The sequence below is a fragment of the Notothenia rossii genome (genome assembly GCF_949606895.1).
Source record: "Notothenia rossii genome assembly, chromosome: 9".
In the NCBI taxonomy this organism is placed as follows: Eukaryota; Metazoa; Chordata; class Actinopteri; order Perciformes; family Nototheniidae; genus Notothenia; species Notothenia rossii.
Window position 1 is genome coordinate 64,199,573 of NC_136907.1, and position 64,689 is coordinate 64,264,261.

At 42.1% G+C, this 64,689-nt stretch overlaps 3 protein-coding genes across 3 annotated transcripts; all 3 read right to left on the reverse strand.

Moving 5' to 3' along the window:
• Positions 1-31,672: 31,672 nt before the first annotated feature.
• On the reverse strand, positions 31,673-42,411 carry LOC307020857 (uncharacterized protein). Its single transcript, XM_079652485.1, has 4 exons — positions 41,948-42,411; positions 40,924-41,069; positions 40,586-40,844; positions 31,673-38,529 (listed from the first exon to the last, which is right to left on the reverse strand). The coding sequence occupies exons 1-4, from the start codon at positions 42,254-42,256 to the stop codon at positions 37,711-37,713; spliced, it is 1,533 nt and encodes a 510-aa protein (XP_079508611.1). The 5' UTR covers positions 42,257-42,411; the 3' UTR covers positions 31,673-37,710.
• Positions 42,412-43,038: 627 nt separating this feature from the next.
• Positions 43,039-46,942, reverse strand: LOC307020856 (uncharacterized protein). The gene is made up of 5 exons (XM_079652484.1): positions 46,505-46,942; positions 45,552-45,621; positions 45,372-45,468; positions 45,056-45,278; positions 43,039-44,484 (listed from the first exon to the last, which is right to left on the reverse strand). Exons 1-5 carry the CDS (start codon positions 46,784-46,786, stop codon positions 43,405-43,407), a joined length of 1,752 nt encoding a protein of 583 aa, XP_079508610.1. The 5' UTR covers positions 46,787-46,942; the 3' UTR covers positions 43,039-43,404.
• A 6,117-nt stretch (positions 46,943-53,059) lies between these two features.
• Positions 53,060-60,695, reverse strand: LOC307020854 (angiomotin-like 2a). The gene is made up of 10 exons (XM_079652482.1): positions 60,462-60,695; positions 59,116-59,911; positions 58,473-58,641; positions 56,975-57,119; positions 56,776-56,865; positions 55,793-56,088; positions 55,511-55,686; positions 55,112-55,410; positions 54,854-54,985; positions 53,060-54,372 (listed from the first exon to the last, which is right to left on the reverse strand). The coding sequence occupies exons 2-10, from the start codon at positions 59,829-59,831 to the stop codon at positions 54,287-54,289; spliced, it is 2,109 nt and encodes a 702-aa protein (XP_079508608.1). The 5' UTR covers positions 59,832-59,911; positions 60,462-60,695; the 3' UTR covers positions 53,060-54,286.
• Between the last annotated feature and the right edge of the window lie 3,994 nt (positions 60,696-64,689).

The window sequence follows — 64,689 nt, forward strand, 5'->3', positions numbered from 1 at the left end:
GAAAAGCCTAAAAGGTGTTTCCAGATAGTTGCCAGATAGTTTTTTTAGGTCAGTAGAACTACCATTATTTTCAGAGAGTGGTGAACTGGAGCTGAGATCTAACAGCAGCCACTCTGGTTCCAGCGGTGTTGTGTTGCCTCTGTGTTGAAGTGAGCAGCAGGGAATTCTGCCACCATCGTGTAACGCCGGAGGGCTTTTTCCACTCAGAACTGGCTGACTGTGTGGATATGTGAGCTCTGTTTGGCCTGGTGTAGCCTTCTAAAAGCAACAACATGTACAGGATTAACACCCTGGACTCAACAAGTTCAACTGGATAATCTTTTACTACTTTGGAGACAAGGATTTGAACAAAACAGCTCGTCTTGCTGCTTTTACATGAGAAGATACAACTTAGATTTGTACAATATGTAACCACCATGTTAGCTTAGCTCGAGGCTAACCAAGGTAGAAAAGAGTTAGCCTGACATAGTCCAGATGTTACAAACTCCACCTAGCAGCACCTCTAAATTCTAAAAATCACTTATCAACACGTTACAACTTGTTCAATTTGTACAGAGAAATTTGGAAATTCAAGAAAAGAGAGACTTTTTACTTGTTTTCCATGATATATGACACATTGAAGAAATGCACTCTTGACAACATGCTACAACCACACATGCAGCTTTTAAATGGATAAAAAACTGAAATAATTTAAATAATTAAACACTATCAGTGCATTTCTGTGCCTTGTGGTATGTCATGTGTTAATAATGGCGTTGGAACAAGATGGAGGCACAAGAGTTTAAAAGGTTTCTCAAAATACAAAACTGCAACATAAAAGATTCCGACAGGTTGTTAAGGTGCACTCCTTTTGGAAGGCCACAGGCTGAAATGTGGAGGAGTTAAAGAACTGACATTTTCAGGAGAGAATGGCAGACAAAGTGATTAAAACACTCAGCAGCCTTTGTCTGGGAGTTAAGTGTTTGTTAGAGGAAGAGAAGTGAAGAGAGTTGAGTGGAGGGGAGGCGCAGCAGTCAAGGCCTCTGCCAGCCGCTCGGTTCTCACGTGGGATGGCTGTAATTAATTTGGACACTGGGCTGCTCGGTGGCATAAGCAATAGTGTGTGTGTGTGTGTGTGTGTGTGTGTGTGTGTGTGTGTGTGTGTGTGTGTGTGTGCGTGCGTGCGTGCGTGCGTGCGTGCGTGCGTGCGTACAGAGGCTTTTTTTTTAAGTGATGACATCCCCCCCGCCCTCCTACTGTATTTTGCCCTTGAGGTGGCTATTTGCATTAGTGTCAGTGCGGGGCACATAAGGTAGCTGACACACACTCACACTTAAATGTCAAGATACGGTAGGTAAGTTATACACATTTAAGACAATTTCAAATTAGATATTGTACGATAAATACCATATTTAGTCAGGTAAAGTCTGAAATAGATTAAGCTGCAATTGGTTTGTGAAAGTTGTCATTGATCCTTCTGCAGACCTGCAGTTTGAATATTAAACATTGCTATTAAAAATACATTCATGCAATTTCAGGTCCGTAGGGGGGCTGGAGGGCTGCAGCCTATCCAGGAATATATTGAATATAAAGCAACGAATTGTCCTGTATAACCCACCACCCCCTCACCAAGCTAACATAAATAAACAATTATGAGTTTGTGTGAGTGATTGTTTGACAAGCAGTTCACCTGACCTGCATGACTTTAGACTGTGGATACAGAGAGGACAGAGCATTGACTCTCTGGTTATGTTTCCATACTGCACATCTCAGACCAGGGTAAAATACTTACTAAAGAAGTAAGGACTTGCATGTGACCAGTCTGCAGCATGCAAGCTCTGATCATTTCAAGAAGTAGATTATCTTGCTAATTGATGAGAATAAAACTTAACCAACAGATCCACCTGATGTGCAAAAGCAGACACATCCGTCATGCAAAAGTTAATTATTTATTGATTTAGTTTTGTAAACACTGACATATAACCACAAAGTCATCAAGTCAAACATTTAGTTTGCTTATTTATGCATCAAGAGCTTATGGAGTAACCTTGATATAAATCTGGAGTCGTGTTTATGGCCACATGATACATGCGGTATTGATATTTGCTCTGCTTTGGTCTCCACCAAGCCCTGAGGAAAATAGCTTATGTGGCTTTTTTCGCTGCTTAACTCAGCTACATGCTCAGCCTCACACCAGCTAACTTTGAAAAGAGGTGAGGGGTGTGAAACCAAAAGACATCAAACCATTTTGAGAGATACTATTCAGTTAGGTGATGATTCTGAATGGTCTCACGAGCACCTTTAATAGTCCAGTTTGATTCATTGTTATTATATAAAAAATACTCATTAGTGCCGCTTTAACTCCTGCAAGAATTGATGGCTGGTTGCAGCGATCTCTTATTAAATGTCATGTAGTGTTGATGACCATCCTCACAAGGATATATAAAAGGGCAATGAGTGCAGCCAAGTGTAGCAGCAGTGTAAACCAACATCAGCTAAGCACTTTAGATGTCATTACAATATAGCAAGCTGCCACATAAACCCAGTGCTTTGAGTTAAAATTCATCTCTAATGCTTTCCTGAATATAAAAGGTAACTTGACCGAGGAAAAGAATCCTGTACAAAATTATTTAGCAATCCAGGGAATAGATGCAAAGCCATTGTATGGATTTCTTCCATTCATCCAGGGGGTGCACTTGCTTCTTTACAGTGACATTTTTCAACTGTTGGTGACAAAGATGTTTCAGTGGGGACTCTCCCAGCCGACACTGCAACTGCAAATATGAATTTCACACCTTTTACACTCAGTTACTTGATGTCTGAAGTCAGTTTCATGCCATGCAGACCATCAGAGAGAAGGAAAATCATGCAGAACATCTCTCACTGCTCCCTCTGGAGAGCAGTGTCACCAAACCTATGATATTGAATAAGGGCAACTGCTATTGAGTATTTCAACACCCTGCGGTCAGAGGCCGTGGTCACTAAGGCACCTTGGAGTCCATTTCTAAAATGTCTAAACCGTGGTCCTTTGAACTGTATTTGTATGTGTCACATATGAGCTGCGAAGAAGTCCACAAGCTGGTCCAAAACGTAGAAAATCTGCCTCCAAACCAGACATGTTATTGTAGTTCTCATTCGTAACACTCCGTTCGATGTGTCACTATGGGATGCGCCTCATCGCGGAGCAAACAGAAGCATCAATCTCATTACGCCAATCCTGATTGGCTGGTGATCTTGACGTCAGCGTCAGGGAATCTAACCCCTATAAGTAGCTTGCGCTACGCCGCATGCATCATTCAAACACCTCTTCTCGCTTCAGAGCACATCTCTATTGGTAGCCGGGCTAGCTCACACAGTCCACAGACGGAACCAAGCTATCCAAGCTAACTTCGGTCGACGGGCACTCGCCGGCTACTTTTATATATACTTCTGCAAGAAGACTGTTAATACTAACACACCAGTTAGTGTTGCAATCTACCTCGCCGTTTATTTCTTCGGAATTAAAGGTAAGGTTTTGATTTTTCAAGCTGGTAACACACCTGTTACTAGCTTGCCTTTCCTCACTACCGACACCAAGGTAGCGGGGACGGTTTTTTCTTTTTCTCTCTCACACCAGAGGAGGGGAAGATAAAAAGGGTATTAACACACCAGTTAATATTCTTTGAGAATAAAATTCTACAACGTCGATTTTTTCTCCGGATTAACGACAGGTGGGGAAGGATTTTTTCTCAGCAACGTACCTGTTATGAGCGGGTCCTCTCCACGCCTTCACCACGGCGAACGAGATGGACGCTTCTCTCCCTCACACCAGAGGAGTCAGGGACTCGGAGGCTCGGCTCTGCGGCTGCGGGTTGAAGATATCAGGCACAGACTCACACCAGGTCTGCTCGTCCTGCCTCGGGCTGGAACACGCCCAGGAGGCTATCGACAACCCCGGCTCGTGCGGGCATTGTGCCCGCTTCACCATCAAGAGCCTCCGCCAACGGCTAGCACGCCAAGCTAGCTTGTCGGGACAGGACCCCCTCATGTCCGCTGTTTCGCCGGCCGGCAATCAAGACATGGGGGCGTCCGCCGCGGTGATTGAGCCCCGCGCTGTGTCAGGCTGGGGCTCAATAACAGCGGCAGCTGCTGAACCGGAGCCCCGCGCCGTGTCACGCTGGGACCCGGTGGCGGCAACAGCCGCGAGAGCGGAGCCCCGCGCTGTGTCAAGCTGGGGCTCCCAACTGGACCTCACCATGGTCTCGCCCGCGGATGATGTCCTGGAGTTGGACTACATGGAGGACGAAGAGGATACCTCTGAGTTCCTCCTGTCCGACTCGGATGAGCAAGACGATGATGTCTTCGTGTCATCAGCTCAGGCCGCAAAGCCGGGAGCGATGGCTGCTCTCCCGGGCGATAGCGCACCAGCTTCGCCCTGTCTGAGCATGGACCTGCAGGCCGTGTGTCAACGTGCCGCGTCCAGGCTGGACATCCCATGGCCTGAATTGGCCAAGGAGACCTCCAGGTCTCGCTACGAGGGGAAGACTGAGGCTGGCTGTGACACCAAGCAGGAACCCCACGCTACCGGTGAAGGCAGACCGGTTCCAGTCAGCGATGACGGAACGGGCCTATAAAGCCGCAGCATTGTCCGCCAGGGCACTCAATGTCTCCTCACTGCTGACCGCCTACCAGGCGGAGCTCTGCAAGGACCTATCAAGTAAACCTGGGCCGGCCGTATGGGACGAGATCGCAGCGATCACGGACATTTGCCTCCGTGTGCAGCGCTGTGCAGTCCAGGCCACGGGCAAAGTCATGGGCATAATGGTGGTACAGGAGAGAGCCAGGTGGCTCAACCTGACCAACCTCCCAGACCGGGAAAAGGAGGATGTTCTTGACATGCCCATCGTTCCCGAGGGTATTTTCGGCTCCGCTTTAGTCTCGATGCAGCGGAGATGTGAGTCGAAAAAGAAGGAAGACGAGGCCCTGCACCTCTGTCTCCCCCGAAGGGTCCAGCCGCTACCCACGATGGTCTCGCGGCAGTCCTTCGCCCAAGTTGCCTCACGTTCTGCCCGGTTCAAGGTACCGAGGCAGCAGAGGCCACAGCCCGCCCCGAGTCCCCAGCCCTGGCAGGAGACGAGGACGAGCTGGCCGAGGAAATCTCCGGTTTCGGCAGCTGCTGTTCAGGCACAGCCGACTCAGATTTTCGGTCACCAGTCGAGGAAGAAGAAGCGGGCGGCCTGACAGCCTCCTCTCCTCTCCTGGGTGACAGAGCTGGAAGTTCCCTGTTCCCCAGCTCCAGATGTGTTTTCGGGATGCCACCAGGCCTCCATCTTCCCGCCGCCTCGAGTGATGCCGCAACGCCATCCTCAAGTTCGCGCCAGAAGGGAAACAGACTTAATACCAGAGACAGCGAGTTCTGCTATCTGCCTAAGTCACAAAAACACATGTCACAATTGTTGTTGTTTTCAAATAAACCATTTTTCACTGTCGCATCCAGGCTTCAAGCCGAGGGCGCAGTCCAAAAAAATGAAAAGAAAGACAATAAAAACAATAAACAGTCTGTCGCCTGTCCCTCTTTTGAGAGCAGCTACGGCCTCTCTCAAAAGGCGGATAATAGACGGGTCTGTGAAGACACCACCGCCATGCGCATGCGCAGTGACGACTGGGGTTATAGAGCCGCTACCGTCACGCGCATGCGCAGTGCCAGCTGGGGTTGTGAAGGCACCACCGTCACGCGCATGCGCAGTCTCGGTGGGGATTGTCGAAATGGGGTACCATCATGTTCAGACACTAGAGGGCCCCATAACACAACAAATAGAGACTCAGAGGGTAAGAGACGTGACATCTCCGCTGGCTCTAAGGAGCAAACAGTGGGAGATGCTCACAGCGTCTGCTTGGGTTTTCAAGACAGTAACACGGGGCTACAGACTCCAATTCGCTGTCACCCCCCCTCGCTTCTCGGGCGTTCTGTATTCACAAGCCCGAGGAGAGTCAGCCCATATTCTGGGGAGAGAGATTCTCTCACTTCTAGAAAAGAAGGCTATATCTATAATACCCGCCGAGCAGAGTCAGAGCGGCTTTTATTCCAAGTATTTCCTCGTTCCCAAACGGGGAGGGAACGGAATTCGGCCAATACTAGATTTGAGGGCTCTGAACAAATATCTAAAAAGATACAAATTCAGAATGCTCACTCACACATAAATCTCTGCTGCGTCTCGTGCGACAAAACGACTGGTTTACATCAGTAGACCTGAAAGATGCGTATTTCCACATCCCAGTATATTACCCACACAGGAAATATCTGAGGTTCGCATTTCAGGGGATCTGTTACGAATACAGAGTACTTCCCTTCGGTCTGTCTCTCAGTCCAAGAGTGTTTGTACGATGTACGGAAGCCGCAATAGCCCCGTTAAGACAACAGGGTATTCGCCTGGCAACCTACCTAGACGACTGGCTGCTTCTCGCACAGTCGGAACAGGAGGCTATTACGCAAATGTCCTCGTAAAGCACCTGCTCAACCTGGGTTTCATAATAAACACAGAAAAGAGCATGTTGTGCCCGGCACAGACTGTACTCTTCCTGGGTTTACACCTGAACTCGGTGCCTTTTACAGCCCGCCTGTCAGCGGAAAGAGTGAAAGCTTTCAGAGCTTGCTTCGCTCATTTCCAGCTGCACATTTTTTTTCTTTTCAGATCATGCCTGCGGTTACTGGGGCTCATGGCGTCAGCCATCCTGGTCGTGCGACTGGGACGGTTACACATGAGGGCGTTTCAGCGCTGGGTAGCCGCTCTAAAACTAAACCCCGCGCGTCATGGAGCGCGGAGAGTGATGGTTACTGTGAAATGCGTAATGGCACTGCGCCACTGGCTGCACCCGACTTTTCTGGTACGGGGCGTGCCTATGGGTGCTGTCCTTTCATGGAAGGTGGTCACCACAGACGCATGTCTGACAGGCTGGGGAGGTATTTACGAAGGTCGTCCGGTGAGGGGTCTCTGGAGCAGAGACCTCCAGCGGTCGCACATAAATTACCTGGAGCTTTTAGCGGTGTTCCTCACCCTAAAACGCTTTCTGCCTTTTCTCAGAGGACACCATGTCCTCGTGAGGACGGACAATACGACCACAATATCGTATATAAACCGACAAGGGGGTTTGCGCTCTCTCCAGTTACACATGCTGGCACGCAAACTGATCTTGTGGAGCTGCGGCCGTCTCCTCTCTCTGAGAGCGACGCACGTACCGGGTTTGATGAACCTCGGGGCAGACCTGCTGTCCAGAGGTGTACCACTGTATGCAGACTGGACTCTACATCCAATGGTTGTGAGCCAGCTGTGGGTGCGTTACGGCCGAGCCGCGGTAGATCTGTTCACATCAAAAGAAAATGCTCACTGTCAGCTTTTCTTTTCAATGCGCGATCAAAACGCAACATTAGGCGTGGACGCGCTCGCGCACATTTGGCCTCCGGTCCTCCTGTACGCGTTTCCACCCCTGGCGCTGATACCCCCAACTCTGGCCAGAGTGAGGGAACGGCAACACACAATGATCCTGATAGCTCCGCACTGGCCTGCAATGTACTGGCTGGCGGAGATATATCAGCTGCTGTGCGGTCAGCCGTGGCAGCTCCCCCTACGCAGAGACATACTGTCTCAGGCGGGGGGGACGATCTTTCACCCACACCCGGAGCGCATGGCCCTATGGGCCTGGCCCGTGAGTGGTATAATCTGAATGCAGTGGGTCTCCCGCAGAAGGTGATAAACACGAGTGCGAGAGCTTCCTCCACTAGGTGTCTTTATGACTGTAAGTGGAGGGTGTTTGAGGACTGGTGCCTTCAAAAAGGGCACACCTCTTTTCAATGCCCTGTGGGAGTGATTTTATCATTTCTACAGGACCTAATTGATAAACACAGAGCTTTCTCCACGATCAAAGTCTACCTGGCTGCTATTGCTGCATGCCATGTGGGTTTTGAGGGTTAGACGGCCGGCCAACATCCTCTGGTCTGCCGTTTTATGAAGGGAGCTCGCAGGCTCCTTCCTGTTTCCAGGTCACTGGTGCCCTTATGGGACTTGACAGTGGTTTTAGATGGGCTCACTCGAGCCCCATTTGAACCCCTGGAAGAAGCTGACATGAAGCACCTGTCACTCAAGTCAGTGCTGTTACTGGCTCTGGCATCTGCCAAGCGAGTCAGTGACATTCATGCGCTATCTGTACATCTTTCATGCACTCAGTTCGCCCGAGGGTTAACGAGAGTGTTGCTGAAGCCCAACCCTGCCTTTATACCTAAGGTGGTTGGTTCATGTACCCCCATTGACATTGAGGCATTTCCTCCGCCGCTGTGTCCCTCCGGGGAACAGCAGCCGTATTTGCTATGTCCAGTCCGTGCTTTACGCACTTATATGGACAGATCAAAAGAGTTTCGTCATAATGACCAACTCTTTGTGTCCTGGGCTAACCCTCAGAAGGGCAAGCCTGTTACTAAGCAACGGCTCTCTCACTGGATTGTGGATGCAATTGCTTTGGCTTACACGAGTCAGGGTCTGCAGGCACCTTCGGGTTTGCGTGCTCATTCGACTCGTGGTCTGGCTACATCCTGGGCTTTGTTCAGGGGTGTTTCCATCCAAGACATTTGTGCAGCGGCGAGCTGGTCCTCGCTGCTCACTTTTGTCCGCTTTTACAGATTAGACGTCTCTGCTCCCAGTGTGGCCCATGCAGTGCTGGGCCCCCTGCTGAGTTAGAGCTCTAACTGTTCAATTCTGGTTGGGTTTGGTGATTTTCGAGATAAGCTCGTCTGGCAATAAGGGAGCTACAATATCCCATAGTGAGACATCGAACGGAGTGTTACGAATGAGAACTATAGGTTACTTACGTAACCCCAGTTCTCAGACTAACATGAAGTGAGATGTCTCACCAGACGGCCCTCCTTGCTATGGTGAAGCGAGAAGAGGTGCTTATTTTGAATGATGCATGCGGCGTAGCGCAAGCTATTTATAGGGGGTAGATTCCCTGACGCTGACGTCAAGATCACCAGCCAATCAGGATTGGCGTAATGAGATTGATGCTTCTGTTTGCTCCGCGATGAGGCGCAACCCATAGTGAGACATCTCACTTCATGTTACTCTGAGAACTGGGGTTACGTAAGTAACCTATAGATTTTGCCCCATGATTCAGTTGTCATAAATTGCTAATATGAATGAGTAACTATACGTGGAACACGAAAAGGTCATGGTCTGTGTTTTGGTTGCACATGTAATGGTTTTTATGCAGTTGGTTCTCTATCTCTGTTGATTCACCAGCAAAAAGTTGGCCTGTCACATTTAGTGCGACAGTAGTCAGTTTTCTCTGGATTTAATTAATGGGTTAGGGATAAAAATGATTGTGAAATGTACCATTAAGTCCAGCAACTGCAATAATTACACACATTGTATTGGGTATTATGATTTTCCATAATACACACTACAGTGAGGTCACATATTTTGGATAATAAAAGATTATATAAATGTTGGTTAGACTAACCACAGAAAGGCTACTTTCTTGCGGTGAAATCCTGCCCTGCTGTGTCAAAAGCTTTGTCCTTTTAGTTTGTCATCTTATTGTTAAGCCACTTATCCTCTCAGGTGAGAATACTTCAGGTGGCCCAGACTCCTCATAACGCTGCATTGTGGCCACTTCTCACTGGTAGAGTCTGGCTGGGATGTGCTGACCCTGGACACACTAGGGGATTTTCACAAGATGGCTTGAATCATCCAGTTAGCTTAGTTTGAAAACACACTATACTGTATCTGGACGTAATTCAGGGTTTGCAGACTTGTCCTATTTAATGTTCTTGTCTGGTGATAGGAATGATTTACTCACTACTGAGACCTGGACCAAAATAGATGAAGATAATTTGTCCTATTTGAATGACCACTCAATTAGACCCAGCTATAAAGGACACTTTAAATGAATGCTTGCATATTTCACCATGGCTGTAAAAAGGACTGCTGAAGGTTATTTAAATGATGTGATGATGTGACTGTTTTTCTTACAGTCAATTTAAAACAAGTTTAAGATGAGGAAAATATGTGTGTTCATTTGAAGTAATGTTCTGTCAATACAAACTGAAAATGGAGTCTCATAGTGCCAAATACTAGACCTGGCTCTGCGGCCAGCAGGCTTCATTATAGATATTCAGAGTGCCCTAATGGTCCAGAGGGGATCATGACAAGCTGTAATCGAGAGTGAGTGCCATTATTATTATTATTATACAGTATAACTGCTGCAAATGTATAAAAAAGGCAAAGAAGCAGGGGTTGAAAAACAAAGTTGAAATTAAGATAAATGAGAACAATGGATGTAGAGAGGGAGAGAGGAAATGTGCATGTGCCACAGTCCTCATTAGTCAACCTTGGGCCGTCTGATGAAGGACGAACCATCGACAGAGCAGCAATGTGCCTGCAGGCGGCTCAAGAGGGGAACACACGCGGACACAAAAATACATACACTCCCTCACACACACAGCTTTAATTACATTTACAGATGTCAAAGCTCTGATCACGAAAGAAACCCCCCCCCCCCCCCCCCTCCCGCCTCCCATCTGTCATTCACCCGTCCATCTCTCCCTGCGTCTGTCCCTTTATCCCGCCCATCCCGAGCCACAGGGACAGCTCTCAGTGCTGCGTGGTTAACGCTGTGTCGTTCAGACTGATTCTCTCTCTGTCACTCAAACACACACACTGACACACACACACACACACTCTCCCACATGCTCTCTGTCACGCACACATGTGAGAGAGTGACTCCACACAGCTATTGATCTGTTTTGTAGCCGATAGGACAGTAATGAACAGCCTGTAGAACAAACGGCAGAAATATGCTCCAAATGTCCTGCACATCAAAGCTTCCCGTCTGAAAAATTATATTCTGCAGTGATTTTTTCTTTTTGTGAAAGATTGTGTTTTTTCTGCTCTTACACTGTCAAACTGTTAGTGTTTTAATACTTTAAGTGAATATGTTTTCTGATAATTCTCCTCACCAAGGACACAATGGTTGAAGGAAATGTTTGAAAAGTAGATGATTTGAGTAAAGTTGGATTTAACCATGCACTTCTCATTCTTCTTGGTTTCCCTGTATGATAGTTTGCTTGTGGAGGCACTGAGGCATTAACCAAAGTGATAACGAGCTGCTTTATACTCACTATCAGTGATGCCCAATTAGAGGTATGAGTACCCCAGGGGGTGCTTCTGCAGGTAGCAGAGCATACGTGGAAAGATTATGGAGTAACTCAGCTGATTTGGAAATGAGAGACTATGATTTGTTTTTAGAATGAAGTATTACACCTATATGTGTGTTTGGGAAGAAAAAAACAATACAAAGATATGATCTCAAAGATGTTTCTCACAACAACCTGCATTGTTGATATTGGTTCGAAGGGCAAATAGTTAAAGATAAGTACAAGAAGTCTCATTTTAAGTATGTGTATATTAAAATTGTATTTAAAAACCTATATTTCATATGCATGCAACATTTTATAGAAACTCCATGTAAACTTTGGAAAGGTTGTGTTAATTAAAATACCATATCTGCGTTGAGGTCTGAATGAAAAGAGTATGTTTATGTCATTATATTGAGCTGAAAGCCAGACATAGAATCTGGTATCACTAAAGAAATATTTTCACTGAAGACAAAGACATTCCATACTAACTGCGTGTATTTTTCATAAATGCTTACTATATAAAACTGGCTCTGCATTCTTTCTGTGTAGACCCGGGGTACACTCTTCGACCATCTTGTATCTGAACAGGATACGAAATGTAATAAATATGCCTTAAAAATAGCCCTTTTGATTTATTTATTTTTAATCTGATCAAATAATCTTCCTTCCTGCTGTAACACCTGAAAAACCAAGAGCTATTTAGAGTAAAACCTGCAAACCTGACAAAACCAACAAATAAAATACATTCTGACATCAACAAAGGAACAACTAAATGAAACACAATTCAATTGTCTGAAAACAATCCAACAATAAATACACATTGTCCTTAAAGGTAGGGTAGGTAAGAATGGAAAAACCAGCTCGAGTAAGCTAGAATTTGAAAGTACACATACAACCGAAAGAAATCTGCCCCTTCCTTCAGACTTCCTTACAGAGCCCCTCCTCCAACACACACGAACGCGCACATGACGACCAGGGCACGAGATAAGTTTGTGCACGAGATGGAAGGCTCGCGAGACTCTCGCAAGTATGCTAGCGAGCTGAAGGAAGGAATCTGCCCCTTCCTTCAGACTTTCTACGGCCCGTCCACACAGCGGCGTGCGTTGACGCTTCACCATTCACTTTGAATGGGGTGACGTCACTTTTTGCCGAACTGCATTTTGGGAAGCGACACGACGCGTTGCTGGCGTTGCTCGCTTCAAAAGTTCAGCAATGTTCAACTTTTGGCGCCTCGGCAGAAGCGTCAGCCAATGAAATCCTGTTTATTCAAATCTGCCAGTACAAGCGCTAGCCAATCAAACCGCGTGTATGCTGGGAGAGACAACGCAGTTCATTTCCTCATATTCCAAAAAATGGAGGGAAAATTAATTATAGCGCTAGTGAATCACCCGGTGCTGTATGATCAGTCTCTGTTCATCTACCGGGATACAAACCGGAGGAGCCAGGCATGGAGGGAGGTGGCAGAGAGAGTGGGTGAAACTGGTAGGTTTTTGGTAGGAGATTTTATATCCAGTTTACTTCGTTTTAACATTGTTATAGAGTGGCGAAGTCACGCCCACTTACTTCCGCATCATGGGACCTTATTCCGAAAAAATAATACATTGAAGTCAATGTAGAGAGAAAACTTATCTTTTGATCCCGTTTGAATTGTGCCATGAATTACACATATGTTGTTTGTCAATCTTAAAAAATCTTATCCATGTCAAAAAATTCAAAGTTTGTCTTAAAACTGTTGAAATATAAGACTATGAAAAATACGCAACTAGAAAGACTACAAATCCCAGAGTCGCGTAAGTGCTGTCATAACTGATGTATTCCCTCCAGATAGCTAAAAATACTTACAGTATACTTACTGTACTTACTTACTTTAACAAGATGCCTGTGTGCTTTGTACCAGGTTGTTATCATACCAGTAATAGTACCTCTTGCTCGTTGTTAGCTAATGTTAGCTAGCTGACATTAACTTTAAACATTACACTCGTGTTACTCACCGAAACCTTGTAAAGCCGGTCCCGCATGCTGGCTCTTTCGGAACCGACTAACTCCCCCTTTTCGTATGTACAGCTCTCAACATGCCCAGACTTGTAGTGATTTTCACCTCTTTTAATACTTTTCACCTCATTCTGAAAGAAAGAGGTGAAATGTACCAACGTGACGGCCATCTTGGTGTTGGTGATGTGTGCAAGACCAGAGTTGTAGTTCATTGAGCGCTTCACACAAAGAAATGTGTAACTTCACAGTTTTACGAAACATTTAAATTGTTTTGACTTGCAAAATTATCTTTTAAATTGACAAACATCATATGTGTAATTCGTGGCACAATTCAAACGGGATCGAAAGATAATCTTTCTCTCCCCATTAACTTCAATACATTATTTTTCCGATATAAGTTCCCATGGAGGTCCACCGGAAGGGGAGGGACTTCGCCACTCTATTGCTTTGTATGTCGGGGGCGGGAGATTCATGTGATTGGTTGTTGGTCGCGTTGCTCGCAAAAAATCCCCAAGCTTCAGATACGCCCACCTCCAAGCTTCAACGCACACCGCTGTGTGGACGGGCCGTTACGGCTCCTACACACGGCGGCGTGCGTTGTCGCTTGCCGCCGGGGGGGGCTGAAACTAGACCAACAACCGATCACATGAATCTCCAGACACACAAGCACGCGGTTTGATTGGCTAGAGCTTGTACTGGCATATGATTCGATTGGCTGACGCCTCCGTTGAGGCGGCAAAAGTAGAACATTGCTCTACTTTTGCAGCGAGCACCGCGAGAGAAGCTACGCTTTGCTCCCACAATGCAGTTTGGCGAATCGTGACGTCACCCCATTCAAAGTGAATGGGCAGAAGCGTTGAAGCGGCAACACACGCCGCCGTGTGTAGGGGCCGTAAACAGAGCCCCTGCTCCAACACACGAACGCGCACATGACCAATGAGGGTACGAGATAAGTTTGTGCACGAGATGGAAGGCTGACAGGCAGATAGGCCATCCAGTTATTTGCCGAGGCAGATAATATGACTTGCTTTTTACAGCGCCACGGATTCCACAGATATAATATTTGTATATATTTATTGTTAAAGCATTTAATGTATTCATTGCTATCGGGATGTTAAGAGCATTCCATGGAATATAGCAAAAAGTGTTTCTGAAGTGAATTACCTTCCCCACCTTTGAGGTTTGTCCAACTTGTCCTTTTTAGCCCACATAGTACAAGATGTCTGGATATGAAAAAAGGGATTATATGCAGGGGTGCACATAACTTTTTTGCCCAGGTTCTCAAAGGAGCACCTTGAGATGTTGCTTGGTGTGCATACTTAAAATGAAATAAACCGGACCTTTTGAGGGGTACTTGACTTTAGGAACGTGGGGGGGAGGTGCTAGTGAGCATACTAGCGAGAATGCTAGTGAGCTCTCTCGTGAGCATACTAGTGAGCATACTAGCGAGCTCTCTAGTGAGTATGCTAGCGAGCTCTCTCATGAGCATGCTAGCGAGCTCTCTCGTGAGCATACTAGCGAGCTCTCTCGTGAGCATGCTAGTGAGCTCTCACTCGTGAGCATGCTAGTGAGCTCTCTCGTGAGCATGCTAGTGAGAATGCTAGTGAGCTCTCTCTCGTGAGTATGCTAGTGAGCATGCTAGCGAGCTCTCTCCTGAGCATGCTAGTGAGTATGCTAGCGAGCTCTCTTGTGAGCATACTAGTGAGCATGCTAGTAGTGAGCTCTCTCTCGTCAGCATACTAGTGAGCTCTCTCTATGTTGGTGCGCAAATGCGCCTTTTTTCAAATGATCCGGTGCTCTTTTTTTGGCGGGGGATGCGCACGCGCACCTGCGCACCAGTTATGTGCAGCACTGATTATATGTCCTCCCATCAAAATGCAGAAATATAATTCAGAAGCAGCATCGCATTGCAAAAGATTCAAATTCACCAGAATTGGCACTGGAACAGGTGGTCCAACCTAGATCTAGTATGCAATTGTTATAGTCCTCACATCTCAAAGAAACCCTATTTTCTTCACATGGATGAGGCATCAGGATAGAAAAAAGAACAACATGCTATTTTCGTTGTAGGTGGCCAGGATCATACAAAACTCCTCTGTTTCCATCCAAAAGCATTTCATCTTCACCCCACCCCAAACAATTCCACTTCCTTTGTTCTCATAGGCCACACCCTCTTTCACCAGTGACCCAGAAACAGGACCTGTTTGCAAATCGTAGAGTGGCTAAAGTAATGCAGATTTTTCGAGATTGACAGGATAGAAAAGCAGAACAAGAAGTGAGATACATAAAAGGATTTGTTCAGACATTCATGAAATCTGCATTTATTTTAGACATTCATTTTTAGAGGTCACAAACAAAATACAAACCTAATGTAATTCATATTTTCAACTGTCTTTTCTTCTTACTGTATTTTCTTAGTAGTCTATATTGAACCGTTTAAACAATCTCAGAAGGGAAAATCCCAGTGGTTTGAATTGGTAACCTATATTGGATGTGGTTACCTTTCAGGGGGTCAAAGGGTCTCTAACTATTAGATTCACAGAAATCAGTTAAACTCTCCAGGCTACTCACCGACCCTGAGCATTTCACTTTAGCTCCATGAACCACTCAGACATTTCTATGGATGACCTGACGTGCTGATGAGCTCCAAATGACTCTAACTGAAATGAAATAACATGATAAGGACTGACCTTGCTTCTCTTCTTTTTACTGAGAAAAAAAAAATCTACTTCTCTTTGTCTAACTCTTCTGTCCGTTCTCTTCTCTCCTCAGAGCTGTTTCACCATTAAGGTAATGGAGCAAAGTCTGAGTGTGACAGAGGTACAGAGAGTGTGCCCTAAATGCCCCGGCTACCTCCTCTGAATTCAGAAAGGAAACCATCAATCTTAATGTCCAGCAGCAGTGACACCACAGTATGTATTCGTGGATGTATGTGTGTGAGTCCTGAAGGGACTTTCTGCTAGAGGGGAGATAAAGGGATGTAATGGAGATGAGGCCTAAACTTTTTTCTTTTTCTCTTTCTTCATCCCTCCTTCATACTACCTCTCTCAGACTTTCTTCACAGACAGGCCTAAAACGTTTCAGTTTCTGACTGACAGAAAACGTTAATTCTGTGCCCTGGGCCGCAGCTCAACGTAAATCTTAGATATTCCTCCAGGAAGCGCCGCAGCCAAAGATCGGCTTTAAAGGGAGCGAGAATACATTTTATTTTCCAACCTCACTTCATGGGAAAACTGAATCCAAGCTGAAATAAAAAACATATTAATTCTGCCCGTCTGCTCTCTCCTACTTGACGATAACAACCTCTTAATCCACTTAGCAGTTGTTATTTTTTTGTCAGTTCAAAACCCCACCAGGATTTTTTCACTTGTCAGGGATCATTCAAGCAGCCCCCAACAACAAGCATAATCTAAAATGTAAAAAAAATGCCTCTTATCTAAAGTGTCTACCCTAGTGATAGGGAGGAGAAAATAAACTGTGAAAAACAGACTCAGATAATATACAGTTCACAGAAACACACACATAAGTGCATGAATAAATGTACACACAAGCACACACAAAAAGAGCTTTAGAAGCTTGTTTAATAAACAAGGATTTGCCTTCAGGATTTATCATAAGAGCCCTGTAATAAGGAAACAGAGCGGGAGAGTAACAAATAGTAAACTATGAGCAGCACTGAGCTCCAGGTGAGAAGAAGCGATGTGTTGGAAAAAACAAATTATAATTTAAAATAGTGCTTCCATTTATCCCCCCTCTTTCCTCCTCCTTCCTCTTCTAGCTTATTCTCAAAGATCATCCCTCTCCTCCTCTTCTCTCACTCTCCAGCCTGCAGTCAAACTCATACCTCCGTGTTGCAAGGGAGGGATCTGAGGCTGGAAGAGTTGATATAACAAAAATGGGACAGACATTTTGGCGGAATGTCAATGACTTACAGCAGATCCAAAACTGGCACTGAGCCTTTTTACGTCTATTTCACAGAGAAGTGACAATAAGATGTGACATATTTTGCATTTTGATTCAATCTGAAGCACTGAATGTGTAATGTCCACACATGCACAACAAGCTGCTCTTTTAATCACAGTGTGAGTGATTGAATATGTAAGTGTATTTCAGAGTTTTGCCATACGTTACATCACTCATCAGTGTAATCTAGACATTCAATCATAAATGTTTTAAACCAGCATATTCTTTAATTAAAATTCAGGCGTATTGAAAATGACTACAATTAGACTGTTACATATTTAAATCTTAAGTCAGAGATCACAAAAAGTTATTACAATTCATCCTGAGGGGGGAAATGAATGGCGATATAAAATGTAATTAAAATCCATCCAATAGTGTTCAAGACATTTAGATTTAAATACCAAATAAAACCTCATGGTGACAACATGGTTAAGCAACATGCCAACATTACTTGTACTGTCATCTGGGTTTTTCACTTGATATGTATTGAAATATTATATTTTAACTATACTATGTACTACTTTATTGACCTCTACTTTAATTTGTTTTATACTTTTTTGTGTGATAGAGATTATGCAATGTTTTTACTGTTTGTTGGTTTGTATGTACCAGGACTGCAGACGGAAATGAGCTATTAGCTCAAATCTGGCATAAATCATCTCTTTTCTGAGATTAATGTATTGTAATATGCATGGTCCTTGTTCAAATAAATACATAAATTCAACTAGAGAGAAAGTCAGGGGATCACCAAAATGTTGTGTTCGCCTATCTCATCAACATTCGTGTAGAAATTGAAAACAGTTTAAATAAGCAATTGAGAATATAACCTCAGTAGGAAAGTGTTCACTGAAATTAAGTAAAAAGTAAGGTCGTTTTTTCATACACTTCTATACAAGCAGACTCTTTTTGGAACCAGAGGAGACGCCCCCTGCTGGTCACTGGAAATAAGACGAGTTTAAGGTACTTCCGCATTGGCTTCCACATTCCTGGGTCTTTACGAGTAAGTGGATCTTGGCTTGATTGTTAATATCTTGACTAAACTAGATCTGTTGCAGTGGAACAGATGTGGTGTAAGTGCATGTTATGCCACTGGGAGCTGTGTGCTATTTATGCAACACACTCAAGCAAAAACATTGCCTGCAAGAGTAATAGCGACAGGGAACTGAGGAAGCAGAGATTTCTGGGATCCACACAGTTCATAAAGTATGTATAGCTTAAGACGGATTTACTTAATAACCTCTGAACCTTTGGTCACTTGTTCCCCTTTTTAGGTGTATTCTGTATATATTCTTTAAATCAGGTGTACAGTAGAAGTTCATCTGAGTGCAGTGCATTGGAAAGCAGTGTTATGCCAACAAGGTCAGGCCGGGCCAATGATAATCATTTTAGAGTGCTTATCAAACGCCATTACACACACCATATATTATTTTATATGATCTGTGAATGGACTTCAGGGAGGAGGATGTCCACTTTGTCCTTGGTTTAATGACAGTGTAAGTTGATAGAGTCGCTGCTACAGACACCGTAATGTGCCTGATGTATCGCATTCCTCTCTCTCGCTCTGCACACAAGTATGCTGGTAAGGTCATCACCGTTATTTCACTGCAGGTGTTCAATGCGAGGAAAAGACCCAGGGACCTTGAATAGATGTCGTTTGAGAGTAAATAATATTCAAGCTCTTCATATCACTCAACACTTCTACAAACCTTCAGGATGTAATAAGCAGCATCAGGAGGCATGGAAATGGGCCATTTTGACAACAGTTATTGCCAACAACATTTTGAGCATACATTTGTGTGTTCAGCAATACCCATAATATTAATCAAAATGGTATTATACAAGGAGAGGCGTCGGTCTTCCACATTTGCATGGAGCAGTAACATCCCCTCATGTCCTAAAACGGTTGACCTCTATTATGAGAATAAGAATAAATCAGCAGTAGAAGTCAGCATGCACCCCACACACACACACACACACACACACACACACACACACACACACACACACACACACACACACACACACACACACACACACACACACACACACACACACACACACACACACACACACACACACACACACACACACACACACACACACACACACACACACACACACACACACACACACACACACACACACACACACACACACACACAGAGCCTTGACCGGAATAACATGTGTGGTAATCAAATAACGTAGTCAATCATGTCTATTCTTTTGTCAGGAGATGCGAAGAACAACAACATGGATTAAAGAAAAACTAATGTAGACTCTAGCACATAATGATAGAAAATTATCTTAGGTCGGTTAAAGAACAACATAAAAAACATACAAATAAAAGACTCACATAAGATTACGAAAACAATCCTTTTAAATAAATAACGGCGGGTGTGCAAAGAGTTAAGAAGTACTGACAGTCCATTTGTCCTGGTTTCAAATGGATTTTCCAGTGCGAAATAAAGAGTTCAGCAAGTCCTTTTGGCCATGGTGCTTTCAAAGGGCTGTCTGATGAGAGGAGCTGAGAGGAGTGGTGAAAGGGTCATTAGTGATGAAGTCTGTCTTTCTTTCTATGTCTGACTGTAAAGGTCTAAGAGGTTTGAACGGAGCTGCTCATTTTGGTTGCATGCTTTGAGTTGTTCTTTTTTTCATATGTCTGTGAGGAAGTTATACCAGCACGAAATGTAATGACTCAATCGATGATTGACAGCTATACTGCTGTTAAAATGTCCTGTCAGGCTTTAAAACCTTTCAGCTTCCTCAGGAAAAAAGAACACTATATAGTTCCATCGTTGTAAATGTGGATCAAAGCACTACTCAAATTCAATTTTGTAATTTGGGATGAAATTATATCTATAAATGAAGATATTAGAGAAGAAGGTGATGGAGTTGGTGAAGATATATAACGTATAACTAAGGCTACAACAAAAAGATAACTCCCATCTTTGGAATAGATCCTCCTGGAACATTATGCCCCTATGAGCAGCATTTCAACATCATACAAGACATGTTCCCATCCACCATATCTATGGACTTCCTACATTTTTTCATTAAAGTTCAATTTAAAAGCAGACAAAATGCAGGAGAACAAAAAGCAGCTCTTTTTATGGAAAATGTTGGAGATCCAATCTATATTGCATGGACGTCACTTAGGACGTCACTTTACACCACAGGAGGACCGAGACTTTGTGGTAGCAATTATAACTGAAGTTAAGGCGAAAAAATGATGTCTTTGTAGATTTGATCTATTAAACCAAGTCAAACTAATTGAGATAAAATACAATGGGGATTTGGACAAGAAGGCGGAAAAGCCATTATGTCGTGCACATAATGAAATACAAAACAAATCATACAAAAGGTCTGAGGAGCAGGGGCAGATCTAGAAAAATATTCATGAGGTGGCAAGAGTGTGGTAGGAGAATTTCAGGGGTGGCATCCCCTGGCAGAAGTATATGCTGATTTAATCGCAGTCATATCAATCAATGTGAACTTGGAAAGCCACAATATTTATTTTAACTCAATAACATTTGGTGAGATTATTGTGGCACATCAGTAAAGCCTTAAATATAAATATATAAGGTGGCAGACTTAATTTAATGAATTTTAACTGAACAATAACTGAATGAGTTTGTTTCACTCTTAGACCAGCAGGGGTAACAAATCTATGCAGACTGCTGCAATAAGTACGTTAATTACAGTAACTGTCTCGTCGATGTTTGTCTAAATTAATATGATACTATTAACAATCATATTATTCCTATCAGCTGTGAATCACTGTTATGATTCACATATTCATTGTTATTATTAAATAAACTATATTTTTTGGAGGAGTTAATGATGAATTTTCCTCAAGATGCTTGCTCACCCTCCTTCAAATTTGAAAGACAAGTAATCAAAAGAACAGTTCAGCGCCCCACAACTTCATTGCGAACAGTTACAACCTTGACTTTACATCAGAAAGAACACACATTAAAGAAGTCACTAACTGCATCAGTTAGGGTTGAAAAACGTGTATTCAGCTAAAACATATACATTGCTGCAGTTATTATCCAGTGGAAAGTCCTTACCTACTGGCCTAGTTAAATCAAAGTGGTTAATTTTTTGGCTGGGCAGTGAAGTTGTACGTCTTATTTGACTTAAAACAGTTTTTTGGGGGCAGACCCCCACAAAGAAAAATATATATTTACACAGGTAAGGTCATCATCTTAACAATTTATTATGCTCATCGAGTCATCCGTGAGCAGAGCATCAAGTTGGCATGCCTATAACAGCTGAATGTGGCGATTACCATCTTGTTCAGCAAAACGCCTCACAAACTTATTAAGATTTAAAGCTATGGTGCACTGCATTTTGATTCAATGCTGAGCACAGCCTGAAGAACATATCGAGGATTAAAAAACTAATGTCACAACAGGACATAGAAAAGCTTGTCCATGCTTTTATCTTTAGTAGACTCGACTACTGCAATAGTGTACTCACAGGGCTGACAAAAAAATCCATCCGAAATCTACAGCTGATTCAGAACGCTGCTGCACGTGTGTCCTCACATCAGTCCGGTTCTGAAGTCTTTACACTGGCTTCCAGTCAGCCAAATAATTGATTTTAAAGTACTATTGCTAGTTTTTAAATCATTAGCCTACCCTACATGGTTTAGGACCAAAGTATATTGTTGAACTCCTACATAATTACGAGCCATCAAGGTGCCTCAAGTCTTCTGGGACGGGTCTGCTATCGGTTTCGAGAGTAAAAACAAAACATGGAGGCAGAATTTAGCTATTATGCCCCGACACTCTGGAACAAAGAACCCAAATCATGCACGTCCGCAGAAACGATTACTATTTTTAAATCGAGACTAAAAACCTATCTCTTTGGCTGCTTTTAATTGAGCTGCTCATATTCGCACTACAGTATTTAAACATGTATTGTATACCTGTGGTGTTTATTTTTATTATTTTATTATCTTTTCTTTGTAATGCCTGTTGTAAAATGCAATTATATGTGTTTTTGCTGTATGTATTCCTAAAAAGTTTTTTTAATTTGTTTTGTAAAGCACTATTTGGACATAATGACACTTGTCGCGTACAGAAAAGTGCTATATAAATAAACTTGCCTTACAGCCAAACTTGACAGGCTCTTCTCTGTCATTGTAGACCGCAAATACCTCATTCCTTCCTTCTACTTGGATCCGAAATGCTTCTCATTTTGCGCTGTCTCCCGTTCAAATGAAATCGCCGCCAATCATATTTCCAGGCTCGCGCCAGGGAGGGATTACAAGGCTCGCGTCTTGTGCTGCATTCACTTGCACTCGGACATTTGAGATTTTCTCTCATAAATGTCTGATGAGCCACAACTTTTCTTACAAAACAAAGTTGCCAACTGGGGTGGCAAGGCATTTTTCTGAGGTGGCAGCTGCCATCCCGTAGAACCGCAACTGCTGAGGAGTCAAAACGTATGTCTAGTCTACACATCGGATTTAAGGTGATAATAAAAAGACAACAAGACAAGACAAAATCATGTTAGCTCGCTTGAGTTTTTTGGAGGGATTCTGTCTTAATCTCCAAAACAAAAACCTGCCGTAAACCAGATTTAATTTATTCTGGTCATCTTAACTTTAAAAAACATTAAATTTTTATTTTCATCTTGGACGATAGGCTTGCAAAGTCAGTAGGATTCATCCTCTGGGGAACATGAATGTCTACACCAAATTAAAAGGTGACCACCTGGACCTTACAGATCTTCTGACTGACTCATCATCCTAAAGTCATCACTCTCATTGCTCAAAAACACAAGTGACATGATGTTTCAGCTGTGAGACAAATGTTTACTTGTGACTGAATTGTCTCCAGGCAATATTTCAAAACAAAGTTGCACACAGAGAAGCGAAAGCGGCTGTATGTGTGTGACTCCTGGAGGGACGTATTAATCTGCTGCGAGGCGGAAAGTGTAAATGTAACATGCCTGTGTCGATTTGGAGGAGCACGGTTACTTGAACAGATAACTCTCAGTCTGGCAGTGTCACAGCCACTTGGGGCTTTCTGTCGCCTTTGATTTCCCACTGACTGCCATTCTGCATGCATGTGCTTGTGAGTAACAGGAGGAAGGGGTTGATTAATAATGTAGCCTACTGATGAACTTTCGAAAGGGAGAAGAAACAGGAAGCAGATGTCAGCTCTCACCAACATTCACACCTCTCTCACTACTTATCGTCCCATATTCATGCATACTCCCTACTGTGAAAATAAAGTTTAAATATTTTTGCTTCTGATTCCTCACGTTTGAAATACTCCAAACTGTGCAGAAAAAAAAGGGAGGGGGACAATTTATTTTCTTGCACTGCAAACCAAATGAGTAAAATGTTTAATGATCATGAGCACGAGTGAAATTCTTTTAAAATTCAGACATACTAATAATAATATAAAAGACAGATATCTCAGCAGTTTGGCTGTTATCATTAAACATGAGATATAACTTTAAATGACTTCTTTCTCTGTTTGGCTTGTAGTCAGAGTGCATTAGTATGCAAGCCATTGAGTGCTAAATGGTTTTGTATTATGAATTTCCCCGGCGCTGGATATCTTTATCTGCTTGTGTGTAAATGTTTATCCCTGCTGAGAACAGGATGCCAAATGAAGGCAATATGCTGGAGATCCTGCATGGTGATATTATCTGTCAGGTATCATTGCTTTGACGCTGGCAACTTGTCGACCAAGAAAATCGATTGTTCAGCTGTCCTTGTGAACTTCACAAAGGATTATGCAGCAAAAAAACTTTTAAAAATCACCTGTCGGATTAAATCATTCAATTTTAAATCTTTCTCCCTTCCGTGACGTGAATAGATTAGGTAAGGCAAGACATTAGCGTGGGACCTTTAGAAGTCGACTGTTGCTGGTTGTCAATACTTCTTGTGATATTTGTATTGTTCAGGAATACATGGGAAAGTAACCGTATCCTTCATGTTGAATTTTGAGGGAGCCAAATGCATGGTTTTGTATCTCTGCTGTAAACAGTGTAATTGACAACCTGACAGTGAAACAGAAGCTGTGACAGAGTGTGTCTTTTACATTTGGATTTAAATTCAGAACTGACAACAGTAGGTTATGGATTTGTTCGGCCCCTCTACCGTCAAATGTATTCTCGGCAGTTTGTAAGATCTAACACATCTCACGACTCAGGGAGAAAAACCCTCCGACATCTTTGACATACTACTCAGTCCCCGCTGCGTTGGATTGACGATGCCGCACTATGACATGGAGAGCAAACTTATTCTTGCCAGTCAGCTGGATAGCAGCAGACAAGTGATTGCACTGTTGATGGGGGTAATTCTGCACAGATAGGGGGTGGATGGAGGGGGGGATACGATGAATAACAGAATACAAATGCTGTGTGATTGATAAATACTGTATGACAGCACTGTCTTCCCTATGAAACTCAGCAAAGAACGATGCCATTCTGACTGAAGCTGAAGGATGTATTAGTTGAAAGCATCAGTTAAAGAGATACTTGAAAACGTGACCTTCAATCTCTTTTCTATTCGTGGCTTTTGTGTTCACTTCAATGTTTATTTAGTTTAATCAAATAATGTTTTGATTTATTTTCTCTTATTTTGCTTCATTCAACAACTATTTTATTATTGCAAGTTTTAGTGTTATCTCTGTATTTACCAATGTTTACATTTCCTCATGTACTGCAGCTCTAAAAGCATGTATCCAAAAATGTCAAACTATTTATTTAATAGGAGAATAATTCAATGGAGTTGTTTAGGAATCCTGTGGTTTTCTTTTCCTTTTCAGTACAAAGAAGAAGATTGAAAAGAAGAACAGTCCAAAAGTAAGAGTATTTTAATAAATACAATAAAAAAGGTTGTCTGTGAATTGGTGAGGGACTAAATGTTATTTGGCCGAGTGGATATCCATCTGTTTGGTAGACATTCAAGTTCTTGTGATGTAAACCCATTTTCAAATCTGATTTCTAAAGCAAATAAAGAAACCATAAAATACCTTTTAACCCTTGTGTGGTGTTTTGTTACTCAGCCAGTGTTCGTGGGTCTGGTGGATCCGCTGCCTTTTTGGGCTTCAATTCAACACAATCAAACTATTTTATGTTAAAATACTCAACAGATGTTTACTTCATCTCAATTACAGGAAATAAACAGTATAGATGGTTCATATTTATCCTTTTACATTTGTTAGATCACATTATTGAATTAAAGTGCTACTCGTTTTTTTGCCTGCTGACCGGCTGGTCCTGTGGCTCGTCTTTTTTTTTCAACTAGCTGATGCTCAATCTCATCCTCTTCTTCAAAGTCACTGTCAGACTCAGAAATGTGATCCTCAAATTCTGAAACCTCTTCCTCTTCATCATCATCAAATGGTTCTCTCTCTTCCAGAATCATGTGCAAGGCCCTCTTAGCAGAGAATCTTTTGGCCATCTTGATCAGTTGTGACAAGGACCCAAACTTGCGAAGCTTTATTTATTGTGTCTTGCCCCAAATTTGCAGCTTGGATAGTGTGAAAAAAATAAAGATTGGTTCCCGCAAGACAAAATGCGGGAATCTTCCTAATCTCAGCTCAAGTCCTTTCATTACTTTTCTTTTCCCTGGTGTTGCCTTCCCTCTGACTGCTGGATATGAACTCTTACTGAGTGAATTTATGATGCCACAACAGTTATTTCCTCCACGACGCCCTCTTCATCTCAACTCTCCTCAAAGCATCAATCCAGCCTTCTGTCAACAGAGAGCGGCTCAGATTATCTAACTGCCATGTTACAAAGACAAGCTTCAAATCATCCGAGCTAGAGATGGAGAGTTAAACTAGGTAAAAGAGGAGCAAACGATAGAAAACAGGAAAACAGCCATGACCTAATAAACAAACTAATTGAAAGAAGTAGAGAAAATAGCTGTCCTTGTAACTTTAGTAAATTACATCGATTCTGCAGGCCTCAGCAGCTGCCTCTGACGTCTTAGCTCTTATTTAAAACTAACACACTCTTTGAGGGATGGATTTAGGATACCTGAAACCAGGAGGTCACCCATAGAGAGGAAGTGGAAAGGGAGAGATACTGCACTAAAAACCTAGTTTCTCCCAGGGGAAAACACTGGCTCACAGGGAAGAGAAAAGATTAAAAAAAGAAGAACAGGTACTGCAGCAGGAATAACAGTTACCATAGTAATCGTGTTGGACAGATGGCTGTGGTCTAACGGTCTAACCCATTATTGTGAAAAGAGAGTCAGGATTTGTGACACAAGGAGGACCTCTGGTGGTAACCCAGTAACTAACAGGACAAGATTATCACCTCGGACTAACAGAGACTGGGTTCAGTGTTTCAGTGGATTGGATTTAAGGATCTCCAAAGATTACTTTTTTTTTTTTTTAAATGTAGCCTTTATTTATACAGGTGTAAAATCTCATTGAGACACAAGGTCTCATTTTCAAGAGAGACCTGTCAGTGGTAACACTACCACACAAAGTTACCGACAGACAGGACAGTAAACACAGAGGCAACACTAAAATACAACATCGTAAAAAAAGTAGTCATTGAAATCCATATACAGTAGTCAGATATAGCAGGTGCAAACACCCACAGATGATTTCTCCAGCTTTTTAAAAATGAATTTAAAATCTGTGATGGGTGTCAAACTGGTCAGCTTAAATTCCTGCTGAAGTGTGTTCCAGGTCGAGGGGGCAGAGTACGATATGGCCTTTTTCCCAAGCACCGTGCGTACTGAGGGGACGGACAGAGTGATGTAATTTTGAGATCGTAGTCTATAGCTGTACTGTTTGTGTGATATGTAAGTGGATATGTAGAGGGGCAGCAGTCCAAGCATCGGTATAGATGAGTTTGTACCAGTGCAGTGATCTGCGCATTGATAATGATGAGTTGACTATACAGTGGCGGTTCTACGGGGTGGCACGGGGTGGCAGCTGCCACCTCAGAAAAATGCCTTGCCACCCCAGCTGCCACCCCAGTTGGCAGCTTTGTTTTGAAAGAAAAGTTGTGGTTCATCGGACATTTATGAGAGAAAATCTCTAATGTCCGAGTGCAAGTGAATGCAGCACAAGACGTGAGCCTTGTAACCCCTCCCCCGGCCCTGGCGCGAGCCTGGAAATATGATTTGAACGGGGGGAGACAGCGCAAAACGAGAAGCATTTTGGATCCAAGTAGACGGAAGGAATGAGGTGTTTGCGGTCTACAATGACAGAGAAGAGTCTGTCAAGTTTGGCTGTAAGGCAAGGCAAGGCAAGGCAAGTTTATTCATATAGCACTTTTCTGTATGCGACAATTCAAAGTGCTTTACAAAACAAATTAAAAGACTTTTTAGGATACATACAGTAAAAACACATATATAATGGCATTTTAAAACAGGCATTACAAAGCAAAGATAATAAAATAATAAAAAATAAACACCACAGGTATACAATACGTTTAAAAGGCATAGGCCTACTGTAGTGTGAATATGAGCATCTCAATTAAAAGCAGCCAAAGAGATATGTTTTTAGTCTCGATTTAAAAATAGTTAGCGTTTCTGCGCATGATTTGGGTAGTTTGTTCCAGAGTGTCGGGGCATAATAGCTAAATGCTGTCTCTCCATTTTTTGTTTTCACTCTCAGAATCGATAGCAGACCCGTCCCAGAAGACCTGAGGCACCTTGATGGCCCGTAATTATCTAGGAGTTCAACAATATACTTTGGTCCTAAACCATGTAATGATTTAAAAACTAGCAATAATAGCTACTTTAAAATCATTTCTTTGGCCGACTGGAAGCAAATGTAAAGACTTCAGAACCGGACTGATGTGAGGACACACGTGCAGCAGCGTTCTGAATCAGCTGCAGCTTTCTGATGGATTTTTTTCTGGTAATCGCCTCATTCAGCTGTAATAGGCATGCCAACTTGATGCTCATGGATGACTCGATGAGCATAATAAACTGTTAAGATGATGACCTTACGTGTGTGAATATATTTTTTCCTTTGTGGGGTTCTGCTCCCAAAAAATAGTTTTAAGTCCAGAGAAAGTCAAATAAGACGGTGTGTAAAACTACAGCCAAACAAAAGTAACCACTTTGATTTAACTAGGCCAGTAGGTAAGGGCTTTCCACTGGATAATAACTGCAGCAATGTATATGTTTTAGCTGAATACAAGTTTTTTAACCCTAACTGATGCAGTTAGTCACTTCTTTAATGTTTGTTCTTTCTGATGTAAAGTCAAGGTTGTAACTGTTTGCAATGAAGTTGTGGGGCGCTGAACTGTTCCTTTGAATCTTTTGATATATGATAGTCATTACTTACTAAGGAGGGTGAGCAAGCATCTTGAGGAACATTCATCATTAACTCCTCCAAAAAAAAAAGTTTATTTAATAATAACATGATTATCATAATATGTGAATCATAACAGTGATTGACAGCTGAAGTATATGATTGTTAATAATATCATATTCATACAGACACACATCGATGAGACAGTTAATTAACGTTATTGCAGCAGTCTGCATAGATTTGGTACCCATGCTGGTCTAAGAGTGAGACAAACTCCTTCAGTTATTGTTCAGTTAAAATTCATTAAATTAAGCTTGCCACCTTATATATTTATATTTAAGGCTTTACTGATGTGCCACAATAGTGTCACTAAATGTTATTTAGTTAAAATATTAATATTGTGGCTTTCCAAGTTAACATTAATTGATATGACTGCGATTAAATCAGCATATACAGTGGGGCAAAAAAATATTTAGTCAGCCACCAATTGTTCAAGTTCTCCCACTTAAAAAGATGAGAGGCCTGTAATTGCCATCCTAGGTACACTTCAACTATAAGAGACAGAATGGGGGGGAAGAGTGCAGGAAATCAGATTGTAGGATTTTTAATGAATTAATTGGTAAATTCCTTGGTAAAATAAGTATTTGGTCACCTACAAACAAACAAGATGTCTGGCTCTCTAAGACCTGTAACTTCTTCTTTAAGAGCCTCCTCTGTCCTCCACTTGTTAACTGTATTAATGGCACCTGTTTGAACTCTTTGTCAGTATAAAAGACACCTGTCCACAACCTCAAACAGTCACACTCCAAACTCCACTATGGCCAAGACCAAAGAGCTGTCAAAGGACACCAGAAACAAAATTGTAGACCTGCACCAGGCTGGGAAGACTGAATCTGCAATAGGTAAGCAGCTTGGTGTGAAGAAATCAACAGTGGGAGCAATTATTAGAAAATGGAAGACATACAAGACCACTGATAATCTCCCTCGATCTGGGGCTCCACGCAAGATCTCACCCCGTGGGGTCAAAATGATCACAAGAACGGTGAGCAAAAATCCCAGAACCACACGGGGGGACCTAGTCAATGACCTGCAGAGAGCTGGGACCAAAGTAACAAAGGCTTCCATCAGTAACACACTACGCCGCCAGGGACTCAAATCCTGCAGTGCCAGACGTGTCCCCCTGCCAGTACATGTCCAGGCCCGTCTGAAGTTTGCTAGAGAGCATTTAGATGATCCAGAAGAGGATTGGGAGAATGTCATATGGTCAGATGAAACCAAAATAGAACTTTTTGGTAAAAACTCAACTAGACGTGTTTGGAGGAGAAAGAATGCTGAGTTGCATCCAAAGAACACCATACCTACTGTGAAACATGGGGGTGGAAACATCATGCTTTGGGGCTGTTTTTCTGCAAAGGGACCAGGACGACTGATCCGTTTAAAGGAAAGAATGAATGGGGCCATGTATCTTGAGATTTTGAGTGACAACCTCCCTCCATCAGAAGGGCATTGAAGATTAAACGTGGCTGGGTCTTTCAGCATGACAATGATCCCAAACACACCGCCCGGGCAACGAAGGAGTGGCTTCGCAAGAAGCATTTCAAAGTCCTGGAGTAGCCTAGCCAGTCTCAAGATCTCAACCCCATAGAAAATCTTTGGAGGGAGTTGAAAGTCTGTGTTGCCCAGCGACAGCCCCAAAACATCACTGCTCTAGAGGAGATCTGCATGGAGGAATGGGCCAAAATACCAGCAACAGTGTGTGAAAACCTTGTGAAGACTTACAGAAAACGTTTGACCTCTGTCATTGCCAACAAAGGGTATCTAACAAAGTATTGAGATAAACTTTTGTTATTGACCAAATACTTATTTTCCACCATAATTTGCAAATAAATTCTTTAAAAATCAGACAATGTGATTTTCTGGATTTTTTTTCTTCTAATTTTGTCTCTCATAGTTGAGGTATACCTAGGAGGACAATTGCAGGCCTCTCTCATCTTTTTAAGTGGGAGAACTTGCACAATTGATGGCTGACTAAATACTTTTTTGCCCCACTGTACTTGTGCCAGGGGATGCCACCCCTGAAATTCTCCTGCCACCCTCTTGCCACCCCATGAATATTTTTCTAGATCCGCCCCTGTAGATATCCCATATTTTAAATCCTCATTTAAACAGTTTTGTGAATCGAAAGAGCTTATTTAAATCTTTGAACATATGACAAACCCTCAGGAAACTATCACTCAGCTGCAGTTTTGATAAAGGCCAAAGAAACAGAACAGAACAGTCAGCCTTTTTTTTTTTGTCCTATCAATTTGTCATGTATTTGTCACATGGAGTTCATTTAAGACTTACATTTTTTTGCTCATGAGTAATTTTCCATCACTGAGGTTTGAAACCTAAGCAGAGACTGCTTGTAAATTATAAAGCGCTAATTGGTTCAGTGTGCGTTATAGAATAATTCAGCAAATTGTATATTTCACTTAGTTTTAATAGTCTCCATAGGATAATTAGCATATTGTTTTAAGACACAATATAATTGAATAAAAGTGAAACTAGGCAGGCTTCTGAAATCAGAAATATAAATGTTAGATTACTAGGTATTTTGGAATTGATAGAAATTGGCTCAGTATTGTCACAACATTACAACACAGTAATATTATTGAATTCGGGTGACATCCATACATTTCCTCTTCAACGCACCTTTGCAACAGCAGCTTTATTCCTAACCTATGAGAGGGACAATGCAAGGCGAGAGTCCATTATGGGGCTCTGAGGTTCATAATCAACTGTAAATCCCTCACACACCATTGCACGCTGTACTCTTGCACTTAAAGTACCCAGCTTTTTGGCTTATTAAAAGTCTAAATACATTATTATCTTTTAGTTCTCTAAACATTAGTCCATGATTAGACCTGTAAACCTGTTTGCAGAGCTAATCCACTCAGCTGCCTTGGGTTTGCCCAGCAACAGGCCAAGCTCAAGAAGTTCCACCAACACTTATAAAAACTTGATGGGCCTTGAAGGCAGCTTAAGCCCTGGCATGCACACAGAGGGAGAGGATAAACATATAAGCCGGGGGATCCATTCAGGGCTTTTGATCAAAGTGGGAAATCCGAAAACAGAAACACATTTAAATTCAAGAATTGCAACATAAGGGAAAAAATCAACTGTTAGTTGTTTAGTATATTTGGCAAGATACTCAACACACAGCAGCTACATTAGAGTTGACCACGGACCAGTTTGAGTGTTTTAATTGGAAATGTGAATAACCTTCTCTTTCTCAACTAACTAACTAAGCTAAGGAAAAAAGATAACTGACTCTCAATGACAGTTTTTACACTTTTATTTTGACATCAATGTACACATCTGCAATGCCTTTAAGGCCTTAACTATAGGTATTCTGCATTTCTTGCAAATTGCACACAATTTCGAAACTTCATTTTCATTATTTTCCAGTTATTGTTTGTATGGTATGGCAAAACAATTACAGAGACTTTAACTATATACAAACTGTCCAACAATTACTTAACCTGTATACAATTATTATGTACTGCTGGGCTAAAAGAGTTGCAGGGCCGAAAAGCATGACTCAGTGGTGCATTCAGGGACCCTCCTTGAACGAGGTAGGAGGATGTTCTGTAACAAACATCTGAGGCCGCACTTCATTTCACTGAAGCTCAGGCTTAATAGGAGAATCAAACATAAAAACTAAGAAAACAAGGATACAAGCAAACTGTCATTAGTTTCTGTAACTTTGAACGCATTTTGTAAAAACACTATCATTGATTTTAGAATACAGTTTTACGAAACAAAATATAGAGCTTCATACTTTTATAGACTCAAGATAAATCAATCCAGTTTTCTATGTCTTCTTCCTTTTCACAACAGCACAACCAAATGATCAGATTTGTGTGTTTTAAGCATTTTTAGACCATATACAGTTGAGGCCTAAATTATTAGCCCCCCAGGAGTTATGGAACATTTTCCTAAAATTCTTCCCAATGTTTCCAGCATTGATACAACTTGATATAATCAAACATTCACCAGTGCTATTTAGTGGCTTTTGGTATATTTTCGAACATAAAATACGTTTTTAGGCTTGCTTTATATCAAATATAGTGAAAAATGGGTTGGTCAAAAATATTAGCCGCCAGGCCATTAATAGTCAATAGTGTAACCCAGGCCTATTCAACTAGCGGCCCACGGGCCGAATCAGGCCCTTCAGAACTTTTTTCTGGCCCACAAGAGGTTGCCTGCAAATCGAAATAGCATATGTGTAATAGCATAAATAACACTAATGTCTGATCACACTAAATCCGACGATGTGGCGAAAACGCTGGTTTTTCCATTCATTTGAATTATTTTGAATCCGTTATTTTGCCTGCCGCGCTCTGTTCATTAAAAAAAAGAAACGCACTGTGTCCGCACTTGTCATTGGCTCAGTCAAACTCACGTTACACACTAGGTTCGCGGGCCAGCGAGTAACAGCTTCAAGATGTCTCTCTCCAAGCCCAAGCAACGTAAAGTTGATTCGGAAAATCGCCAATTCCAGAATGAATGGAATGACATATATGTATTTACTTTGCCAGCCGCAACAAGTAATAAACCGGTGTGTTTATTGTGCAACAAAAGTATATCCGTGATGAAAGAATACAACGTAAAGCGACACTACAATTCAAAATCACGGCTCGTTTTCTGCCAGTTTTCCCGTGGGCTCAGAGGAACGGAGAAGGAAAGTACAGGGACTGCTAGCATCATTTGAACGGAGTCAAGTGGCTTTTAGTCGCTTTTGCACGGAACAAGAGAGAGCTACGATAGCATCCCTGCGAGTAGCCTGGACACTAGCCAGACAGAAGAGGCCCTTTACCGACACGGAGACCGTTAAAGAGTGCCTGCTTGCTGTCATCGATGAAGTGGTTATTGACCAAAAAGTAAAAGACAGCGTCACTTCAGCCATTAAAAAAGGTACCTCTCTCAGACACAACAACACTTCGCAGAGTGGAACTACTTGCAAAGGATGTGTCGGGGAAGCTTTTGGAAAACCTTCGAAAAGCAGAGTTTATATCAATCACTGTGGACGAATCAACTGACTGTACTGACATGGCCCAGCTGTGCATCTATGTGAGGTTTTTCGATGGAGTTCGCTTTAGGGAAGAACTTCTGGGGCTTATTCCGTTGGAGGGACACACTACAGGTGAGGTTATCTTTCAAAAGATAGTCTCGTTTTTTAACGAACGTCAACTGGATTTAAAAAAAGTGTGCCTGTTGGTCACTGATGGCGCTCCAGCTATAATCGGCAGAGTGCAGGGGCTGGTGGCACGTCTATCTGCCATAGCCCCACAAATGCAGTATTTACACTGTATTATTCATCAATCTGTGTTGTGTGCAAAGCTCTTTGAAAAACACCATGGACACTGTCATGAACATTGTGAATTTCATTCGCTCAGCCTCCAGCCTACAACACCGCCTGTTCCATCAGCTGCTTGCTGACACGTTTGCTGGACACACGGACTTACTCGTCCATAACGATGTCCGATGGCTCAGCAAAGGAAAGGTCCTGGATCGTTTCTGTGAACTCCGCCAGGAGATTGTGTCTTTCCTTCGCACGAGTAAGCACAAACGAGCTACAAACCTCTTGGAGCGCATGTTAGATGAACAGTTTATGGCAGAGGTTTACTTTCTGTGTGACATTTTTGGACACTTGAACACTTTGAATTGCAAACTTCAGGGTCGTGAAAAGTCTATCGCTGATTTGGTTGTAAGACTTTGTGCCTTCAAGACAAAGCTAACGATCTTCAAAACAGACCTAATGACGACAAAACTGCTGCAATTCCCAAAACTCTGTGCATTTATGACCACATCACCTGGAGCAAACATAACGCCAGTCATGACAGACTTCATGACAAAATTGACTGATAACTTTACTGACAGATTCCAAGGCTTCAGCATTCCAATTGAGGTATTGCAGTTTGCCCGTGACCCGTTTTCCATCAAGCCTGATGCAGACTTCTGTGTAAAAGTAAAAGAGGTCATACTGTATCTTGCATTGATGAGAGCCTCTTTCAGATGGAGCTGGTTGATGTGCAGTCTTCCTTTGCTTTAAAACAGCTCCTGCAGTCTGAGGGTGTAGTGGACTTTTGGTCTAACCATGTTAGCCAGTATCAGTACCCCACAATGAGGAAGGTGGCCTTGCTTACAGTATACTGACAATGTTTGGATCTACCTATACTTGTGAGTCTAGCTTTTCTCATATGAATGCCATCAAAACAAGGGCACGTTGCTCCATGACCAATGAAAAGTTGCATGAGTGTCTCAGGATTGCTCTTACCACTTATGAGCCAAACTATGCTGAAATAGCTAAATCAAGGCAGTGTAATTTCTCTCACTGACTCAAACAGGCTAAACATGACAGAAGTCTGATGCATGGTATGTATGCAGATCTGTTTTTATGGTCATTCACTTTATGGTCATTCAAACAAGCCTACTTACTGTTTCGAAAATTGTAAAAATGTTTCCAACATATGAATGTTATTGTGAATCTGATGGCTATTGTTTTACTATGTTCTATTTGCATTTAGTATTACATTTCATGGACTTGTGTTGTCTTCAATGCACCTTATGTATGCTTGGAAGTGTTGAGGATATTATACACAGGGCTACTTACTGTTAATGTGATGAATACTGTTATTAGTGAACATGGAACTGTTGGGGGAAAAAACCTCATGTCTCCTTAGTTTTAAAGATGCAACATTTTGCACTTTTGTGTCAAGTCTTGTAACCGAAGCTTTCCTACTTTTTTATGGACTGGTTGCTTTCTGTAATGATTTATGTTGATACAATTAAAGTAAAAAAAAGGGATGCACTTGACTAGTTCATTTAATGTATTAGTATCTATTAACACTATGTAAGCAAGAGTTATTTGTAGTGATTCCTTGACAAAGTATTGTGTGGCCCACAAACCCCCTCTGATTTTCCTATTTGGCCCACTTGCTAATGAAGTTGAATAGCCCTGGTGTAACCTATCTGAGCCACAATTGACAACAACCTCTTAGAGTAGTTCTTTACTAGGTTGGCACAGGTCTCTTGAGGGATTTTGGCCCATTCTTCCATTGCAAATTGTTCCAGCCGGTCCAAATTGCGTGGTTTCCGAGCATGGACATTCACTTTGAGCACCCACCACAGATTCTCAATAGGATTAAGATCTGGGCTATGTGTGGGCCGCTCCAGCACCTTGGTTGTGGTGTTCTTTAGGAACTGTTGGACCAATTTTGATGTGTGCTTTGGATCATTGTCTTGTTGGAAGACCCAGCGACGACCTAAGCGAAGACTATCGGCCCGTCTACACTACAGGCATCAAAAAATCTTGAAGCTGGGCGTGTCTGAAGCTTGGCGATTTTTTGCGAGCAACGCGACCAACAACCAATCACATGAATCTCCCGCCCCCGACATACAAAGCAATAGCAATGTTAAAACGAAGTAAACTGGATATAAACTCTCCAAACAGGCGAAAAACCTACCAGTTTCACCCACTGTCTCTGCCACCTCCCTCCATGCCTGGTTCCTCCGGTTTGTATCCCGGTAAATAGTTCTGGTCGTAAAGAACCGGGTGATTTGCTACCGTAATATCTCGTTTGGAATATGAGGAAATTAACTGCGGTCTGGCTCTCCCAGCTTGCACGCGGTTTGATTGGCTGCGCTTGCACTGGCGGGATTTGCATAAACGGGATTTGATTGGCTGTTGCCAATCATCGAACCTCAAAAGTTGAACATTGTTCAACTTTTGATGACAATAGATGCTCGTGATGCTTGCAAAGCCATGCTCCCCACAATGCAGTTCGGCGAAGATAAAAAATCTTCTACGTCACCCCATTCAAGTGAATGGGCGAAGCGTTGAAAGCATTTTTCGATGCCTGTAGTGTAGACGGGCCGTAAGAGCAGATTTTTTCATATTATCCCTCAAAATGTCAACATAATTTAAATTTTTCATGATGCCTTGCACCCGAACAAGGCTCCCTGTGCCTGAGGCTGCAAAACAGCCCCACAGCATGATGTGTTCTTAGGGTTGAAGGCCTCTCCCTTTCTTCGCCAAACATGAGCAACATCCATGTGCCTAAACAGTTCCAGTTTAGTCTCATCAGACCAAAGCACGGACTTCCAAAACGCATCTTTACCTTTCAAATGTTCACAGGCAAACCTCAGTCTGGCTCTGATGTGCCACACTTTGAGTAAAGGGGTTCTTCTGGGACGATGGCCCTGAAGCCCAACACGATGAAGAGCCCTCACCACTGTGTTCCTTGAAACATCAACTCCAGAAGAGGCCAGGTCAACAACAATCATCTTGGCAGATGTCCGGGGATTCTTGCTGACATCTGACTATTTTCCTCTCCAGAGTTCTTGAAATTTTGCGCTTTCGACCACGCCTAGGTTTGTTTCAGAATTTGTCTCCTTGTACTTCGCAATGATGCAACGTACAGTAGTTGTAGACACTGTGAAGCGCTTGGAAATAGCAGTATAGCCTTCCCCCTTATCATGAGCCTCGACTATCTTCTTTCTGAGCTCAAGACTGATTTCCTTTGTCTTTGGCATGGTGAGTAGGAGTAGTAGTATAGTCCCTCTCAATAAGGAATTCAAGTGTCTGTTTCTTGGAGTCCTTTTATGCTGATTGAATGCTCAGGTGTGGCTTGAAAGCTGATTGGTTGATTAGGTGTGGTTTGAAAGCTGATTGATTGATTAGGTGTGTTTTGAAAGCAAAAATTCACATGGGGGCTAATATTTTTGACCAACTCATTTTTCACTATATTTGATATAAAGCAAGCCTAAAAACTTTTTATTTTCCAAAATGTACCAAAAGCTACTAAATAGCACTAGTGAATGGTTGATTATATCAAGTTTCATCAATGCTGGAAACATTAGGAAGAATTTTAGGAAAATGTTCCATAACTCCTGGGGGGCTAATAATTTAGGCCTAAACTGTATTTATGTGTTGTTCTTCCCTTAAGTTTCCCCGTGCCTTTACCGCTGCTCTGGCTGCTGTGCCTCATTTTCGTTGATGCTATTCCTGAAGGTCTTACTCATCCTCTTCTTCGCGCTCTGCCAAGTCAAAGGATAAGTCACTGTCTGATTGCTTGTCTTCACTTCTCTCATCGCTGGAACCTGTTTAGATGTTACAGTCTTAGAGTTTCAACGTTTGCCTGCAGAATTTCTCTCAGACCTTCCTTTAGGTCTTCCTGTATTTCTCCTTCCTTTTTGCACAGTCTTAATTTCTCTTCTTCTGTATCTTCTCTTTCCACATTGTCAAACCTAGAGTCTGTGCCTCTCTCATGTCTACTGTCGTCAGCATCACCAGTGGGGCTGACTTTTTTTTTAACTTACAATTCTTCCGTCCAGGCCAGAGCTTGATAAGTGGTAACTCTGCAAATGACTCTTCAAGCTCACGTTGTGATTGAAGCTTTTGTCACATTGCAGACACTTAAAAGGCCTCTCTCCTGTGTGCAGACGCATGTGGGACTTCAGGTGTCCCGCCTGGTTGAAGCTGCGTTCGCACTCTGAACATTTATGCGGTTTCAATCCTGTGTGCACAATAGAGTGTCTCCGAAGATGACGTGCACTCCTATATTCATTCCCACAAACTTCACATTTGGGCTTCTTTGATATTCTGTGTTTTGCCAAGTGGTACAAGCGTCTTTTATAGGTGGAAAATGTCTCTGGACAGTGAGGACATTTATAGGGATCTGTGCTATCTTCATGGGTCTGCTGATGTTTTAGTTTGTCCAGCTTTGTTTTGAAGGCAACGTGGCAGTATTTACACAGATGGTCATATGTTTCATCGTGGATTCTGCTGTGAGATTTCAGAGACAGCTCATTAACACATCTTTTGCCACATATATTGCAGGAATAGGGCTTTACTTTGTGCTCACATGTGTGAGACTTCAGGAAAAAACGTCCACACTCTGTGCAGAGCCCTTTATTATACAAATCTTGTTCCTCTCCGCTTTCTCTTTCCTCTTCAGACTCCTTTGTGAGCGTTTCAGTGAAATCCTCAGTTGGTTCCCATTCCAAATCTGAACTCACCCCACCTTCAACCCCTTGCTCTCCTTCATCTGACGGATCACTTTCTTCATCACTGAACGTAACAATCTCAGAGAGAACTGTGCTGCTGGGGTTGCCATCAGTAGAGATTTTCTGTGAACAATACAACGACAACAATGAAAACCTGGAATAGGAAAAATGTCTAAGTCTATACAGCCCAGGATATTAAGGACAAATGACCAAGAAGGCGGCAGTCCCCTTTATGATTTAGTATTCAAATACATTATATATGAGAAGTCAGCCCATGTGCAAACAGTTGAGGCCGTAATAGCCTGCCAGTTTAGGAAAACGCTCTGCAGATACTACAGATAAGAGGGATGATGTGACACTATACATTATGCATTTATTTCTCATCACTCCTTTCATAATGAGCCCTGACAGTAGACAGCCACTGTGAGCACGGCTGCAGCTGCTCTGTTTGGCTATGAATATGCTTAGTGCTCAGGGGCCGTATTCACAAAGGATCTTAGGGCTAAAAGTAGCTCCTAACTGGCGAATTTAGGAGAAACTCCTAAACATAATGGGCGTGTCAGTCTTAAATTTAGGACTCCTAATTGTATTCACTAAGAGCAATTCAGAAAGTATTTTAGGCCTAAAAGTAGCACCTAAGTTTAGGAGAGCTTAAAAGTCCTCGAGAGGACTCCTAACTCAGTAAGACCTATTCACAAAGAATCTGAAAATGGCTGCGAGACTAAATGTTTTGGAGACAATGGAAGACTGTGAATTGATCAAGAGATATAGGCAAAATCGTGAGGGTATCACACTTGTTGTGGAATTAGTGCGGGATGCAATAACATCCCGACTAACAGGAATAACCCGATTAGTCCGGAAATAAAATGTTTGGCAACACTACGATATTTAGCAACAGGGAAAATGCAACTTTGCAATGCCGAAGATTTAGGAATATCGCAACCATCAGTCAGCCGTGCCATAAACCAAACCATCAACGCGCTCTCTAGACCACATATCATCCAACAGTTTATCCGGTTTCCTTTGGACAATCAACAACTACACAGGATCAAAGCCAACTTCATGGCAATTGCAGGTATGCCCGGTGTGGTCGGTGCTATTGACGGGACGCACATAAAAATAATTGCGCCATCAAAAGATGAGGACGTGTTCGTCAATAGAAAGAAAGTACATTCCATCAACACGCAGATTGTTTTCATTCATCATGATAGGGGGACTTGAACGGCGGTATGGGCTGTTATTGAAAGTGTTTAAGTGCTGGAAATATGCTCATTGGATAATAGTTTGCAGGGTGCTTTTAATTGCCTCCTTGATTTAATGCAATTTACGTATTTTTATTGTTTGCTCTCTCTCTTTAACGTGCATATACAACGTCATTATCGTGGTCTGCACAAACTTGTCATCATGCGTGTATTCTGCTAACTGCACTGTCCATAACTATTTGATAGGAATACATTTCTAGCCTAGGCTATTTCCTTGTTTTATTGGGCTCGTTTGTGGGATGTTGCGGATGAGTTTCACCGAGACCGCCTGCTCTGAACAACCAATCACCGTACTGACCGCTTCTAAACTCATGCACGAGAATCGACGTCATCCATAGCAACGGCGCGTCACTCTTAGTGATTTATCCTTAGTATGAGTAGGTCTCAGCGGCTTTGTGAATAACTTTTAAGAAAAAACTCCTACGTAAAATGTTTTAGCGCAAGTTAGGAGCACTCCTAGCGGTAAGATAAAATGCTTTGTAAATACGGCCCCAGATTTGTAGTTGTATCCATGATGCTATAGATAAGGCTCTTAACTGCTATTTGCATTAGCCAATAAACATTATTCAGGCATTTTTATTTCCTTAAAGGATTTTACCCTTCAGAGCTTCTACTATATGCAACAGATGTATTAATACACCACAGAACTTCAGGAAAACAGTAACTTCAGCAAGAATAAGCCCTGCATTGACTTAGTGTTACACAAGTAATACTGTAAACTAGTCATTAGCATAACAACCAGAGCATAGTGGCAGTCTACTAAATAATTAATCATTATTTTATTCAGTCTTTCTCTCAAGATCACAAGGAATGCAAAGCAAAAACATATTCTTGTCCTTCTAAGGCTTTAGGATGGAGTAGGTTAGGAGGTCATTATTTACAGTCAGTGTGGATATGTTGTGTGATTATAATCCTACCTGATGGGTCTCTGGCGTTACGTCTATATCTTCTGTTAGGGGTTGATCTTCAGCTGTGGGCACGCTGGCATCGACTTGGCTTTTCCACTGGTGTCTATAGTCACACTGAACACACTGTCGGTTCAAGATGATGAGCTCGCCATAGGTGACCTTCTCCATCTGAAGTTTGCATCCACATGACGGGCACTTACGGCGGAACAACTGGAAGAGGCAGCGTTCATTCACAACATGCTTTGCTTTTACCTGCAGAGGAGCAGCTCTGAAAGGAAATTAAAACAATTGTTAAATGTAATGCAAACTGAAAAAAATCCACAAACCGTTGAGAACGTTTAACTCACTCCTGATTGTTCAGATCCACATTCTTAATTTTGAGTTGTATCTGGGGGTATCCAGAAGAGACAGCATTCAAAGCATCAGGTGGATTTAAAGTTGAATCCTTAAGGTCACCACACTGAGGAGCAGCACCTTGGTTATCCACAGGCTTCTACACAAAGGACAAAAGTAAAGGATTGTAGTTGAACAAAGGTTTGTACAATAATGGCAGGTCCCTACCTTGCTTAATGGTAAAGTTTGCCCCTGATGTTCTAAGCAAAATCACAGGCCAAGCATTCATTCCATTCCTAACAAGCAGCACACTAGGACATTAAACATTTGTTTCAGAGCACCTGAGAGCACCATGAATATGTGTGTACTAACTGGACAATCTGTATACTAAACACCATCATGGTTAATGGCTACATTAGCCTGTAGATGTGGGCAGTGGGATAACAGAATTTCACAGACTGGGCAGCAGTAACACAGTAAGTGCTCATTACACTGTGTGTGACCTCAACAGCACTGTGGGGATGAGGCAATGTGCCATTAAGCACCTGTCGGAGTACAAGCAGCCTTTAAACCGGGCTGTGCCCCACGTTAGGTGGATTAGCACACTAATGTATGAATGTTAAACAATGTGGACGTGATTTACTTGACAGTGGACAGCAAATCTGTTTTAAATGAAGGATGCTGATTGGCACATTTCACTGTGGTTATTGCGTCATGAAGCATGTTGAGTGTTTATGACGGGAATACAAAAAAGACTTAGTTACATTAGTTATTCCATTTAATAGGTCTCAGATATTAATTCTTAACTGATTTTATCGGGAAAAGAGGTATGGATTTACTCAGTTTAAACAGCATAGGCCTACACACAATTAATTTAACAATTGATCTAGCATATTATATTAAAGGAAAACATGCAAAACTCCCAAAGGTATGTATATGATTATTAGATTAACATTCCGCATATATCCAGCTTTATTAGAATGTCGTGACTTTATTAGACACTCAACAAAAAATATGTTACACTCAAACTAGACTCACAACATAGTGTGGGCTCTCCAGCAGCTCTTCTGGCTCTTCTGGCTCTTCTGGCTCTGCCTTGACCGTCACTGAGGGGACAGCACTGGGCTTCAGCTGGACCGTGTCTGCCGCCGTACTCAGGTGCTCAAAACAGTCATCAGTAAAGTGTTCATTACATATGGTGATGTCAGTCCAGCACGATTCTTTAAGTTGTTGCTTGTTTTCTTCGAAAAGAAACTGAACCCACTCCAGCCTCCTGTCCGGATCCTCAGGTAACTTGAAGCGTTGCGCATGGCGACTCAAAGAACAACATCCTAGGACGGAGCACATGCTGGCGTTAGACCTTTATATATACAGTCTATGGGTTAGATCCTATGGTTAGACCTGCCCTCCAGATTTAAAAGTGCCGGACAGTTTAATGTTTACAATTTACGAGGACTTGACTGACTTCCACTGCTTACAGTTGCAAGCTAGCAGTTGGACATTTAGCTAGTGGCTGTAGTAACGGAAGGGGCGGGGTTGTATGGCAGGGGCAGCTTGGTTTGCTATAAGGCGTATCCCGGCTTTATGTTCGATCATATCAACCTGTAGTTAGTATTTGTCCAGTATTGTACTATAATGCTACATTGATTTCGAGTCATTGGGTAAAATGATATTTCAATTAAGAATTTTCATTAAAAAAATAGCAGAATGTTCATGAAAATATTCATTTAAATTAGGAAAACCACTCAAATCTTATGAAAATAGGTGTTTCTACCCTACTTGTCTCGTGTAGTTCGTAAAGCAGTATTGATTTGGAGTCAGTGGATCACTTATCATGGAAGCTGTTATGTATAAATAAATTAGATGTTTTAATGTGTAAACGTTGATATTCTCACAACAATATTCATTAAAATATAGAATTAACTAGTGAGTTTGTCCTATGTGTCCAGTTTAGTGTCATAACGCTGCATTTATTTGGTAGATTTTATTACTATTGAAACAAATTCAAGAACAAATGACACCAAACCAATGCAGAATTATAAAGCATTTCTAATAAAAATATGAGATTAACTTTATATAACAACATTGTGAAATATTTCACATTTAAAACCAAAAAGAAAACCAACAAGCACTGTGCATAAGCAGTTTAATTTGTACTCAGTTAGTCTCTATACACAACAGTGAACAGGATTCATGCATGTGTGTTGCATTACAGTCATTGAGTCTTAACATTTAAAAACAATGAAGTTTGAAAAGAGAAACTGTGCTCAAGATTGGTTTATACTCAAAATGTTCAAATATACAACATTAAACAGCACACTTTTGTATGGCACCCTAAACTGATTTTGCCATAAGGAATACTCAACTCAATAACCTTTTTTTTTATGTTAGGTTTCTTCACTTCAATCATTTCCTGGTCTCCCCTTTGCTTCACTAATATGTTATTGTTCTGGCTGCTGTGCCATTTTTTTCAAAATCAGAGTCAATGTTTGGGGTCAATCAGTCTTTGTTGAGTCAAAGGACGCATTGCTTTCTGTTGGCTCATCTTCACTTTCTTTTTCACTGCAGCGCCTTCTCTTCGCTGGCCTTGCATTAGTCCCTTCTTCATTTCTCTTTGGCCTTCCTACGGGTCTACCTGTGCTCTTCTTTTTACGTTTTGGCTTAACTGTTCTCTTCTTCTGCACCTCCTCTTCTTCATCATCATGTTCTTTCATATTGTTGTCTAACCCAGAGACTGTGTCTCTCTTGTTTCCATACTCCTGACCATCACCAGGGTTGCTTACAGTTTTTATTATTTTACCCTTCTTCGGTTTAGGTCCTGAGCCCGATGAGTGGTAACGCTGGACATGACTCTTCAGGCTCACATTGTGATTAAAACTTTGCTCACAATGCTGGCATTTAAAAGGCCTCTCCCCTGTGTGAACACGCATATGGGATTGCAGGTGGCTTGCCTGGCTGAAGTCACGTTGGCACACTGAACACTTATGGCGCTTCACTCCTGTGTGCACAGCTATGTGCCTGTGAAGAGCATTGGACTCGGCAAAGTCAAGATTGCAGATGTGACATTTTAAGACGCGGTGAACTCTCAGGTGGGATCTGCGTGCGTTATTTGTGGTAAATGTCTCTGAACAGTCAGTACATTTGTAGGGTTTTCGTTCAGTTATGTGGATCTGCTCGTGAGTGATTTTGTCCACTTTTGTTTTGAATGTAACATTGCAGTATTTGCATGGATGTTCATAGTTTTCATCGTGGATCCTGTTGTGAGCGTTTAGTGCGACCTCACTAACACATCTCCTACCACAAGTATTGCAAGCATAGGGTCTTGTTTTGTGTTTACATGTGTGAGACTTCTGTTTATTAAAAAACGTGCCACACTCGGTGCAGAGCTGACTGTGTGTGAGGGCAAGTGGAGGACAAACCCCGTCGATTTCCTCTTCAGATTCGGTTTCCGCTTCAGATTCTCCATGAAGCTCGTTCAGCAGTAAAAGTTCCTCCTCTGGAACCCAATCCTGGTCTGAGTTACTTTCATCACCTGACTCCTCTGATTCCTCCATGGGATCACTCTCCTCAGTGCTCTTAAAAGTTTTAAGGACAAGAATGGGTATAAGTAAGTAAAAGTGAACATGTTCAGTACAGGATTAATATTACAGCCAGACAAAAGAAGAGTTGGTTCATTCATTTATCATTCAGTCTTTGAGATATCAAATAATAGTACAAAACTAGTTCTACTCACAACTGTCCAAAGCAACCAAAGGATATTCAGTTTACAGTTTTAGAATAGAACAGGTAGAATCATCAAAACCTCCCATTGAGAAGTTCAAGCATCTTTTCACTGCTTGATCAATTACTTTAACTTTTTATCGGATTTACAATATAGTCCTAAAATCCACACTGACTGTTGTATAAATGTATGTCAATTGACCGATTGTTTAAGCTCTACCTATTTAGGCTACAATAGTCAACACAAAAATCCACTGCATAAAATTCCAATAATAAAAAACGTAATTGTGAAAATATTGGAGTGTATCTTGCATATTCATTTAATTTAAAAAAAATTGGAATGCACAAATCTATTTAAAAAAGGAGACTTAGCTCTTAGCAGAGTGTTTGGATATGTTTTAGTTTGTCTGACAATGGAAGTCCTACCTGTTGGGTCTCTGAAGTTGTGTCGACACTGGCATTGACTTGGCTTTTCCACTGGTTCCTGTACTCACACTGAAGGCACTCTTGGTTCACAACGATGAGCACCCCATAGATGACCTTCTCTGTCTTTACTTTAGAGCCACATGACGGGCACTTGTGGCTGAACAACTGGAGGAGACATTTTTCATTCACAACGTACCTCCCTTTCATCTGCAGAAGTGCAGCTCTGAGGAATCAGTGAATCAAAAATATGAGATACAACATTAGAAAGTCTCATCTAATTTTATCGAAGTAAAACTGTAAAGAAGGATTCACTTACTTTTTCCTAATAATATCAATGTTCACAACGTTGTGTAGCATTTGCCCATAATCAGATGTCTCTGAAGCATAACTTGGTGCTGGGCTTTCTTGGTCATCTGCAGATTAAATGTAACCTTCACCATTATAAACATGAAAAAAATACATTTGAATTAATACCAATTGTATTGTTAAACCTTACCCCTTGAAGTTAGTTCTGATTCTTCAGGATAGTAAGATGGACGATCACATGTACTTAGTTCTTCAGGCTTCTACACAAAGTGACACACAGGGTTACATACAGGTAATACATGTGTCCTCCTCACATGGCAGTATGGCAGGTCACTGAACATCTCTGCCGTCCACTAACAAAATATTTTCTGTCCCTTCTGAAATCTATGTAGGATGTAAAGACTAAATAACTGGAACCAGACTAGAAATTGACCATTTCAACTCAGGAATTGCTTTACAAAAAGTCTATTACCTAAACTAAAGAAAAATATGCCCAGATGGCCTAATTGTTCTCACTGCTACAGCCAACATTCATCCTGTATTTGGCAAGTGGTAGTTGCTAATTTAATTCACTGTCTCCAACAAAGACATGACACATGCTCAATAATTACAACATCAACAGTCATAGGGGTTATTGCAATGATATGAGACATGTCAATACAAACATTTAACAATTACAAGTGAGTGAATCATTTGGATACAATGTACTCTACATGTTGCATTTAGCACACACACATTAATATAACCCTGGTTGGTGGTTAGTGTGTCATCACTTTAATCGATAAAATAATGAACACCAAAACATTGAACACACCAAATTGCTCTTCTTGACAATTATATGTGCACTGCGGTTCTGGCCTACGTTTAAATGATAGATATAAATGATTGATGTATTTATTGAGAAATGAATGGCAATGTAAAAACCTTTTTAAAAACCTGTGTAATGATAAACTGTGTGCTCACTAGTGAGGATATCCCAATCTACCCAGCCAGATGTGGTATTTAAACAAACACACCAAAAACGAAATGCAGTGTCAATAGCTATGGTAAAAAGTAATATATGGCATTTCGTTGATGTGCTGTTAAATAGGAATGAGTAACTTGTGTACACTGTATGTGCATCTATTATAAATACAGACTAACCACATATTGTGGGCTCTCCATAGGTTCCTCTGGTTCTGACTTGACACACACTGATGGGACAGCATTGGACCTGAGCTGGGCCGTGCCAGGCAGGGGTTCAAAACAGTCTCCAGTAAAGTGTTCATTGCAAATGGTGATTTTAGTCCAGCACGATTCCTTAAGTCGCTGTTCATTGGCTTCCAGGATGAACTGAACCCACTGCAGCCTCCTCTCCGGATCCTCCGGTATCTTAAACCGTCTGGCACCACGACGCCATGAATCACATCCCAGGACGGAGCACATCCTGGAGATTTAAAGGATCTCTTCCCGTTTTAATGTGGCGGGTTAATGTAATGTTTGTAGGGACTGCAAGACTCGTAAGGTCCCAAACAGTAAAAGGCTAAGTGCTAGCTTGTGGTTTCGCGGGTTATGGCTAGAAGGGATCCGTCTTGTGTAAAACGCTCGCGAGAGTTTGCAAGTCACGTGGCTGAATGTTTACGTTTGGCAGGCAGCCTGACGATCGTTAACATCAGTGGGCCACAGCAAATGATGGTGAGAAGCTAAACTATCTATTAATTATGTCAATTACAGGGAGTGTGATTGTTAAAATAGGGTGTTAGCGGTCTTGCTGTTCAAAGAAGAACGACAACACTGTAGATCACCAACACTATGGTTTATTTTTTATTCACAGGCAAGTCAACGTTGTCGCAGTAAAAGTCCCAAGATAGCTCCTGGTGCAATAAAATGTTCCCTTTCAGTATTTTACTATTATGTCTGATGTTTCTCTATTAATATTGCTGCTGCATTAATGTGTATGTTGCATGTTACTGCTGTAGATGTGTTCCCAAGCCGCTCCGATTACAACGAGAGTTACAACGAGAACGTGACGTCATATTTACACAATACGGATCCCTTGCTGGGTTGAATAGCGGGGTTGGCTTGGTTTGAGTTAAGGCGTATCCCGGCTTGTTGGAATCATGGTTGGAATCAAGGGAATTACCATTGTATATACACATCCCTGGCCCACTGTGTGTGTGTGTGTGTGTGTGTGTGTGTGTGTGTGTGTGTGTGTGTGTGTGTGTGTGTGTGTGTGTGTGTGTGTGTGTGTGTGTGTGTGTGTGTGTGTGTGTGTGTGTGTGTGTGTGTGTGTGTGTGTGTGTGTGTGTGTGTGTGTGTGTGTGTGTGTGTGTCCTTCTCTGAGAGAGCAGATTGGCTCTCTGAGAGGAGACTCCTCTTGACAAAAGCAGCGCTGGCTCAGACAGACTCAACAAACCACCTGCATCTGACCTGAACTAGTTCTGTTTGAATGTCCTAACTTTCCACAAATGTTCAACAGTCATGGAGATTAAGTTCAATAAGTCACAAAAACAGTTGTGGTGGATCAAAACTGTAAGAAAGAATGCCAACACGCACACGTGTGTGTGTGTGTGTGTGTGTGTGTGTGTGTGTGTGTGTGTGTGTGTGTGTGTGTGTGTGTGTGTGTGTGTGTGTGTGTGTGTGTGTGTGTGTGTGTGTGCCTACTAAGAATACGTGTGTTTCGGTTTCCACCAGGTTTCCACCATAGTTTCCACCTATGGTTTCCACACAGACTAATGGACAACATGCAGGTCTGTCAAGTTTCCAGCAGGTGGCGCTGATTAAAAGGTTTTGCTGTTGCCAGTCAGCAGTTACTATGGTACTATGGTGATACTGCATTTGGCTTTTTAAAGTCACCTGGATTTCAAATAACTACATACGCAGTTTTAACTCACAATGTCCTACTCATAGACTGGGGTCCTACTCTGTTTAAATACACCCCCTGAGTTCCATAGTCATACATTCTCAAAAGGTGACCTGTGTAGCTCTGTAGCTCTGTAGCCTACTGTAAAGCAGTTAACAGATTCAATCCCCCCCAAGTCAAGAAACATATGTTTTCCATGAGGTGGAGCATACTGTATCTCATGTTTTGTGTCTCAGAGGAACTGTAAATAGTAATAATCCTCAAGAGTCAATACATTCCATCTTTTAACTTTTTAATGTATGTAGGGCCAACACTTGACCACACCATTTTTATCATTTTATTCATGTCCTCATTGTCCTGTAATGTATCGTACTTTAATGTTTTGCTGAAGGTTAAAGATTGGGTAGGTGAGGAGAAACAAGCTCGAGTGCGCTAGAATTTGAAGCCGGAGAAAATCTGCCACTTCCTTACAGAGCCCCTCCTCCAACACACACGAACGCTCACATGACCAATGAGGGCACGAGATAAGTTTGTGCAAAGATGGAAGGCTGACAGGCAGGTAGGCCCATATGGCCATCCAGTTATTTTAGCCAGGCCGGCTAAAATGATTGGTCGTGCTTTTTACAGCACTACGGCTTCCACAGATGAAATGTTGTTATGGATTTTTTTGTCAAAACACTTTTATATTCATTGCTATCGGGTTGTTAAGAGCATTCCATGGAATATAACAAAAAGTGTATCTCGGGCCGGTTTCTCAAACTTACCTACCCCACCTTTAATTTCAACATATAAAAATGTGTTTAGAATCCTAAAATGTATACATGAGTGTGAAGAGCCCCAGTTTTAAACTCCACTGTGAAATTATTTTTAACTTTTAAAAAGCATGTTTTTGTTGAGCAGCTGTAACCTTAAGCACTCCTGCTTACTTTTCAATCAGTACATATCTTGGCCTGATGTTACATCTTATAATATTGACTTTTCACTGACGTGTGGGTTAAAATATGTCAGAGTCAGGTTTCTGGGTTAATACGGCCCCTAAACAAACAGGAATGCCAATCAAACTGCAGCCTTTATATCAGGCTTGTGTTGCAGGTGGTGACAAGTTACTCTCCTGAGTCCCTCTGGAGATGAATCACCAATGTCCGAAAAACATACAAGGGCTTTATGACATGTGAAAGAAATGATAGGGCTTTGTGGATTGACTTACTTTCCCTCAGGGTGTTAGAGGATGTCTGCTTCCTGCAGATCTGAGAAGTTGTTCCATGTGTCCATTAATCATAGCAACATATCCGCCCTTAGGTGGCCAGTCGATCAATACCTCATCACACTGCAACAATGTTAGAGCAGCAACAATCGTGATGATCGATTCATATTTAGTCAGTTTCCTATGCAAAAACTACATATATTGTGTCTTCCGCCACTTAAATTGAGATATACTGTTTTTCTCAATTGTATTTTATATTGAAGTGAATATCAGATCCCCTATAGCCCTATATAAAAAAACAAATGAGCAGTTTAATAAACAATAACAAATATCATTAGTAGCAGCACTAATCAAAATTCATTTGTATCCTTGGGTTTGGTTATTTGCTTGTGATATGTAGACACTATTGTTTAGCCAACTGACTAATACTACAAAGAAATATGAGTCAAGGACAATCTGCATTTCAAAATATCCCTCTTAACTCTCTTACTTTGGTATCATCATTCTCCATCAGCATATTTGCTGAATGTGCTGGAACTTCAAAGGCTGATGCCTAGCAGGAATGTGCTGTAAAACTGTAAACATTAGGATGGGGCAATAAACCCGTCAGTTCACACAAACACCCAGCGTGAGAAGATAATTTCCACGGTTTACACAGCAACAAACCCATCCCTTTCATGGTGATCACAGCCAAAATTAAAATCCCATGTGACTGAAGCCATAGAATGGAGGAAAAACTGTTGTGAGAAGTGTAGAAAATGAAATTTCTTTTGGGTGTTTGAGCACAACAGGAATTTGACCCCTGACTCCCATTTACGTTCTATCCTCCTTCATCATGTTAATTCTGGGAAAGAGAGAGAGCTGCAGTCGAAACATGTAAGCTGCATTTCACATCCACAGAGGAATGTTGGCGTGTCCTCACAATGTTGTCAGTCAGAATGCCAAGATAAGAGCTCTGAGTTCATAAATAAGATTGATGGTGTTTCACATACCACCAGTTCCTGCTCTGTGTTTTCCCATACAAGCATCCGCACTATCTCACAAGTTCATATCCTCTCTGCCCAAGCCCAGCCAGGCATGCTTAGTCATTTTAACATATTCCCCATCCAACTCTCAAACCACAACACAGGAGACATTTAGCCTTTGCTTGTTCAGGTGTGAATATGAATAGAAAAAAGTTTCAACACTGGCACAAACATTGACATGAATAGATGACTTTAAAAGGTTGTGTATTGACCCTGAGATGCCACTTTATTGTTAGGAGGCCCTTTAACTGCCGGACCAAGAAAAAAGCTATGGAAAAATTATTTTTTTGCATTTTCTTATCAAATGGGCCACAAATAAGCACAAAAGCATTTTTTTTTTTTGACTGACCACACAGTTTTGTTTTTATGAGCCTCTACCAAATGGTCGAGCTGGCTTTCTATGGTAAAAGTACATTTTCAACAATCATCATATACCGTACAGTATTTTTATGCATCAAACTCAAATAAAACAGAAAATCAAATACATTTGTTTCTTTCATGGGAAATGAGCAATATATACAACCACATATATTCATAAAAGATAATCAATTCTAATTGTAAAAAAAGTAATGTAAAGTGTTTTTCATGATAAAAAAAATACTTGCTCATCTTACTGTATATGCTGAATTGGCCTGACAGGAAACCACTGGCCTAACAGCAAATGTCTATATCCTGTGTTGGTCTAACTTGCTCATCTGTGTGCAATTTTGGGCTGAATGCCATGCATGAAAGGGGCTCTATAAATTATTATCACTCTTTCACTCTGAGACTCATAAGGCAGTACTAGGTTTAGTAATATTACCATGAATCTAGCCATTTATTTACCATATTTTATTGGAAACATCTCTGAAACTCTGAAAAAGTCGTATTGCTAGCTTACCATAAAAGGCCAATTCGACAGATTGGTTGAGCATATTTTCAAAAAAATAATTACACCCTTGTTAAAACTTTTTTTGTGCATCCAGTTATCTCATTATGTTCAGTCAGTGCCCTGCCACTAAAATATGTCAAAAAGGATATGGTTACCTACAAAAGTTGACCAAAAAGAGTGGTTTCTTCAGCAGTGATTTTTAGCATTGCCAACTTTCTCAGTTGAAGCTAGCTGAAGGGCATTCTGTTTGAACCACAGTGACATTTAGAGGTTGTTTTGTGTATAACATGTCAACCAAAGGGTAGAGCTGGCTGAATCAGATGGAGTTACACCTTTTTTTTTTTTTTTCAATAAGATATCAAGACGCAAAATGTGCTCTACCAAATGGTGGTGCTGGCAGTTAAAGAGTTAAGAACAGTTTATTACAAAAAAAACTAGCTCTGATTTGATATACAGTGTATTCAACAAAGATGTTTAGGATCAAAAGGAAACGGATTGTGTTAGTCACTCCCTTAACCTAAGCTCTACAGGCTGAAAGGTTGTGTTAAGTATAAATGACCAAGAGTGTCTGTTAGCTTTCTACTTTTTTGCAACTTTGCATTACTATATGACATTTTTACTGTGTGAATTCCATAGAAAAAAAAGCTCCTTAACTGGCAACATTTCAACCCACCACACATATTTGTGTGTGTTGGGTTGAGTATTAGTTGTGTTGGGTGGTTGCTGGAAACATCGCTAATAAGCTCGAATTCCAGCATGCAGGTATACTTTTCAAGCGTATTCTTATGATGATTTGATACAAAGATCCAACCGGGCTTTTGTGGAAGTGCACACGAAAACCCTAGCAATTTTTTGTATGTCTCTGTCTTTGTAATGAAACACTATATGATTGTTAAATGTTGATTAAAGAAACAGCCTATCATTTAAAATGTGTGAAATCTTTCTCCCACAGGCACATTTTGTGTTGCACACACATAATGCATGCAGTGGGATGACTAGTGAAACATGTGAGTGGACCTGGATGGCACCATAACATTCATTGTTATTCTCATTGTCCTGCTACATTGTGAGGTCTCATTGTCAGCCAGCGCTGCTCAACCGCCCCAAACTGGTACAAGTCGATATCAGTGGTTCTGTGTGTGTGTGAGTGTGAGAGAGACAGAGAGAAAGAGAGAGAAGCATCCATCCTGAAACAGACACCACATAACAGAGCTCTCCATTCTCTCATCTTCATATCCAATGGCGTGTCCTGACATTGTTCATAAACACCTCTGGGGGTGAGTTAAAATGGAGGCAATAAAAGCGTTTATGACTGCAGCACATGTTAGCCAAGGTGGATGGAGGCACGCAGGAATTTCAAAAGGCATTAGCGGCTAATCTGGGAGAAACCTGTCTTTGTCAATTATTGGGTGACGTGTCCCAATGAGAATGTGATCTATGTCAAGCATGCTCTTCATGGCAAGAAGAGAACAAGAGAGCAGGCCACCCGAGAAAGTTGAACCCAAAAGAATGCGGCTCTGGTATTCATTAATGAAGAGCACTCTTCTCTGTGGTGGAGCGAGGACAAGAATGAGGAGATAGGGTGACAAAGTGAGAGAGAGAAGGGAATGAAAAAGGAAGGCAACATTTACCAGAATAACCTTTTCAAAGAAGTATGAACGAAGCTGAGATCATCTTTATGCTAGCAAATAGATGGAAGATATGTTTGGCCAAAATCCTCTAAATGAAAAAGAAACACACAAGTCAATGAGCCAGGTAATGTATATTAGAATATTTTTATTGCTTTATGAAATGTTGCATGAATTCAACTGTAAAAGCCTTCATATTGTTTGAAGTTCACAGAAATGTCTGTTTGAAGTCAACACTAGGTTGGTTGTGTACAGCTTGACATGACCGTGATTGTCGGCACATAACTTACGACAAACATACATAAACTCTTTGGCATCCTGCTCAAAGCCCTATCGAACCTAAAATAACAATACAAACAAATCTGTAGAAAATATATAATAATAATAATAATAATAATAAACCTGCTTGTTAGTTCAAAGCTCACAGTAAACAAACAAAACAACACGGTGTCGTTTTTCAGCTTTTATCCCGCAATGGTGACCAAACCAGCAGAATCACCACATCAGGAAACACACTCACATACTGTAATCACACATGCAAACATACTTTGTTAAAGGAAAAAGTCATCAGAAAAACAGATGATGAAATCAACACCCTTTCAAAATCACAAACAACACCATGTCTGTTTCAGTTTGTCTTTAATATATTATGCATCTCACAGTTCACACACACCTCTAAACCTTTGCAGAACCAGCTGCGCGGGCTTCAGCAATATGGACAGCAAGAGCATTTAAATCAGCAGTGTCTCATGTGTTATAAGCTTAAATTATTGAACACAGGGAAGTCTTACACACAGATAAGATCCAAGTGATGGGAATGAGGTTACTCAGATTGACAATTCTTATTGGAGAGGGGGGGGGGTCACATAGATAACCTTTTATTGAATATTTGTCTTGAAGAGCAGGAGGCTTAAGTTAATATTTGGGGAATGTGGAAACCAGATAAGATAAATATGTAGCTTCTTAATTCACTGGGTTGGGAGAGGAGATAAAGGGGGTTATGAAGGGGGAAAGCAGCAAATATATATATTTATATAAATATTTAGGCATTCAATCTCTGAAAACATGTTGCCCTATTACAATCCACAATACTGTCCAAGTACCTCAGAAGATTAGTCTTTTCTCACCCAGCCGGGCAGACTGCCTGCAGCTGTCCAGCTTAGTGAGAGGGAGTGAGGCGGAGCACAGCTCTGTCTCTAATAATGTGAAAATGGTCCTCATTTTTTTTCGTGCATTGGCCACTTTCCACGACATTCTTGAATCCAATATTCAATCCACTCTTTTCAAAGACTTGCACTCTTCACAGATTCTCAGAATTGTTATTTTCTCTCATTCAAAATCCACCTCCCGGTTCTTTAAATGAAGATTTCCACAGCCTCTGAATCCAGCTCATCCAGGCCTCTGAAGGGGTTTAATAGCAACTTCTTAGGCGCTGCCTTGTCTGGAAGAAAAAAAAAAGAGATAGAATGAATAATTTTAGAAATGCTTTTAGGCTAAACCAGTGGAAAAATGTCCCAGATACAGCTCAGCTATTAATGACTAAAGGTTAACAGAGATTTTCCACATTCTAGCAGACCACTCTGGTAAATATGCTCAGTCAACAGATCCACATTATTTCCTAACCATGCACATTCCTGAAAGCCCACATTATGAACCATGACCTGGACAGATGGCATCTGATTGGCTGGTTAAGCAGCAGTGTGGTTAATCAATCTGAAAATCCATGAAGCCGGGGTCCAAAACTCCTTTCATGAAGAGTATTAAAAAGCTGTGTGTGTGTATGTTTTGTATAGCGGACTCTGAACTTGTGAACGCTTGTTTATTCATGTTTGCAAATAATTTATCCTTCAGGTTCAGCATTCTCTGATGGTTTCTTGGCATCGTAAAGAAACTCACGTATGCGTATTTGATAGATCACTCACCACTGTTGAGCTTAGTCGTGCTGGCAGCCTCTTTGGCTTTCGTCCCCTCCACCTGCATCTCGAGCGTTCCAGGCTCAGACTGAGCGGAGAACTGATGGCTTGGCAAAGTCTGATCGTCTGAGAGACTCTTACCTAAAGAACAACAGTGCCTGTCAGAAGTGCTTTCGTCTTTTATCGAAATGTTTACCCACAAACAATACTTTTTATGTTTGAATATAATGTACAGAGTTGACCCTTAGGCTATGCTTTGCTGTTTACCTCGACTCCTTGTGTTGCTCAAGGCGGCGCTGATGGAGGGGGTGGAGGAGGCGGGTCGGAGAGATGCCCCCACTGTATTCAGGAGGTTTGGGCGGGGGCTGTGCTCGTCCTTCCTCCCTTGGTCCTGGTGCAGCCGCTGGTTGAGGATCTTGATCACAGCGTCCTTCTCCAAAATCTGAGCGTAAAGGGCACGGATCCTGTTCTCCATCTCCTGATTCCTGTAGTCAGCCACCGGCAGGTCCTCGTTGAAGCTGTTGTTGGAGGAGTGGCAAGGCGAGTGGTTAATGATGGTGGTGTCTCTGCAAAAGGAAATGACAACGTGCAGATGTTAACTCCAATTCAAATGAGCAAAAACGTGTACTTGTAATGTTTTGAAAAATGTGAAGCTAAGTTCTTTACCTCTGTGCAGCGGCGGTGGCAGCCACCTCCATGGCAAACTGCCTCATGGTGCTTTCTTCCAGGTACTTCTGCTCCCAGCGCACCATGTCGGCCTCGAGGGCCAGGATTCGCTCCTCGCGCTCATGCAGGCGCTCTTGGAGGGAGCCCATTGTCACTCCTGGTGGCTGAGTCTGCCTCTGAGGTGGAGATAGAAAATATTGAATACAGACGCCAAAAAACAACTAAAAACGACTACTAGAGAAATCAACGTTTTTCCTAGTTTTCCTAAGACAGGATGTTTACCTGTTGTGCCCTCAGAGTCCTCAGCTCCTGCTCTAGTCGCGTCCTCAGCTTCATCTCCAGGGTCTCCCTCTTCTCACAGGTGGACTGCAGCTGAGCCAGCGCACCCTGAAGTCTCTCAACCTTCTCCACATAAGCCCTCTTCCTCCTCAACTCGTCTTCAAGCTGGCGGCCTCGTCCACGAGCTGTGTCCAGCGCGTCCTCGAGATGCTTTGACCTTTTGTTCTGCTCCTCCACTGTGGATCGCAATCGCTCCAACTCCCGCTCTACGCGCTCCTTCTCAAAGTTCTGCTCCTCATCTGAAGGAAAGAAAAAGATGGGTGGGATGGTTAGTTGCATTTTTTATAAACGTGGGAATGATTTTTTTTTTTGCAGTTTGGACCTAAGTGCTATTGGATGAAATGTGAAATAATTCCCAATCTGTCTGAAGTTCCTTCTCAAATACATATGTGCATCAATCCATGATTACTCCCTCCTAAATCCAATCACAGTAATAAGTACCAGAGTTGCTACATGGTGGCCGGTGTTCTTCATTTAGCGAAGCACTCCTGGAATGCTGAGAGGAAGGAGGAGGAGGAAGGGGGAGAAAGCCGCCCTATCCCTTTGACCCACATAGCATTCCTCATCAAGGCCATACAAACACCAACACCCTGCTTGAGTCCAGTTCCTTAAACAGACAACATAAATCACACTAACAACAGGTGGGGGGACCTCATTTCCACTGCTGCTGTGTGATTTAGAGGCCGCTCGTTTCCCTTTGCAAAGAGGTGTGTGGATCGAATTCCCTATAACCAAGCCTTCTCCCCAAATAAGCCGAGGTTATGCAAGTGAAATTCCTTCATGCAGGATCCCTTGGCTACAAAAAGGGCCTCATGCTATGCTACCATCTGATCGAATCAAGCCTGTTGATAACAAAAGAAGGATATAACAGAGAGCTGGGGATTGGGGGGTGGGGGAGGTCTATCCAAACAGAAGGACATACTCACTTTGTTCAAGGAGTTTCGCCATGATGTGCTGGTTGTGGTCAGCTGCTTCTACTTCTTTAGCAACATGTGATCTGGCATTTTCCAAGTTTTCTGTATTGCAAGAAAGTTTGAGAATTAGATAACGTTGTAAACTGGATCTGATAAAAAATGGCAGAATACTTCATAGCTTTGTGTATGTGTGGCAGCACTTTATCCATACCTCTTAGGTCTCTGTTGAAATCCTGTAGCCTCCTGATCTCAGACACTAGCCTCTTCCTCAGTGTCTGCTCCAGGTTTTCCCTCTTACAGCTGCCCTGCATCATTGTCTCATAGGCCTCGGAAATACGCTGGATCTCCTGCTCCAGCTGAAAATGGGAAGAATAAGTAGCAAGGAAAGAGGAGATGGAGGATTGGAGGAAAGGAGCGCAGAAAAGAAGAAGAGGAATCTTTGGTTACTTCACATGCCAGGGAGGAACTGGAATGTTGAATCGTGTTGTTACAGTACATGCATATAGTATACATATAGGCCTGTATGGGTACATATGGGACTGTGTATACAGTACACTCAGTGTGTGTCTATGTGGTATAGTTCTGAGAAGGAATTCAAGCCCGCACCACTCCCTGAGAGACTGATTTATATCTACATTCCTGAGGGCTGATAGCTCTAGTTCCAGGTGTGAGAGCGCACAGGAGCGTGCACGTACACACCACAACGCACAAGTTAACACGCAACCACACAAACAGAGGTCTGGGAAGGCTGCCAGCGGAGGGAAGGTGTGCATGCCTGTGCCTGGGTTGAGGAAACGGCAAAGAGAAACCCACCATTATAGCAGTCACACAGGCATGTTTACCCAGGGCTGCGGCCTGACGGAGAAAACTTTCCAACCCTGGTAATTATCATTCTTTAAGGCTGAGGCAAGGCAACGGCCATGTGACATAACTCCAATAGAGAGCCGGGTGGATTTTACAAAGTTTGGCTGAGGTGTCAAATATCTCTGAAGCTGTTGTTCCACCATGATGAACAAGAAATGTGCTCATTTTAGGCCAGATTCAATCAAAAAGAAAAAACCAGAAGAGAGAAGGTGGAATGGTTGTTATTTGGTGGAAAAAACAAAAAGGGACCTTTCACTTTTTACAAAGCAGCTCACCACCTGCCACGGACTCCCACCCCACCCCCATCAGCTGTGTGTGCGGGTCACAACCCGATCGACTGCTGTCTGACAAGCCCTAGATTAGGCTGAAAATCTATGGCCTCCATGAAACTAAAGCACACGCGCACACACACTCTCTGGCCTCCACAAGGTCAGCTCCACAATGAGAGGAGTGTGTAAACACAGTAGCAGGCTGTAACCTATGTTTGTGCCTCTGTGGTATGGAGGGTAGCAGCTGCTGATCTCCTCTGTCCCTTCCAGATGAGGGAGTGTGCCTGGAGTTGGACGTTAGGGAGACAACTGTTGACCGGGATTGTGTTTCGTAGACAGGTGGCTGAGTTTTTAGGATGATGTCTGTCTGGTCAACCATTTAAGAACTTTGGATTATGTCCCTCTGGAATTGAGTCGTGTTTGTGCCAACCTCTCATATTCTTATGAGTTTGTTTGTTATTGTCTAACTCCCCTGAATGAAATGTAAATCTAGCTTGAGTTTGCCTGTTTTCACTCCTTCAGCTAGATCTGTGAGATATGTCAAATGCAATAAATAATATGATTTCCTCTCCTTACCTTCTGAATACGGCCAGTCTTTTCCCTGTGTGCTTCCAGCTCTTGCCTCAGCCTCTCGTTCTCCATCAGCAGCAGCTCCACCTGGTTGGGCTCCTCCAAGCCAGCAGGTGGCAGACTGCTGAATGTGCTGTAGCAGGGCAGTTCAGCTTGCTGGACAGACTGGACATACCTATGAGAGACACATTTCTGAGTAAATAAACCGATTGTAGCCAGCTAAACTTTAAGGTATGAGAACTTCCTTTTTGAGCAACACATGTGAAATATCACTCTATTTTCGCCTATCCGTGAGCAGACAAGCCGACTCCAGTGGCTGGAAAGAATGTCAAAGCCTATATGAGGAACATACTTTTGTAAAAGCATCCCAGGAAACACAAGCATGTGAAAATATCTTGTTCCACTATGCCTGGCATTACAAACACCTGCAGGGTTGGACTTGTTCTCCTGTTAAGTATTTCAAGAAGCCAATCGGCTCGCAGGCTATGGTGTGACTCACATTGATAAGTATGTGTTTACGCATGTGAACACACCATGACGAGTACTAGTTGATTGGCTCTAGTACAAAAACTACTCCACAGAATATGATGTAATGTTAAAAAGGAGTTTAAAAAAACATGCACACACAATGACAGTGAGGTCTTTGTACCTGTGCTGCTGTGCTTGCACCTCCTGGGTCTGGTGAGGAATAAATCCTTGGCCCTGGATGGGGGCTGAGTAGTCTGGAGGGGGGCTGCGTTTGTCCATGCTCTGCCTCGGGCTCTGGAGGGCCGGCGGTGTGTAGTACGGCAGCTCAGGGTAGCTGTGAGAGGTGCTCCTGAGGGCTTCCGCTTTAGCAGCTGCATCATTCCTCTCCAGAGATATCTGCATGCAATGCTCACTGAGAGACCGAACATGGCTGCACTTCAGCTCCATCATATCTGCCTCTTCATGGAAGGCTCCCTCATGCAGGAGCCCCTCGTGGAGCTGCCTGACCGGGCCTGTAGGGGCCCAGTTAGAGGCCAGATACTGAGAGTGCACCTTGGCCTGCTCGTATGTTGGCAGCTCTTCGCCATGCAGCTGGTAGAGCTGGTAGCCACTCTCTGAGTGAAGGTAGTCTCCCTGGTGCTCCTGGCCCTGGGGCTCCTGCCTGGCAGAGAGCTGAGGGAACGGAGGCTCCTCCTGGTTGAGACTCTCCAGAGAGGAGCGTGGGCTCCTGCCCAGTTCACATCCACTGCTGGGTCCACTGTTGCTCCCACTGCCTCCACGCAGGGCCTGCTGCTGGATGGCTAATAAAGTGCGGGTGTCTGTGGGGTTTCCATAGCGCAGCTGCTCCTGGATCAGCCGGTGCAGGACCGTGCCAGACGGTTCTTCAGTGGATGACATATTGTTTCGAGTATGTTTATCTTCTCTAGCACTTGAGTTGAGTTTTTCTTGAAAATATATATTTTAAATCAGTTGTAAATCTGAAACAGAGCAAAAATAAAAGGGATTAAGTATAATCAGTCAAACAAATAAATTAAACACGAGACAACTAAAAAACACTAATGGATTCATATAGTAGATGAATAGCAGTGTTTGAGGAATGTAGGATTTTGGAATAACAACAACACTATCAACACTGAGATTGTAGATTTCCTTTTTTTGATCTCATTAATACAACACCTGTGATTGATGTTTACCTGGAGTATAACATTAAAACATTGTCTACTTTACAAACAGCGACAACATAGAGATGTGGAGACATTTTACACAGCAGGCACAAAAATGCATGCGCCAAACATTCCGATCTCACGGGGGAGCAAAAACACACAAAACCGCATTTTAAAATAACTTCATCTTTGGAGTTTAAACACGATTGTCCATTTTAAAGAATGTGAACTACTCGAAACTCCTTCACAACAAACAATACTCTCAAAAACTCGAACCAGAAGTTACGATGAAGCTACTTTCGTCATGTTTGTGATCGGTTTTTTCTATTGTTTAAAAAGGAAGATTAAAATAGGCTTTTCTTACCAGCTCACACTCTCATGATAACAAAACGTTGTTCTCGATGTCGAAGTAAAAAAAGTCAGAGTAATTCCACTTTTTCCATGAGTTTATAGAGTCAAACTTGTCTCATGTTGCTCCCCCTCGACGGGCTGCTCTCTCGCTGTGAAATGAATGTGAAGAGCAGGCGGCGATAATAAGTAACCGAGGAGGGACTGAGGTCGGAATGCCAGGAATGTAAAACGCGAGGTCCCTCTGGGATCAAAAGCGTAAAACCACACGGAGGGGGGGAGGCCGCACTGCGCTTAGCATTACCAATGAGGAGTTAAAAAGAAGTTTAGGAGAGGACATTTGAGCCTTGGAAATAAATGCTTTAATGCTCAGTGAAAGGGAAACATAGCTGTGTCGTTATCTGGCACACAATCTACTTTCTAGCACCATTTGTGTTGGGTTGCTATAAGAACTAATGCAGTTGTGGAAGGGGTATTCAGATCATTTAAAGTGGAATGTTGGAATATCTGAACAATATTTGACTTGTATGGTACAACACAAGTATTAGTAATAGTTCTCAATACGCTCAATGCCCCCTGTTAAAGCTTATATATTTATTAACTGATTATATGTTGTGCATGTAGAATCTTAATTTGAAAACTGTAATTATAAATATAGCCCACGTGGTAGATTAAAAACATTTATTTACAGTAATTTCCCTATATGAAGTATAAAGTAACATGGAAATAATGACCTAACACTACCTTAAACAAGTGCTACCTTAGATCTTTATTATTGATAGTTTGACTTGAATGTTGTTGTTGGTCAAGGTGAACCTAATTTGATCTTTACACCATTGTTTTTTTAATCATCACAATGTTTTATGTAGAATCTTAATCTGAGAAGTTATACTGGCTGTTCATAGTTGAGTAAAGAAAGCAACATTTATCTCTGAAAACCAGTAGTAAAAATATAAAGAGGCATACAATGGACACACTAAAGTTAAAGTTAAACTTAAATCTTTGCACCCCTAAAGTTTGGTTGCTTGTAATTTAGTATCCTGGAGGAATTCAAGCTCCTCTTCACTGCTGGACACGAGTAAAAGTATTCTTGTCTGTGAAAGTGTGTTGAGACTATGCATGCCTTAATGGTGTGTGTGTGTCTGCGTTGTGTGTGGCAGCTGTCCACTGGAATCTGAGGTCTGCATATGCCCCATTACTACAAACACAGTGGCTCTTTGTATCCGACATCACACTACACGGTGCAGAGCAGAGCCTGGAGAATGCCACACATGGGCACAAATCCCAAACATGCAGGGGTCGCGCTCCTGCTGAGACCAGGTTACTCAGAATCACAACATGTGTGGATGGCTGGAGGACAGTCAACCCTACATCCATTTACATATTAGGTAATGGCATTCACTAATTCCCAACCAGGGGTTCTTGTACCCTGGGGGAATCATTCCAGGAAGTACTTTTACAAATTGGGATAAGCTCAACTAATTTGAAATAAATTGATCAATCTAAATAATATACAAATTCAAAGTCAGAGTCAATAACAACACTAACCACGTGTAAGTGTATGAAACAAAAAAGGAAGAAATATAAATAAACAAAAAGCTAGCTAGAATGGTAAAAGTATCCACCTAATGTAATAGCCAAAAGTCTAAATAGCGTTCTCATCCGTCACTGAAAACATAAAATTCTTGCACCTCACACGACATTGTTTGAGACACCGATTAAGCACATTACCTTAATTAACTTGCTCCAGGCTCTGCATCGGGCCATACGAATGTCCCGTGGATTCTTAACAAGCCAGTCTTTGTAAAAGTCTTTGGTGAGCCACAAGTCCTTGAATTTCCATTTTCTATGCATAGCTGAAGGTCCCCTTATTGTTAGCTTTGTTGTGTGCTTGCCCCTGTTTAACCTGTATCCGGTTCCTTCAGACTCGTAGGTTACATGTAAAAGTTATTGAGTAAATCATTTTAACAGTTAGTTCAAAGTAGCTTTATGGATAAAGATTGCAACTCCTAACTCAATCTGCAACTCTCATTGGTTGTGAATGAGAAAGGGAACAAACTACCCTTAAAATTGACAGTTAAATCATATACAAATATCCACTATAATGTTATAGTTTATATCCAGTTTATTATATACAATGTTTGGAACATGAAGGGTACAGTTCGATCTAATTGGTTGTACAGTTTAATATATTTCTAAATCTCCTCCAGATTATTGACCAAACATCATGAACATCCATTTGTAGTTCCTTGAAGATATAAAATTCCCGCCTGGAGGAAGAAGCAAATCTTTATGATAGGTCTTATTTATGTCTGAGCCAAATGACAAGACTGAACTATTTATTATCCGCTTAAACCTAACGGCTATATTGAGGACTTTACACCGGGCCTTTTACTGAGGGCCCTTTAAATAGCAGAGATTTTAGACAGACTAATCATGTCTTCAGGCAGTGGAGGAAGCGACCAATAGGGAGGGTTGCAGATGCTACCCTGCTTTTGCATTATCTACATTTTCCCCACCAGAAGCCAAAACATGAGCAAACACATGCAAACTGAATTGGTAAAGAATGGGGTTAAATCAAAGCACAATTGTCATTGATTGTCTCTAAAGAATGTGGCCGCTGGCCTCAGGCTGATTATCTCATTAATCCCAAAAATCTATAGACCCAATGAGTTGCTACAAACTCACCATGGTATGTGCCTACATCTACTATCTGGCCTTTTCCTACTTAACACACAAACACACACACACACACAAACAAACACACACACACCACACACACACACACACACACACACACACACACACACACACACACACACACACACACACACACACACACACACACACACACACACACACACACATTCCCGTCATGTTTCAGATACTGCATACTCTTAAACGGGCTCCTTTAAAAAAACATGCAGACACTGCGTCTCTGTGGGCGGCACTCACACTGAGGCGAATGGTCAGCAAAGTGGAACATGTTTGCATTCCCCCTTCAGATCCAAATTGTGAAGCAGCACAGTCTCCACCTTTTTAAAGGTCTGCTCATGTCATTTAACACCACCTCACGACTTCCTCTATTCTGTGTGCGTGTGTGTGTGTGTGTGTGTGTGTGTGTGTGTGTGTGTGTGTGTGTGTGTGTGTGTATGTGTGTGTGTGTGTGTGTGTGTGTGTGTGTGTGTGTGTGTGTGTGTGTGTGTGTGTGTGTGTGTGTGTGTGTGTGTGTGTGTGTGTGTGTGTGTGTGTGTGTGTGTGTGTGTGTGTGTGTGTGTGTGTGTGTGTGTGTGTGTGTGTGTGTGTGTGTGTGTGCTGGTGGATAACGCCTCTGGCCATTTTGTCCTCCATTGTACCACACTTCCTGTGAACTTCCAAAGGAATGCAAGGCTGACCCTTTGAAAATTATAGACGCTTTCAAAAAGTCATTACAGGAGATGAACATCTAAAATGGCGTACCACTAAAATACCTTTCTAACTGTCTGTAGAAAACTCCAAAGCAGACAAAACGTTCATGAGTTATGCCTTGTTTGTTAAAAGAAGAGTGGGTTGGAGGAAAATAAAACACAATTGTGTAAAATCATATTGCTCTTGAGGTTTTGGTGGGAACATGAGCACAAATGAGGCAACAGTGAGAGTATTCAAACTACCAGTTACACATTTGGAAACAGTCTGGGTCTAAATTTACTCGTCTGAGCCGTCAGTATAAAAATGTCTTTGTCAAAGGGAGGGAGTGAAGAAGACAACGTGTGTGGGGGAGCCCTTAAAGGTACAAACTACTATTTCTGTATTTGTAAAATGATTGTTCCTTTTTTTACATATTTAATTAGGTGTTGGAGGGAGCCAGAGATCTAAGGATTGTAATGGCTAACATCTAATTCACTGTAATTGTTGTGCATATGTTCAAAACAAACAGTTGAGGCTTCACATGTAGAGATATGTATAGCACATGATGATGGCAATTACCTTCCTGTCAACTAAAAGCTGCAGTTGTTTAACCACATCAAGGTATTGACAAACAATCAATCCTTAACAACAACTCAACAACCGTGTAATAAATATAACCTACACCCCTTTGTAATTAAGACCTATTTTATGTATTCTAATCTGGGATGTTTTAAAAAGAGATGGAGGCTCATATATCACAAAACGATATATAGAAGCTGAAGGCTGTTTCACTTGTCATAGTTAAGATACGTGGTTATTTAAAGAGAGATTAGTCACAGTGTTAAAGTGAAGACCAA

Bases quoted from the DNA above. Each gene is read 5' to 3' on its own strand.
- LOC307020854 (XM_079652482.1), bottom strand. From the start codon at position 59,831: ATGTCATCCACTGAAGAACCGTCTGGCACGGTCCTGCACCGGCTGATC. The intron at 58,642-59,115 runs GTACAAAGACCT...TGTCTCTCATAG, and splicing joins GTGCAAGCACAGCAGCACAG to GTATGTCCAGTCTGTCCAGC. The intron at 54,373-54,853 runs GTGAGTGATCTA...TTTTTCTTCCAG, and splicing joins CACGACTAAGCTCAACAGTG to ACAAGGCAGCGCCTAAGAAG.
- LOC307020856 (XM_079652484.1), bottom strand. From the start codon at position 46,786: ATGTGCTCCGTCCTGGGATGTGATTCATGGCGTCGTGGTGCCAGACGG. The intron at 45,469-45,551 runs GTAAGGTTTAAC...TTTAATCTGCAG, and splicing joins ATCAGAACTAACTTCAAGGG to ATGACCAAGAAAGCCCAGCA. The intron at 44,485-45,055 runs GTAGGACTTCCA...AAAACTTTTAAG, and splicing joins CAACTTCAGAGACCCAACAG to AGCACTGAGGAGAGTGATCC.
- LOC307020857 (XM_079652485.1), bottom strand. From the start codon at position 42,256: ATGTGCTCCGTCCTAGGATGTTGTTCTTTGAGTCGCCATGCGCAACGC. The intron at 41,070-41,947 runs GTGAGTCTAGTT...TCCTTTGTGTAG, and splicing joins TGGAGAGCCCACACTATGTT to AAGCCTGTGGATAACCAAGG. The intron at 40,845-40,923 runs GTGAGTTAAACG...ATTTCCTTTCAG, and splicing joins GTGGATCTGAACAATCAGGA to AGCTGCTCCTCTGCAGGTAA.